Below are 66,195 nucleotides of genomic sequence, written 5' to 3'. Positions count from 1 at the left end.
GCTGTGTGTACCCATTAAAGCTGCTCTGGCGTGAATGCATTTAACTCTGCTTAAAAAGCCTTTCTTTAAAACAAGCAAACAAACAAAACCCTGCTGACATCCAGGCCTGCAAATGCTGCATCTGAGCACGGAGCAATTCAGAGGGAGCATTTCCTAGAAGAGAGCCTTCTGCGTCCCTGCCGGCCTAATAGCATCAGCTAAATCACATCCGGCACAGACTGCTTATAGCTGGGGCAAACGCCCTCCGGCTTCCACTGACCTCTATATCTACATGATGGTTAAAAAAAAAAAAGTAGTATTTTATAGTCATTCCCTATTTGTGTGTGACACTTCACCGAGTGGGCTGGCTTCTCCGGGTGCTGCTTGCTTCACCCGGGTTCCTACATTTGATTTAAGAACAGAGAGGAGTGTCTGCTGGGTTGGGTATAGCTGTAGAGAAGAACTAAAAGTGGGTTTTCAGACTATTTTGTCAGTAGGTGAGCAGCTTGGAACTTCTGCTAGATGTCTGAACTAATTGATATTGAAAGTCAAATGGCCCTTGATGTCTCTGCAAAGACAACTGGGCGGTGGTAACAGAGCTCAGTGTTGGGGCAGCAGGGGGGGACAGCAAGCAACAGTGCCGAAGGCATCTCTGGGACATGCTGCTCATCTTCAGTTTGTTTTGTTCACTTCTTGACCATTAAAAGGGAGCTTGAATAAAAACTATGAACTCAGGGAAAAGATCTAAATGTCCTAATCAGCTATATGTGCGTATGTGTTGTAGGAGTGACTCCGCTGAACTGACTACAAATACATCAGTAAAGCTGAAATCATACTGAAATCAGCGCTGTGTTCATGCACATCTTCAGTATGTCTCTGAAAAGTTACAACTAAGCATTTTTTTTTATCGTCACACCCTGTTTTAGGGTAAGCTTTGCGGTACTGAACATCTGTGACATCAAACATCTGCAAAAGGCATTTTTTGCATCATTTGCAATACAAGAAATGCATTTTCAGCAGTTTTCTGCTGCAAACAAAGTGCTGTTATAATTAAAGCAGTAGAAAAAGCTCGAGACAGAAGTCGTCAGCTCCGAGTTACGTTAACTTGAAAACATCATTCTCTCTAAGTCTTATGAATAGAAAATAATTTTAGAAGGCCATTATGTTTGCTAAGCCAGGGCAGCAGCTGCTCCTGGATACCTCATAAGAATTTTTTTTCCTGCATGTAGAAGACACTTGCATTACCGAGTGCTTAACCTTTATGCTGGTGCATGCTTGAAAATCTGCCTGACTTGCACAGCTGGGCTTGGCAAATACTCATTTCTTGTGTTGTTTTTGTTTTTTTTTTTGTGAAAACATAACAGGATTTGTCACAGTGTGCAGAATAATGATACTGGTGATTCCTTCCAGATATCAGCGATTGGTTGATAGATGCACGTGGGCTTAGACAAAGACAGCCCCAGGGTGGTGATACTTGAAGGCTGGAAGTCAAAAAGCTCCAGGGGATCCCCAGAGCTTTGCCCTGTGCTGCGAAGGGATCCCAGCGTCAAGGGTGCAGAGCCGACAAACCACAGGCATTGAGGTGCCTTGTCTGGGGGCTCTGCAGCTTATGCTTTATGAAAAAATGGGAAGATTGGGGCTCAGACCCTTGCCAAAGTTCAGTAGCGTGAGCAGACTCCTCAGCCAGCTCAGGTTAACCTCTGAAATGCCAGTAAGTGCTGCAGTGGCTGCCATCACTTCCACATGTATCTGGGTGCTGGCCTGAATATGCTGCCTGTAGGTTATCTGGCTCAACGACCACAGCATGCTAAACAATTTAGAGATAGGTATTTTGAAATATTTTTAGCACTCTGACGCTGAACAGGCCGGGTCCAGCAGGGGCCATGTTTCTTGGGCTGCTTAGGGTGCAGTAAAGGGTGTGGAATAAAGGGTATTTATCCCTCCCTTGCAGCATGGGGTCTAGTTATTTTACTGAGACACTTGCTTTTCACCACCTGCAGTGCTGGCTGGAGATGCTGTTCGGTAGCACTTGTGCAATGAAAGCGTTAGGCTGAACTTCTCCTGCATTACTGATGCCAGAGGAGCAAGACGTCAATGCCTGTTACTTGCACAAGTCGTCCTTAAAAGGTAAGCCATCCCCTCAAAACATTCACCTGCAGATGTTTGGGTTTTAACTCTTCCACCTTGAATTTTTGGGTGGCCGGGGGAGAGCGATGCCAGCACTTGCCTCATGGCTGCCCAGGAGGTGATGCTGATGTCTGGGCCATGCTTGCCCCATCTCCACGCAGGATAAAAAAATCTTTCAGCTCATTTTACCTTCTGCATGGACTGGTTACAACACGTGTCTCCAGCCATCTGGCTGCACCAGCCATTCGGGCAGGCTCTTCGCTCGCATGTCATCTGTCAAATCACTGCAAAATCAAGTGGCAGCAGCATACAGGGGGTGCAGAAGGGCTGACAGACTGTCCGTGGGTGCAACACCCCTCACCAGAGGGGTTTGGGACATTTGTGCATGCTGCGAAGGTTAAAAAGGGAAAAGAAATTTGCTGTCAGGAGGTAAACCTGAAGCAGTGAACACTGCAGTTAAAACCCTGAAATGCAGCTATCACGAGCTTTCCAGAAAGAGTGTAATGCTGATACTGAGTAGTTTTCTACTATTTTGGAGGCAGAAGGTATAAATCCCATGTAAGCGAAGCCTTCAGAAGTGCAGTGAAAAGTGATCTCAGCAGATGCAATTCAGCATCATTAAATGGGACCATGAGCTATCAGTGGCCAAGGCGAGAGGTTTGTTCTTGGCTTGTCAAAGCCCTCCCATGACACTCTGCCAACAGCAGTTCTTGCCATACCACTGCAATCATCTTCAGCTTCACTGTTTAATAAACCCCAGCCTTTTCTTTCCCCCTCTTGCCATGGTATGCCAAAAAGGACCGAGTGGGCTTTCCAGCAGTCCAGCACTAGGAAAACATATTCTGAGCAATAAGAAATCAAGAGGAAACAGGTAATGAGGATGAATCTGCCCTAAATTACATTCCAGTTAGATATTTACAACAGGAGCTGTGTCAGGACTGAATTCCCCGAGACGCAATCGCAGCATTTACTGGATTTGCATGTTTCATTAAGAAAAAGTAATGACACAACTTCAAAAGCAGCCTAAGAGAGGAAGTCTTTCCACTAACTATGCTAAACCAGACGCTGTGCCCTCAGAACAAAGGCGCAGCAAAGCTCAAAACCTGGTCTGCTGAATTAGGTTGGTTTTCACCTGAGCTGAGATGCCCCTGGGAAGCTCTGCAGGGCCTCGGGCAGTATGGGCAGCCCACGTGTGGCTTTACCCTCCTGAGATGCATAGGGTGATGCTGCTAAAGGCTTCCAGCGGCAGTCGGGCAAATTTTAGTTCATGTTCACCCTCCTGTTACTGGGAGAAACGTCGTAAGAAAACATTGTGTAAAGCCCTCTCTCCCTCCTGGTGCTGGATTTGCAACCCACTGGTTGTAGGATGTAAAGCCAGCTATAGGAAGCAGGACAGGGAACCCAGGGCCGCGAGCCATCGGGGGTGATGCAGGGGAAGAAACCTCACAGTAGGCAGAAGCGTGGTGCCACCCGTCGAGCCAGGCCTCCGTGGGGCCAGTGCCAGCGCTGGGCTTGTAGCCCTGCCAAGCTCCGGCCAAAAGCACTGCCATGGCGGGGGTGGATGCTGATGCTCAGCGTCCCCGCAGCCATCCCGGGAGGGACCCGCTGGGGCAGCGGTCGCCTCTGCCACCCCGCAGCAACGCCAGACCCAGCAGAGCAGGCGCCAAAGCCTGTCATTAGGAGCCGAGCATCCCCTACCAGCCTCTGTTTATCCCGGCGGTGTGGCTATGAGCCGCTTACTCATTGCTTTAATGAGCAGGGTGCAGGTGTGCATTCCTGTTGTGCCTGTTGCACACGCCTGCCGGCCCTGCGCTGGCGAGCCAGCCGGTCCCCCAGCCCGCTGCGTCGTGCCCGCAGGCTTGCAGCTGCTCGACAAGCTTCAGGGAGATCCAGGCCGAGAGGTTTTCCACGCTTCGGCCTTCCCTGCCTTGCTCCAGCTAGCTAACTAAATGCAAATTCAGTTGCAGGCTGTCTGGGCTGCGACGAAGCGCCGTGCAGCGTCCGCCCGCGCTGCAACGACAACGCCCGACGCCTTTGTGCAGCGGCAGTCTGGGGGAGCTTTTGGCAGGCAGAAAGCAAGTGGCTGAGGCTGCTGTCAGGAGCAAGGGGATGCATCGCTCCTCCTCCCCGGTGGGGATGCTCCGAAGCGCCGTAGGAGGTCGGAGTACTTGCGCTTCCCACCCAGCTGCCATCTCACCAGTCTCACATCACACGGAGCTGTCACGGCACTGAGCCTTGACGCATCGGCACCTCAGCCTCGTGTCTTCATTAAAATGGCAAACAGGGAGAGCAAGCGTGACACGAATGACTTGTTAGAGTGCAGAGACGACATCCGTCTCAAGATTACAATTTGTTCTCTGGGACAACAGCAAAGTGATGCTCAGTGTGTCCTTGCACCGGTAAGGACGTGGCGCTGGAAGGGTGGCACCTGCAAGGACACCGGTACCTGCAGAAGGGACCCTGCTGGGGCACCCACCTTGACAGGGAGGTGTCTCCTCTTCCAGATTAAAGAGGTTTGAAGAGATGATCTCTGCTAGGTCTAACTCAAGGACCGATGGTGTGACTGCCAGTCAGCTCTAGCTGCAGATGATGCTTTCATCTTAGCAATCTGAATTGCAAAACATGTTTTCCTAACGTCTCCCTTCCTTTTGTATCCAGCATGTTTGTCAGTTTTTATGTAACAAACCTATTTTAAAATGCTGGGTTTGAGTATTTTAGCTGAAATCCACTTTCTAGCTAAATGGACTTTTACCCCACTGCAGAAAAATCCCGTTATTTAGCACAGAAGCACTGTGCTCTTCACAATTCTCTGCAAAAAAGAAAGAAATGTGAAAGTTGTGCCTCCTAAAAAACTGTTAACTTATATTGTTGCTTAAATAACTGTATAAGAAATAACATCCTCCAATTATTTTTTTCAAAAAAAGTCACATTTAATGTAAAGATTTTATCCGGTTGCAAATGAAAGTATCTCATTATATTAATACCACTGAACAAGAGCTAACAACAACTACTTCTCTGTGAAATAAAACTGCAGCTGTAAAATAATATTAAAGCAAATTATTTAAATCAATCTGTTCTCTTGGAGCATTTAATTGTTTTGAGTTACTCGTGTTGAAACCCTGTGTCTGTAGGATAGACGATATTAGGGCTTCACTGCACCTAACGTGTGGGTCCATCAGCAAGCAGGGTATGGATTCCATCCATCCATCCATCCATCCATCCATCCATCCATCCATCCATCCATCCATCCATCCACCCGCCAATTCCAAGCACAGAATAGGATTCCTGTATATTTCACGAGTTTACTTAATTTCTTATATGCATTTGTGAAAAAGCTTGTGGATTTTAATTTTTATACGTAGGCACACATATGAAAATGTCCATCATTTATGCAGGGACAGCACCTTAAATTCAAACACTAGATTCCTGGCTGTTGTAGATTTGGTCCTTTGAAGCGTATGGAGCTGCAGTGACCTTCAACAGCTGGAGATCTGGCCCTAAGCAGCCTGCGCATTTCTAATACACTTCTGGTCTCCCACAGCAGAAAAGAAAATGCAATATTTGTTTGTGCCATCATTGTCTACCAGCAACTTCCAGAAGGAACTTTTTAGCGCATACACTTGTTTTCTGCTGGGCTCAGTGCTGACATAACAGAAAAGCTTTTTATCCCCCTGGAAGCATTCCTGGGCATGAGTTATATTATTTAAATGCTCTATTCTTTGCTGCTAATATGAAGAAGCTGTGTGAAATGACAATATTCAAAATGACATGGCAAAGCAGAGATAGGGGACTTGTTGAGTATAAAGCTGAACTGTCCCTGCTGAGAGAAGCGCTGGAAACATCTGGGAGAAAAGTCAGCAGTACAGGCCATGGGGTGAGCAGAAGAACCAAATAATTCGTTAAGATGCTGCTGCAAAGCAACCACTTCCATAATTCAGAGGGGCAGCAAGCAACAAACTCCTGGATAAGGAGCTAGGTGGCCCAAAAGCAATCTGAACAGGGCTATAAGAAACCACGATAATGTATTATTCCGGTTCATTTCAGGTGTTGGTGAGGAATGCGGTGCTAAAGACAGGTCACCCTTGAGTGCTCTGGCACAGCCAGGCAGTCACGTCCTCATGGGTTTCCTGGCTGGTACTCCTTCACAATAACAAATTTATCAATCCTTCTCCAAAAGAATAAATACTGTATTAATGTTCAACTCCCTAATCATAATGAAGGAGTAGAGGGTCTTAATTAAGTCATTAGCGGCTGCTATGAGTCTGTATTTTCTTCTGTAAACCTGAAAGAATAAATAGTATTAATACTATTAAAAACGTATAACTTTTTTTTTCCATATTTCCTGTGTGTTAGAAAGTGCCTTGAGAAATTACATGAAAGATGTTATGCCAAAAAAAAAATATTAGGATGTGGGGCCCATTTGAGCATTTACAGAAAGTGCCGAAGCACCAAACTTGCTGCTCCTCTTCCCGAGGTGCCGGCCTCACCTCGGACCCTGTCACCAGGACCATGTGCCTGGAAATAGCAACCCCGAGCCTTGGGAGCAGAAAGCATGCACCAGCGGCTCGCAGAGAAAACCAAACCTCCTGCGTGGGCTGGGCAAGAGCCGTGCCACTCCACGCACAGCGAGGTTTGACCCCGGTCCATCTGCAGAGCCTCAAATATTTTCCTCTGGCTGCCTCGGGCATCTGATATGGAATTTAACTGTCGGGCAGCAGGATGGCTTTTCACACCCACTGGAGACTTGTGATCCTTCACAAATATCTTATAGCAGTCCCTGGGCAGTCAGGACTCTGCGGTGGAAATGACTGGCCAGCAACTGAAAGGAAACCTTATAAAAAGAGCACAGAAGGAGCAAACTGCCAAAGAATTCAGGTCTGCTACCAACTTTAAGATTTCATTCTGCTCACCATACAGCTCCCTGAAAAAGCCAGACACACAGAGCAGCACCGTGAGTTTATCCTTTCATGTATAAAATCTCTCCATAGCTGCCTACTCAATCACAAGGCCAGAAAACAACAGGTACGTTCAACTTTAATGAAATAATTGTCAGTTATATGTACAGCTATAACAGAGGGAAAAAGCAGCTACAGAAAGGATGCAAACACAACCCTGGACGTGGAGCAACAGTCGCAGGGGCCGGGCTGGACCAAAACATTTCTGCCATTCTCCTCCTCTTTTGAAGATGTGTTTCACCTAAAGGCAAATACTGAAATAGATGAAATCCTCCCAAAACTGCTTAGCAAGCTAACAGAAGATGACAGCCTGGCCCTGCAGGGTCATTCTGTGTTTCTTTACTAGAGCCTGGACATCCTCCTCCACAGCTGACACCAGTGGGGCCCTACAGAGATGCTCCAGCCCTTTGCTTGGCTCCGGCCTGCCACGGTGCCTGGTGTAATCCCATAAGCAACCTCCAGCATCAGCATGGCCCTTCTCAGGGTGCTACAGCAGCTCCAAAGGTACCTATAAAAGTCGTTAAAAAGTCCCTTTCAAAGCTATGGCAAAATACCTGGAAGGACCAGTATGAAGTACAAAGCCATTAAAATTGTACACACTGTATTATCGATATCTGATAACTTATTAAATAAATTCACAGAAAAAGACGACACTTCTTTTTAACATTCTGATTTTTCTTAAGTTTTACTTGCACAGAAATAAGCTGTGACACTCAGTGCTCACAGTCCTCTCGTAACGATGGAGATGCTTTATCAAAGTTTAAAATGTGGTTGCGCACCAGGTACTAGGAGAGTTTACAGCCCTTGTATCTCAACAGGAATCCAAATCCTACACTGGGAAGGGAAATCTCAGTGTACCGCCTATGGTCAGTGAGCAACTGCCAAGCGAGGCTGCTATTTCTGTATCGGCTGAGAAATACGCTGGAGAATTTTCTCAGAAGAACAGGCTGACTTGCCTGCAGCTGTACGTAAATCCCAGCCACGCAGATGCCATCCCAAATTATTAAAAGGCCCCTTTCTCTGGAGGGCTGGCAGTTAGAGGCGATGCTTTACACACACGCCACGCTGGTGCAAACTCCCTCGGAGCAGGGCAGTTCGGGGGTTTTGATGGCGATTGGCCTGTCTGGGCATTTTACAGCCCCATCCCCCGGCCCTCATGTCTAAATTTTTTCCCTGAGGACTTTGGTAAGATTGCTCCAGCATTTCCCTGCATGTTTCTGAGCAAGCTACGTGGCGTGCCGGAGCCAGCCAGAGCCTGGCAGTGAGCGAGCTGGGCGTAATGCACAATCTCCCACGGGATGCCTGGGCTCGCTGAAGCCAGGCAGGCATTGCAGCGAGGGGGGAGCTGAGCGGGACAGGCTGCCGCCAGCGCCCAGGGATGCCAGCAGCTCTCACACCAAATCAAAGCAATTCCAGCGCCCGCAGCACATTGCAGCTACCCAAACTATGGCAACACCGAGGCAATAGTTGACTGCTAACACGCATGCAGCTCACTGCTATTTATATCGCATGCCATATATAAAAAATATGCTGCATCCGAGGACAGCTTCACCACGATATCGTGACTGGGATGGAGGAAGGTGAAAGAAGGAGAAGGGCTGCCTGCAGCAGGCACGTTCCTGCCCAGCCTGTGCCTTGACGCCGCTGGGAATTTTGCCCGTTGGCATTTGCACAGCCCGGGGTCAGCAAGGAGAGCGGCTGATGCTGTGCTTTAACTTGTCTGGAAATGCACAGGCTGCTTGTGACAGCGGGAGAGGCCCAATGGAAAACATCGCTCACTGCAACCATCCGGCTTCCAGTGATGCGACAGCAGGGGTGACCACGGTTTCTGGCATCTGTACGTAGCAAGTACCTGTTTGCAATACTAAACAACGGCCTGAGCCTGTCTGGCATTGATGTCGTCATGTTAACATTGCAGTCACTGCACCCTCCCTCATTTCCACTGAACCCCAGGGCAAACCTCCAGCCGCCTCCGACGTGCCCTGAATCCAGCCCAGCAGCGGGTCGGACGCTCGCCGCCTCTCGGGACCTTTTGCTAAATGCACGATACATACAGATCTACAGCATGAACAGCAGGGAAACCCGGCATGGATGACGGCAGAAACGTGACCTTGACATAAAGAAGCCGATAAATGAAAATACAGTCGCTGCAACACCTTCATTTTTCCGCAGCTGCGGGTGATGTCACTCTCTGAAGCCCCAGCCCCAGGGGACACGTTGTACGTAGCAGGGTCTGCCCCATGTCCCAGGATCCGTTTCACAAAGACACACAACTGAATGGGCATGCAGAATTAACTACACCTCGGCCCCAGGAGCCCTTCGAGCTCTCCACACGCCCCCCAGGCCAAATGGAGCTTTACATCACTCCCTGTACTCTTTGTTTTGGGGGCATCACTGCCATCACAGAAAACTGTTGTGTTTGTTCTGTTCCAGGGCCATTTCGTTGACCAGCTGCTCTATGGACGACTGAATGGCCGCCTTCACGAGGGAAGACGCCGTTTCTATGAGGAGCAATTCGTACTGCTCCCCAGTTCTGTGCCCCTGGTCACCCGGACCTTTCTCCTCCACCTGGGGACCAGCACAAGCCTCAGGGCCCTCTTTTTTACCAAAATCAAAGCTCCCGCTTGATTTTTTATTCCCTTTTTGCTTATTTCGGTGCAAAACTGGGGACGGCTCATAGGCCTGGTCAGAGTCGGTGTTGTCAGAGTCCTCAGCTTCGGTGACGGTGATGACGATGCTGACGCCGGCGCCTGCGTTTGCTTCTAATGTCACCTGATGGTTGGAGCAGCCCTGCACGCTCGCCGCATCCTCTTTAAATGCCGACTGACTGAAATCCATTACAGTCTCTTCAGCTTTGCACTCCTCAGGAAGATTTATGCTCTCTTCTGGTTGATCCCCTTCAGGCAGCTCTTTGCAGATATTGGGGATTTCCTGCAGCTCGGTGGTTTCAGGGGTGCTGTCAGGTTGATCCTTGGAAACGGGCGCTTCAGGAGCAACTTCCCCGCCTTCTGCATGGACTGTGGTTTGGGGTAGGCTCCCCTCCTGCACTTTTTCCTGGGTTGTTTCATGAACTGTCTCTGAATCAGTTATCTCTGACTGAGTGGTGCACTCCGTATGTTCCTCTGCGTCAGGTGTGGGCTCTGCCAAGGGCTCACTCTTCCCAACAGAGTCGGCACTTTCTTTTGCTGTATCCTGGTCCTCCTCTGCGGAAATCGGGCTGAAGGATTCAGACTTGTCTGTTGGGGCCAAATCCTCCAGCTCTTCACTAGCTTTATTTAAAATGCCCATCACTTCGTTTGCTTGAACACTGCCCTCCGACTCCTCCACTGCTTCAGAGGGGCTGGGTTTTTTCTTGCCTCTGGAGAACCGCACACAGGGCATCTTCACCCCAGAGCTTGCCCGTTTCTTCGGGAAGCCTTGAGCACAGCCCTCCTCAGCATCCACCTCCAGCTGCACTTGGGAATCGGAGGGCACCTTCTTCCGTGAGGAAGATTTCTGCCTTCTCCGAGGTCTTGCAAGGTTTTTGATGGCTGCCCAGGCTCCTTTGGAGGATTGTGGCTGATTAGAAACTTTCGTCTCCCCTTGGTCAGCGCTGACGCATTGGCTTTTCTCCTCCGAGGCTCCTTCGCACACATCCTTCACGGTCAGCCCCTTCTTGCAGGGCTTCTTCCGCTTCTTAAAACAGAGCATGGAGGGCTTTTCGGCCTGTTCCTCTGACGGGGAGCATGTTGCCCCTGTGCTGTGAGTCTCTACCTCTTTTGGGTTCTCCATTTGAATTTCCTTAGCTGCCTTCACCACATTCACTCCTCTCCTTTGTTTGTGTTATATTACCAATTTTCTTGATCAGACACAAAAACTGCAGAGATGCTCAAAGCACATTTTTTTCCTCAAATTGTTTTCAAAATAACATTAGTTGCTCTTTAATGAGCAGATGTGGCAGTGAAGAGAAGTTCTGCTGAAGCTATCGCATCTGCTTTATAACTCCCACTTTGTCTGATTACTCACTTTATCACCTCTCCAAGGAATCCCGGGTAGACGTGAAGTTAAACAGGCTTCTCCTTGGCTTTGCTGGCCAGAGTCACTCTCACCTCCGGGACAACCCACTTCAAGTTGCTCTCGGTCTAACAGCACGACTATTTAATTGCCAGTCTGACATTACCTTTTTTTTTTTTCCCCGAAAGGATGACAAATCAAGCCAAGAGTTAATAATTTTTATTCACCCCATGGACCTGGAAAGAACTTGCACTTTCTGAGCTATCTGCAATTCCACATTGCACAGGGAGCTTGATTGAAGCACCAGTAAAACCAGCAGCAGCCAGTGGCTGTTCTCTGCCCCCCAGTGACAAGGTCAGATGCTGCTTTGTCTCAGCTTTGCTTTCTGCTTCAGTTATTCCCCGCAGGTTATGTGAGGTCTGCTGCGAAGCGTGGACGATGCTTCCATCTTTTATCTGTAACACAACAAACAAATGATAAGACCTGTAGAGAAATAGGGGTTTTTTTTTTTAAGTATTAAAAAGTTTTTTTAAAAATATATTTCATTTTGGGAGGCAGACCAGGGCTGGAAAAGCAGTTCTACCTCTGGATGCACCATAGCAGTTTTTTCCACTAATTAGAATCAATATCCAAAAGCAAAATAAGGCCACCAAGATGTCGCTCCAGTGATGTTCTGCCACAGAAAATACTGGTTTTGCTATTTTGTGTATTAAAAGGGGACTTTTTTTTTTAAACTGCCCATATTATGGCACATATATATTACGCATGCACACGCATATATTTTCTTCTCCTACGGTCTTTTCCCCACTGCTCCATATGCACTCATAGTTCCAGCTAGGGAAATTACACCCTGAGACAGCAGATATTTTTATCTTTAATGCACCATATGACAGTATGCAAAAACACAGAATACAAAAAGGAGGCTTGTGGAATACAAAAGCGAAATCACATGGCAAGAAGGGAGCTTATTTATACTACGTGCATGCCTTCCATGGCAACCCCAATTAACATCGCATGTGTTCATCAAATATATGATATTGTAAGATATATGTCACCCTTTGGAAAAAAAAAAAAAAAAAAAAAGCGCTGCCTCAAAACATCATCAGAACAGTTTTGGATATAAAGACGCAAAAACGTGTCACCGCAAACAGCCCAACTTCTCTGGGACTGCCTCAGCGACTCCAGGCAATTCTTTACACAGTATTTTGTACTCTGCTTTTACGTAGTCAGATGGTTAAAACGGGGGCTCTGGCGGGGCGCGCTCCCCCGCGGATCAGATTTGTTGGGGTTTTTTTAATTCTTTTTTTTCATTTTAATTTTTTAAGGGGAAGATGAGCTAAGCTGAGGCGCGTGTGAGAGCGCGGAGCCGGCAGCGGCCGGTGCCCTGAGCGCATCCCGCACCCCGCACCCCGCCGCACAAGTTTCGGGGCGCCCGTGGGTGCCGCCAGCGGGAGCAGGAGCCGCCCGGCACCGCCGCTCCCCCACGAGTCCCGCGTGTGCGTGTGTGTGTGTGTGTGTGTGTCCCTCCCCCGACCCGGTCAGGGGGACCCCCCGCCAGCCGAACCCCTCCGAGGGGATGGAGGGGCTCCTCGGGCAGCGACCGCGGCCGCAGAGGCCGCCCCAGGACCCCCCCGCGTGTCGCCTCCCCCGCGGGCCGCCCCCGCCGCGCTGCCCCGCGCCCTCACCTGCGGCCCGGCCCCTGCTCCTCCGCGCCGCTCCGCGCCGCTCCGCGCGGCTGCGCTGCCACCGCCTCCCGCCGCAGCCGCGCCCCCCCGGGCCGGCGGGGAGGGCGCTGCCGGCAGCCCCCCGCCCCCCGCCGCCACCACCCCCCGGCCCGCCCCCCGGCCCCGGGGCGGCAGCCGGCGGAGGGGGAGGAGGGTCCGGGACCCCGGGCCGGGTGCGCACGGGGGGCAGCATCCCTCCTCCGCCGGGAGAGCATCTCTCCCTGCCTGCGGGCCAGCGCCCCTTTCTTTGGCAAGGTAGCCCCTCCCTCTTATGGGATAGCACCCCCTCTTCTTGCGGGGCAGCACCCCGCTTTGCACGGCGGCATCTCTCCCTGCTGCTGGGCAGCATCCCTCCCCTCCTGCCTCGGAGGTGGGCAGGACCCCTGTCCCTCTTGCAGGGTGAACTTTCTGCCCCTCCCGGGTGGTGCAGGGTGGCAGCAGACGCCCAAACCCCACGGCAAACACTCAAGGCCAAGCTCTTCCTAAGGACCGAGCTGTGGTTTTCAGTTTGGATCGCGAGGGCAGCAAGATGTGCTCTGAGAGAGCGGACACACGCCCCGGAGGAGGGGGCCGCTGGCATTTGCGGACCCGGCCTTTGCCTGGCTGTGGGGGAAGGAAGGGGGTCTCACTCTTCTTTTCGCTCGGCAGCTGTTTTTCTTGTCCCACCTGAAACCTTGGCAGCTTTAAGCACACGCTTTGGGTTGCTGGAGGAGCTACACCTTCAGAAGTGGGGGTAAGGACAGCCAGTTCTTGGGTTTCAACTAATGCGTGCCCAAAATGCCAGAAAGCGCCTCTCTCATAGGAGCCTTTTTTCTCCAAAGCAGCTGAGATCTGACTTAAAAAAAATCAAATCTCCAGCTGTTATGATTGATGGGAGGGCCTCCGGAAAAAGGACTACCAAGTGCAGCTGATGAACTACACGGAACTACAGTTCGAGATGCCTGAATGTCCCCATTCATCTCCACGGGGAGCTGACTGACGCCCACAAACATTTTAAGGACTTTAACTACTTCACAGCACGTGTGCACATAAGAAACCAGGGGAAGCAGCACACTTTGAACCTGCGAGTGGCTTCCAGCTAGGCCAGCCTTAGAAAAATACACATGGCGTCCCCCTCCTTAGCTTCTTCATGGAAAAAAAAGGTACAAAATAGGTTTGTTGGGCTGAAATGTCAGCCAGGGGGGCAGAAACGGAATCAAGCAACAAGGAATTGCCTTTTCAAAAGCTCCCCTGAGATGTGTTTGCTCACATTCACTCAGGGTAACAACCGTTTGGAAACAGCTTCTCTCCCCAGGCTGCGCGGTGGGTTCTAATTACCATCCACTTCTGCACCGGAGCCAAGCAAGGCCCCTCAGCGCCAGGAGATTTTCCCTGGCTGCAGTCGGAGCAGGAGGGAGGGAAGGGGCCAGTGGGAACGGGGATGGCTGATGTGAGGAGGGCGAACGTGCGCGCTGCCTCGGGGGTGGCGTGATGGAGGCAGGTGCTCAGCAATCCCAGCGCATGGAATTCAGTTATTCCCGTGCTCCAGGGGAAGAGGGTCGCACCCAAGGCTGTGGTGCAAGGGAAATAAGTAACGGGGTCTGTGGCAAGCAGAGGATCCGGTCAGGAGATGGATAAGCTTGAAAGAAGATCCCAGCCCAGCTGTAGGCTCTGGTTTTCTTTCTGGGCCCACATGGAAGTGCTGGTGAGGTGCAGCAAGGCAGCTAAGCCCCTCTTTCCCCTTTCTCTTTTGTCCGTAGCACCAGGCAAAGCCCCAATCTGCGTTATTTCGTCCATGACGTGATGCAGGACTCTCACTACAGCACAGCTGGGGGAACAAATGGCCGTAACACCAGCTAAGGGCTCTGGGCCCACCAATAGCCCATGGAGAACAAATTTGTACATAATTAGTTTTTTCTCTAGGCAACAGGAAGAGGAGATAACCTTCCACTATCTAGTTAGAAGAAATTAAGTGTCCTTTGTGTCCTATTTGATAGGGCAAGAACTAGCTGGCGTACGTAGTTGCAAAGGAGAGAGTTGAGAAAAACCAACCTATTTATGTACCAGCCCTGCAAGACTTAGAGCTGGGACACTGGAGAGCTCACAACCCAACAGGTTGAAAGCGCAAGTAGAAAAGCATTCCCCACTACCCTCTAGAGATGCCAGGGGCTAGTTTTTGGCCCTTGTGCTTTGTTGCCAGCAGTCCTGCCATGCGCAGCAAACCCTTAACAGTTGCCTGAGCCGCTGCTTTGCCTCACTGCGGGAGGTGGACTAGCAACCTCTTGAACCGTCTCTCTCAAGCACATGTCTATGATCTCATGCTAAACTAAAAGGAGGCTAATCTTAGCATAAATTTGCACTTATCCCATCTTTCATAAGCAGAAAATGAAGGTGGAACACAGAGCACTCGCAGGAAAGCAGTGTAGCAGGGAAGATTAAATGTAGGAACTGACAGCAGAGTTGGCAGCATCAGCTCTGGCAACCTGCTTCAAGGGAAGGCTTGGCCGAGGTGCTGTGGGTGAAGAGATGCTTCCAGGCAGTCACGGGCTCTGGGGCAGCCACCGGGGAACAGCCCTGCCGAACCCCCCCAAGCGGCCTCCCTGTGCGCCGGCAAACCCAGCTGCCAGGAACTCCTCAGCTGAACACCATCAAAAAGAAAATTTTAGGAGGCTGTGAATGCATCTCAAATGCTCTTATGACAATTTAAGCAGTTCTGTCTGCTTCTGTGACAACCAGGTAATTTTTATATAATTATTCTCCCCTCCTGAATAACTTGAGAGATATAGATCTCTCTCCCCATACATATATATAAACAGTATCTGTGTACTACAGATGCACCCTTACATTGCTGCACACCTACATCCTGATTCTCCCAGTTCTCACCAAAATCGGAATGTTTTTAGATTCAGTACTGATGCAAGCAGATGGGCCTTGCAAGTCTTAATTCAGATCTTTTGCTGTCAACTGCAAGTATCTCAAATTCACAGAATAATTCAGGTAGTTTATTTCCTATCGATGACACACATCATCTAGGAAAGGAAACAAGATTAAACACACACACAGTGGTGCATTGCAGGCAACTTATTACTGCAATAATCACTCCTACTTGTCAATACAAGGATTGCTGTGTACAGTTAATCACAGAAATAAGTTCTACTTCAATAATCTCAGTGCATACATTAAAACCCCAAAAGCACTTGAAGTATCTACCAGTTTATTTGTAGTAGTTAAAAAATCAGCAGCAACAATATTTTTATGTTACAAAATGATTTCTGGCCTGCTGACAGAACCTGCTACAAGTGACCTGATCACTACTCATGTTGTCTCTGTTCACCAAAAAGGTACTTTAGGAAACAAGGCTCGTCAACAGTGTTACTGTACTTATTGTTAAGCATAAAATGGTTCAAAATACATACTCAGTAGAAGCCACAGCTATGGGCCAGAGATCCAGTCCTTACAGATCTGATATCCAGAGGTTTGATTTCCATTAACAGTAGAATACTGCAGTCACAGCTGGCCTTTCTAAAAGGGCAACTTGATGTGGCTCCGGTGCCTGCAGGAATAATTCACAGCAGAAGCCAGGGTAAGCACTTCTGGAGAGAGATGAGAAGCAAAGGGGATTCCTCCTTGCTCCCTCTTTTAAATGACATTGATGCAGCTTCGGAGCACAGCGGTTTCTCTCATAGTGTGAGAAGTGGAATACAGAATTCAGTATGGCAAATAGGAATATGCAGTGTACAAGACTTTTGAAGATAATATATGCTACAAAAACACTATGGTTAAGACAATTAAGTCCCAAGACTGTTTCAAACAGCTCCAGCTTTAGGATTTTTAATTATTAAAATTATGTCACTGAATCAAAAAGAGGTCACTAAACCCAAGCTTCTGTATTCTGCTTCAGCTACAGTCATGAAGCAGGAGGTTTGTAGAGGCAGTATGCTTTATATGCTCAGTGTCAACTAGCTTGGAACACAGCAGTTTAAGAATTATTACAGATTAAGAGTGGCTGATTCTTTAGCACTCCTCCTTCCAGTCACTTCTTGCACTATATTCTCAGTCATATCTTCTTTTGACTTTAAAAAAAAGTCAGGGCATAGTTCCGTTTACATGACTCATCAGGTGTTCTTCTGGGAGCTGAAAAGAAAAATAAATTTAATTACTATTATACAGTACTGCAGGCAACTTTCAGGCTGAATTATAATCAAATGTCATTTGGAAGCATATGGCATAATAGGAGATTGGCTTAACTCCATTATCTCAAGATGATAAATAAAGAGCAAATATTGAAAGCCTTCAAGAAGGCACCTACCTCTAGTTAATAATTCCTTTCAAAAGAGCCCATTTACTTCTCCTGACACTGGGTCCAAGTCTATATCATAGAAACAGGGTCTTGTTGGAAGTCCTGGCATAGTGCTCATCTGGACAACAAAAGATAAAGTGTTAAAATGGGAGCAGCATAGTTCTGTGCAGAGGATATAATACTGTATCACTGCTGAAGACTACGATGGCAACAGCCAATGCAGCTCCTTGCTTACATACTAGTTGGATCATGGTCATGTACCATTTCAAAGCACACTGTGAGAATGAGGAACTCCTGGCTCAATAGATAGATCTGGGGTTTTTGTTTTTTATGATAAGGATTTAGTTTGGCTTCTGACTCTGCCACTGACTGAGCCCAAGATTTGGCAAAGTACTTGGATATCCACTGACCAGTTAACTGTTAGAGGAGCGTTCATGGACTTTGCTGTGGTGAGACAATAAATACTTGTGGCAGTTTCCTGGTTATTAAAATGAGGATACATGCTTTAATACAACTTTGCTGACTGTAAAGTCTCAATTGATTACAATTCTTTAAGAGTCTAGAACTAGAAGTGTTAAATAATTAGGAGTAATTATTGTTGAGAATAGAGTTTAAATACTTTGTTGTTTATGGGGTTTTTTCAGGTTTTTTTGTTTTGGATTTTTTTTTTTTAAAGTGGGATACAGATTAAATAGAGATGGAGAGGTCAGTTCTCCTGACTGGAACGTTTCTGAGGCATTCAAGTAAGAAGGTCTGGGCAGTGGCAGAATTGAAGCCAGCAAAACAGCTGCCAGCACTACACCTGCCTCAGGCCACTCCTCTCCAGTTGTCCCACTGCCGAGTACCCAGTTTCAGAGCTTGGAACAAGGCCAGCAGGGACCACACTTGGCCTGATTCACCAATGCAGGTGACAGGATTTCCCTCTCCCTGACTCAGCATTTAGCCCAGCAGCACATGTAGGCTAAACACGGATGCTCTACAAAGGTGGGCAACTTGTGACCATGCTTGGCAGTTTGTGCCAGTGATCATTAACCCCTTTAATAAAAACTTCAAAGTCTCATTTTCTATCTGCATCATCCGGCCTCAGCTCTCACAATCAGTTTTGTTATGCCTGTTTCCATTAGACTAAAGATGTCTTTGGCAACCTGGTATGTTCTCCCTGAGCAAGTATTTTGCACACTAATCAAATTACCTCCCAGTCTTCCTTTTGATAATAAGCTATGCAGCAAGGAGACAAAGCTCTATTGGTTAGATGCTTTCTGCAGTTCTCAAAACTGTTCAGGGAGCTTTTGGAGTCCCATCCCATTTTCCTAAGCCACTTATAAGCACTAACACCAGTCCTATATGTACCACATCACTGCAGGTCTTGCACAGCTTAGACAGGTAAAAATCACTTCAAGTCTACTCTGTGTAATGAATTCTAGGACTGCATGATCTTTCTGTCAGAGCCTCTGCTTTCTCAGACAGAGAACAGGGGGGCTACAGAGAAGACACCCGTTCCTTGTCTTTGTGTTTAGTTGTATGAATATTTTCCTCTCAAGAGCCAAGGTATTAAGACATTCAAAGTGCCTGGAGAGGTTTTCCTGTTCTCACCATAGTCACTGCCAGTCTCCAGCCATGCAGATCAAGAAACTTCCTATTTATTTACGTATCACTGAAGAACCATAGAGCTTTGAAGATCTCCACCTACAGATTCAGAGTGCCACAGCAGGAGCTGAGACTGTGAAATTCAATAGAGCAGAAGGTGCCATATTGCTGAAGATGGGCCTGACTTTATTATTTCTTGCACTGTCTGTTTTGAAAGGAACGGTCAGTTTTCCTCCTTTGCTATCCATAGAGCAGCCCACAGTGGCTACTCTCCTGTCTGTTACTTAAAGGCAGTCTGCTTAAACCCTGAATTTCTATGCAGTACAGGGTAATTTCCATCCAGGCTACTAATTTTCTGTGCAAGTGTCTACAATGCTTAATGCACTCAGTTATTGTCAGAGCTGAAGCAATGAACCTTTCTTCCATTCTCCTCCTCCCCTTCAATACCACATGTGCTGAAAAAGAACACAGGGCAATTCACACTATTTACTTACATGAAAAATATAGACCACATGGATATCATCAATTCCCTTGTAAGATTTCAGATAAAACCAATACCAACTAAGCATGTATTATTTATTGCACTTGTGGAACTTCCAAAGAAAATGCCATTCAGGAACTAAAAAAAACTGAGCTGAATAAATAATTTGTTTTCAATTCATCAGCAGCACCAGAAAAGAAACCCAACCAATTTGAGTCCAATGGTTTATTTCACTTCCATTATCTTCCATGCTCGAAGTTAAATCTAGATAATATTTGAAATTATATTTCTTTTAAAACCTCAAAGTATTTCATTAAAGTACAACAGCTTCAACTTTGAGCCAGAAAGGGAAAAACCCAAAACTCAGAAGCTGAGAAAAAAGTAAAATGTGACATACCTTTGTGATTAACTTCAGATAACAAGAATACACATGCATCAGTGATTAATTTCACCTCCAATTTCTCATAAAAGTTTCTGCATAGAGCTACATATTTGCTGCATTTTCAGCTTACAGTTCAATGGCTGCTGCCAAAAATTTATTCTGAGGCTAACACACCTCCCGCTGAATGGGTTTAAAAATAGTGATCTGATTCAAAATGGCCTGGATTGCTTCTCAAAAGGACATCCCTTCCCTGGCTTTGTAGACACCAGAGAAGAGTGATCTTCATGTCCCTAACCAGAAGACTTACTGTTAATTCTGGCAGAATTAACACCATGATTTCCTACATGTCCAAGAAAACATTAGGAATCTGAGAAGGGAGCAGAAAGGAAAGAATCCAACTTCGTAGAAACTGAAGACATCAGAAAAAGAGCCAAAATGTTATTTTTAATGTCTGAAAATATCTGTCTCTTGTGTAGCTCATTAATGCTGTGTACCCTTTCCTTCTCCAGCGCTTGTTAAAAAAATAAAAATAAAATATCATTGTTTGGATTAAATCTTGGCTTGAACAAAAATGCCATTAATAACAGGAACAAGCATGTTATCTTTCATTTTATCCCAAAACACACACTACTCTTTAAGAAAACGGATGAGCCAGACTTTAATCAGGATGTGGTTATTTTATTTATGTTGGGTAATCTGGATACCTTTACCTACCTTTTTTTTAAAGAATTAAAAGAAAAAGATACCCAATATTTGGCTCTAGCTAGCATCTGAAGGAAGAAGGGATCCAACTCTTAAATCAGCAAATTTCATCATCTGAGCCACGCATCCCAATGCTTTTGAAAGCTTAAAACAAACATGTTGCCATGAAGACTTCCGAAAAAGGTTCAGGCCCAAAATATAAGAAAAAGACAGAGCTGCTTGCTCCAACTGCTTCATCCCCTAAAATAATCTAACAAGTTACTTAACATTTGCCCAGAAGAGATTCCCCAGATAAGACTTCCAGCAGATCCTTTCATCCTAACATTCTTTCTTTGGATGCAAACTTGAACGTTAGTTCATTTTGCAGGTAGCTCCTCTTTCTGCCAGGCAATTCATATCAAAGCTATTCCAGGATCCTGTTTCCATTGTAGCTACTCTCTCTCCTCTCAGCTGACATTATGTCAAGCACGTCAAAGAACAGAAACTAAAAACTCAAGGGCATAGTAATGAATTGTTGGAACTGATGCAGGCTGAACAGCAAACAGATGGTCAGCAAAACCACAAGAACCAAATGGGAGAGGAGACTGATAAATGATTAATAGTACAGGTCAGCTTCGCTTTGGAGGCGTTTCATCAAAAGTTGTTTGCTTTGTAAGCTCTGGAGGAGTTGTCTCGTTCTACCCTGATCTGCAGGTGTACACAGACCTGCAATACTGCAAAGAGCTTTCATCAGGAATGCAAAGTCACAACGGCAATTAGGTGGGCCAAGGATTTCTCCCATCCCCTCTGCCAGACTGCAGTTCCCAGAATTCATTAGCTAGAGAGCTCACTCCTTCCTCAAAATCCAGGAAAACAGAGATGTGGGAGCTGAGGAGTACACTGGGGGCTTTCTAAGTATTCAAATGGTCAGATGGTCTATTTTTGCTTCCCTCTTCCCCCTGAAAAAAAAAAACCTGTTGAGGGCATCTAATACACTGAACTGTTATAACACCAACTGTAAATGACGAGGACTCTCCTAATTTAAGATACCTTTTGTAACTCTTACTGGAATGCACACAAATTGCTTTTTCCTCGCCCCACAGTTGAGGGTTTCACTCAATCACATACCGTTCCTACTAGTGGATACAGAAATCCAGCACCAACACTGGCCCGAATGTCTCGGATTGGCAGAATAAAACCTGTAGGTGCCCCTTTTTGTTCAGGGTCATGAGACAACGATAAGTGAGTTTTAGCCATGCAGATTGGCAGGTTTCCAAATCCCTGGGAAAGGCAATGAAAGCAGAGAGAGAAAGGGGAGAGAAGTAAGTGAAAAAATAGTAAATTTTCTTGTACATGAATGTAATTGCTCTATTTGCCATTCTCTGCAGACATCAGGCATTTTACAGGACATTTTACTTCTCACCAACTGTTTCATCCACATCCTGTCAGATGTGTTGACCATTCTGCATCCCCATTCCTCCTCTCTCATAATCTCCCTCTGCCCCCTGCTAAGTATTAAAGAACCATGGCCCCCAGCACATCCAACTGAGGAAAAAAATTAATGGTATGGAAGTGTTAGATATAAAACCTTGATAGCTAACTTACTTTCTACTTTCTTCTCAAAACATTAATTTAAACAGGTCAGAACTGAAGTTCTTGTTTGGCTGAGGTCAGTTAATTAGAACTGTTTGATCAATATAATTGCAGGTCACGAGGAAGTGGCAATTACATGCCTACGGTATTTTGATAGACTTGTAAGGGAATATACAAGAAACATGAAAGCAAGAAACTATATGTGCCAGTAGTAAATGAATTGCAAAAGAAAAATTATTCAAGCACAATGTAAAAAGAATGGCTAGTTCTCACATTGCTCTTCTCTTCAAAGCCCTTTACAGACCTTCATTAATGCAGAAGCAGGTAAATTCACAAGAATGTCATGCTAGAGAAGAGTAAAAGCAACACAACAACCAGAAAGCATCTAATTCAACAACCAGATGCCAGGTTCAAAACTTATAAAACAATACTTCTTGTGGAAAGAAGTCTGCTATCACCTGTGGAACTTTTTCCCCAACGTAATTGCAATTGCCAAAAATCCATATGGGTTCAAAAAACTGATTAGACAATGCAGTGGAACAAGATAAAAAGGAAATCATCAGAGACTATTTAGCACCAGTGTGACCACTTGTAGTTTCCCAATTCCCAAATTGCTGAAAGATTTGAGAGTATCACTGAATCCTTCTGCCCTTCTCTCCCCATACACTATCACAGATGTGCTACTGAGCCAGATGAGTTCTGTCCTCTCCACTAGAAGCCAGGGTCAGTTTCTCCCTCCCCATACCACCTCCTCTTCCTCCTCTGCCATAGCAGCATCTAACAAGTCCTAGACAAGGACATGATTTGAGTGATGATTCTCTTCACACACAGTTTGAACATCACTGTTCAATATGAACTTTTTAAATGAAAAGCACTACTGGTATCAGGTGACATGGAAAACTCACTTGCTTAGTGTACAAGGTGACTTTCTCCTGTGCTTCTGGAAGTAGCTCAATGTCACTTGCCCCGTAGATCTGCTGTGCAATAAGCCTGATCTTATCTATAACAGGGAGCTAGAAAAAAACAGACAGACAAGTCAGCGTGGCCAAACTACAAAGACTCGTAACATCACGGCAGCTTCAGAACCCTCCATATGTGCTGTGCAATGCCCTTCTGCTGATACAAGAGCTATTCCCATTCGCTGTAGAACAAAGCTATACAGGAATTTGAGGGTTTTCAAAACACATTTCATTTATCTTGTTGCAGTTGTTTCTCTTGGTAAGAAGGCAAAACAAGTTTACTACAGTCAGAAACAAAAAGATTAGCCAACGGTGTTTCTTATAAGCTGTGCTTACATGTTAATTGCCCCCACTGCAAATGCAGCATCTTTATTCTCTCTCAAGTCTAAGTCAAAGAGCAGACAAAAATAATTTGAGGGAATACAAGTTAATGGTTAAATAAAAGCACAAATAAAACAAGTTAAAGAAGAAAAATTGAAAGCATCTGTTAGGGAGCCAAAATAAGATATAATGACACAGCTCTGTACCTCATTAGGTTCCTGAATAGGTGCTTGCTATTAAAGGAGGATTCAGGCCATATCCTGGGAACTAACAGTGACTTCATTACCTCCAAGTCATCTGTCAAATTTGCTTAATGTACAAAGTCATTAGAAATACACACACACCCCCCAAGTCTCTTCCACCCTGACCTGTAGTGTGACTCCATAAGCCTTACTTGCAGAGAAAAAAAAAAGTTTAAAATGGCCAAACTCTGTTCCATAGCCTGTTATATGGATTCCCATCCTGAGCAACAAGTGCACCCAGAAGCTCTGCAGTAAGGTAACAGGTTTGGTCACGCTTGTTCCAGCTCACGTTCTGACAGGAATGCATGTCTCAAGTTCAAGAACTAAACTTCCCCCTACTCTGGAATGCAGCTGCCACATTTTAGATGTCTATCCAAGTCACAACAGCATCTTGCAGTGTCAAAAGTAACCAATATTTCACTGGGTAGTCAAAACAAGAACTGACTAACTAGGTCTTTGAAACTGGTGGAATAAATGTTATGTTCTAAAACCAAATTTCTTCTTAGCTTTTCAGAGCAGCCTTTCAGACAGCCTTCAGCAACCTAAGCTAGTGAAAGCAACTGAACTCCACCTTATAAACAAAGTACCTCTGTAATACTGCAAGTTCTTACCTCCACATTATAGAGGAACCTGAAGTTGCTTGGTGCCTGCGATGCTCTCTGAACAGCTTGGGCCAGTGCAACTGCTCCTTTACCTCCCTCTGCCCAGTGAGTGCACTCCACAGCATCGAAGGCTCCTGCTTCCTTTGCCAGTTGTACTACAAGGGCCAGTTCAGCCTTTGTATCTGTTCTGTAAGGAGAAGAGTTTGCACGTTTGTACCAGAATGCACACACAGTAAATTAACTATTTCTCCGAACCATCTTCACTCTTGACAAGGTCCAAAAGCTGTCCAAAGAAATCACAGAGTCCAGCCACCAGGAAGCTGATGAGGGACTGTCCACCACAGCCCTCCCCACCTTGGTGAAGGAAGCTACTCCACAGAAAAACAGACAGCAACAGGTAGCTCTAGAACTACATGCAGAAACCCATGACAACTAACAGAGCAGTGTTCCAGACTGTCATATCTGTCCTGTATCAGCAACGCAACTCTTGTTTTCAGAAGCAAACTCAAAAAGTATTAGTATTACTGATTTAGAAGTGCTGTATCGTGTGCACACAACAAGCTAAAATCCATAATTTCTCTAAATCAGCCAATATGCATTTACTTCAGATGAAGAATCCTTAGCTGGTTACTCTGCTTCAAGTGGCATCAGCTTTAACACACCAGTTCAAAGCCCTTCTGCTTGCATAAAGAGACCACATACAGATTCCATTTCCTGTGCAGTACACAACGTGCAGAGCCCAAAATGCTTCTTAGCAGGGCAGAATTATTCCATACAGCAGACCACTGAACACAGCGTGTTTGACAGCACCTCACCATCTATTATGAACTTAGATTCCACATTGTGGACCGCTCAGTGGATAAGGAATTGGCTGGATGGTCGCATCAAAGAGTTGTGGTCAATGGCTTGATGTCCAAGTGGAGAGCAGAGACGTGTGATGTTCCTCAGGGGTCGTGCTGGGACTGGCGCTGTTTAACTTTGTTGGTGACATGGACAGTGGGATCGAGGCACCCTCAGCAAGTTCACTGATGACCCCAAGCTGTGTGGTGCGGTTGACACACTGGAGGGAAGGGATGTGCCATCCAGAGGGACCTGGACAGGCTGGAGAGGTGGGCCCGTGTGAACCTCATGAAGGTCAACAAGGCCAAGTGCAAGGTCCTGCCCATGGGTCGGGGCAATCCCAAGCACAAATACCGGCTGGGTGGTGAGTGGATTGAGAGCAGCCATGAGGAGAAGGACTTGGGGGTGTTGGTTGACAAGAGGCTCAACATGACCCGGCAATGTGCGCTCGCAGCCCCGAAAGCCAGCTGCATCCTCAGCTGCATCAAGAGTGTGGCCAGCAGGTCGAGGGAGGGGATTCTCCCCTCTGTTCCACTCTTGTGAGACCCCACTTGCAGCACTGCATTCAGCTCTGGGGCCACCAACATAAGGAGGACATGGACCTGTTGGAGCAGGTCCAGAGGCAGCCACGAAGATGATCAGGGGCTGGAGCACCTCCCCTGTGAGGACAGGCTGAGAGAGTTGGGGTTGTTCAGCCGGAGAAGAGAAGGCTCTGGGGAGACCTTATAGCGGCCTTCCAGTACTTAAAGAGGGCTACAGGAAAGATGGAGAGGGACTTTTTACAAGGGCCTGTAGTGATAGGATAAGGGGTAATGGCTTTAAACTGACAGAGGGTAGATTTAGATTAGATGTAAGGAAGAAATTCTTTACTGTGAGGGTGGCGAGACACTGGCACAGGTTGCCCAGAGAAGTTGTGGCTGCCCCCTCCCTCGAAGGGTTCAAGGCCAGGTTGGGGCTTTGAGCAACCTGGTCTAGTGGAAGGTGTCCCTGCCCATGGCAGGGGGGTTGGAAGTAGATGATCTTTAAGGTCGCTTCCAATCCAAATCATTCTATGACTGTATGATCATCACAGGCACCTTTTGTCCACAGTAATTTGGCCAGTCAGGGTATAAGTAATCCAGATAGTAGTCACTGATCATAAAATCCTAAGCTAATTTAAACTAAGGAATGCATTTGAAATGATAATCAGAGCTCCCTTGTTTATTTAGCATCTTCCAACAATGCAAAATGCTGCAAAAAAAATATCAACAGTACTGAAAACAAGAGTTTGTGTTAAACATAGCATATAAAGTGCCACAATTTTACTCCCATCCATCACTTTCATGTCCCAGCTCACTTACTTGAAAGCATTGACAGCCACTACTACTGGGACACCAAACATCCGTGCATTTTGGATTTGCTTGTTTAGGTTACTACAGCCTCTTGCCAACAGCTGAAGATTCTGTAAAGAAGACAGCAAGCAGGAAGCATGTTTTATCAGGGGCAGTGAAACTTTTGTTCCAAGTCCACAGCTAATGTTAATGCATTACGTCCGCAGCTAATGATAAAAATGTCAAAATGGGAATGAAACCACAAAGGCAAATCCCCAGTGCTGCTTTCTGAACAGCCCAGACCACTGCATGCTCTTGAGTGGAAGACAAGAAAAGGAATGACCACTTCTAATGATCAATGATCACTGGTTTCAGCTGCCAAGTCAAGGTAAGAGAAATCCCTGTTTATCGTTTTTGTTATTCTTAGTAGTTAATACCCATGCTCATTAACTCCCCACAGTAAAGCCTAATTTTCATCTCTGACACATTCCTCTATGTATTAAATATCATTAGCAGTGAATTTCATGACACTTGTTTGAAGTCTGTGGCAACAGCTTTTGGTTTACACATATTTACATTTTGCAGCATCAGAAACTATTCACGGAAATCCAGACATTTCATCCCTTCCTATGCAAAGAATAATCCATAGAGAAGCTCCACAAGTGAAAAAGCTGCAGCAATGTAAAGACAACCAGACCCATTATCCAAGTGTATGCAACCATTCAGTCACAAGGATAGAAGCTGAGACTTTAGTTCACTTTCCTCTCTGCTTGCAAAGGAGGCAGGGGGGAAATAAAACCAGAAACTGCTGCTGCTAAGAAGAGAGTAATTAGACAGGCACTCTGAATATTTTCAGAGACAATATTTCAGCCAAGCAATTAGTCCATACTGAGAGGGTCAGGGGACACAGAGTAGATATTAGTATGAAAAACTGAGCGCGCAGGTAATTGCATGAGCTCAGGAGAAACGAGATGGCTCTGAATACTGGCTAGGTCAAGTACAATAAATGCTTGAAAGAGCAGAGCCAAAGTAACAACATAAAAAAAAAAACCCAAAACAACCCCACGAATATTACAGCTTGTATGAGGAAGCAGTTCCCTGGCAGCTAAAGAAATGACACACTAGCTATCCAGGCATGCACTGCATGACAATATTGTGTCATGACTGCAGTTAGTTGGTCAACTGTCACAACAGCTAAAGAAGGTTACCTCTTCCATGTACTCCTTTGGTAAAGGTACCCCAGCAGTGACCTGGGGAAAAAAAAAAAAAAAGGAAAAAAAAAGACAAAAGATGGAACCCCATAAAATTTTTATCCATGACAGAAATTTTTGCTTAATTCTTATTAAACAGTATCGAGATACAACATTCTACTGCAAGCTGATCCTTTTTTCTAAGACAAAAAATAAAAGGAAGAATAAAAGTCTGCAAGATGCACTCACAGTACAACAAATGACTGGCTGTGGTAGTATCACAAGTACCCCAGCATACAAGCACTTCATTAGGACAATAAAACAAGCAGGTATGTACCTGTAAACATACTTTGTTGCTTACAAACAACAGGGACATATGGATTCCTTTTACAACTGCAAATCTCAAAATAATTACAAGCAGATCAAACCCTACAGGGCTTTAAGTGACTGGATCAGAACAACAGTAACAGCCCCTCAGGCCTAAAGGAAACCTTGCCCAGTACTTACTGCAGGCCCTCCTCCATGCATTTTCAGAGCTCGGACAGTAGCAACCAACACCACCACATGAGGCCGGAGACCGGAATAACGGCACTTAATATTAAAGAATTTCTCCATGCCTATGTCCGCACCAAATCCTGCTTCTGTAACTAGAGTAGGAATTAAAAGAAAAGAAGCTTGTGAGAGGTTGCTGGGTAGAGAAATCATGCTCTCATTATATAAATCCGAAGCTTCTTCCAAGACAAAAAAACCAAAAGACAGTCACGATTAAAAAAAGGCAGATCCCTCCCTGCAAAACAAACAAACAAACAAACATATCCCACACACTTACCAACAAAACCCTCTTTACCCACAAGCTTCAGTGCTATTTTGTCTGCCAACACTGAAGAATTCCCATGTGCAATATTGGCAAAAGGTCCAGCATGTACAAACACTGGTGTTCCCTAGAAAAAGGGGGGTGTGGGAGGGAGAGAGAAAATCAGAGGGTACAATTTAACAAATCTGCAGCATTTCAAGAGCTAAGTACTATGGTACCTGAAGGTAAAGAAAAACGCTTTTAGAAGACAAATCTTACAGCCTTCTGATCAAACATTTGTTATCAGTAATAAGGACTACAGGGCAAACAGGATTATAATAATCTGCACAAGTGGAGATATTAATCCTCTTAGGAAAAGGATGACTAAATCCCAGAAACTCTTTGCCATTCTCCTGCATCCACACCATTCAGATTCCCAAAACACTTCCTGGCATTAAAGACAATAGAAAAGAGACACAGCAAAGTTTAGTGCATTTCCTTGGGGTCATTCCACACGCCAGTGGCAGACCTGGAAAGAAGCTAGCCTTCTCCCCTAGCCCTGAACCTTGGGTAGGAAACCGCAGTAAACCTCCAACTCTAAGCCGAGTAAGCCCATGCTGATTGTGATGAATGAACTGAAGTGGTTGCTTCTTAGCTCTGAGAATGCACATATAGAAAATCATCTGTGCTCACCTCTAGTGTCTGCATGAGGTTTGGTTTAACAGCATCTCTCATCAAGACAGCCAGAGCACCAGTCACTCCCTAAAAGAAAAAAAGAGCAATCAGTTTCCAGATGTACTGAGACCTTGAGACAGTTCCTATGCAGTGTCAAGGCTCTGCTTTTGTCCTGGTGAGCTTTCAGAAGCAGAACCAGCAGTTGCTCTAGATGTCACAGAATGGTTTGTGTTGGAAGGGAACTCAAAGATCACCTAGTTCCAGCCCCCCTGCCATAGGCAGGGACACCTTCCGCTAGACCAGGTCACTCAAAGCCCCGTCCAACCTGGCCTCGAAACTAACTCTAAAACTAACTCTAGACAGGGCAAGGCAGAATAACGACCTTTACATTCTTATAAGAGGATCTGTGATTTCTCCTGGGGGCAGCCTCTTGGCTGTGACCTTGCTTGGCCATCACTTCATACTGAAGGTGTAAAGAACAATTGCTATTTCAACACCAGAGCAAGGTTAGTAAACAATAGCAGCGAGAGAGTTACCCTTAGCTACATATGGTTTACTGTAGCCCATTCAGTGGCACAAAGCAATGTTCTTGGGTCTTGCAGGTAGATGTCTTGGACTTTCTTCCTTCCTCATTTCAGCAACTAGGCTGTACATACTGGCCTTAAAATGTCATAACAAGCTGCTACATCCTGCCCAAGTCTCTTGTGCTGAAATAACTTTTAAAGTGAATCTCTGTGCTCATGAGAAAGACCAGGCTGACATCATGAAAGGCAAACACTGGAGACCATGTTTCCTCTGAGATATACTGCAATTCTGCTTCCTGTGAAGGGAAAGCTTATGATTTCATCTACATCTGCTCTGGGAAGAGAAAATGAGGGTTTGGTCATCCTTGTGATTGACACAGTCCAGTGGAAACCAAACTGGCTGTTATCCAGCACTTGCAAAAGTAACTAGAATTGCTATCATGGGTACTGAGCCAAATGTTAACAGCAGTTATGAAAACCTTGAACCATTATTTCTTTTTCTTCCCTTTTAATTTCAATTGGATTGCAGCACTTAATTATATGAAAGATTTTTTAAAAGAAGACATTCACTGCTTTGTTTCATTAGTTTTACTCTTGCCACATGAAAGCTTATTTAACATTTAATGGATAAGCTTTAAACTTCAGTCATCTCCAGAATAATGAAAACTACAGAGCAAGATTTCCATGGTGACATTTCAGGCCTGTGTCGCTCAGAGGCACTTCAATACATCCCATCTCCAAAAACCTGTAGTCAGTTTTTGATTCCATATTCCTTCCCAGTTTCTTTGTGCCTCCTGGTACCACACTCATGACACTGGTTATATCAGAGCAGAAGGACCCAGACATCTTACTGTGCTAGTCTGGTCTTTGCAATCACCACGTTTCTGCCTGCATGAGGAGTATGTAACACAGTCCTAACAATGCAAACCAATGGCTGCCATCAGTGCAAACATATAACATGCAAGAGAACCTGTTGGACAGGTCTGATAGCATCCAGCATTCCGCAGTTGCAATGGACAAAAGGAAATAGAATTAGAATTAAAAAAAAAAAGTAAAAAAAATTCTTGATATGAAAGACTTCTATCTCCTGGATTCTACATAAAACTCTAAGCAACTCCCTACCCAAGCACCATCTGTCTCCACTATGGATGGACAGCAGGAGAGACTCCTGTTTTCCAGAACAGGGTTTAACTCAGGTACTTAAGGTTAAACTGGCAGCATGCTAGCAGTAGGAATTAAAATCTCAAAGCTGCCTACAGAGCTTTGGCATATGCCCTCCCTCATTCCCAAGAAATGTCTCACTTAAGGACATTTACAGATACATGGTTCCCAGCCTAGCCCTTTTTCTGCAAGGCCAGAGTCAGGTCACACCGCTAATCTATTGTTTCTTAGGTTTATCCTGGGAGGAAGTAAAACAAAAAAAAAAACCCCAAACACACAAGAAAACAAAAAAACCCACAGTAAGATAGCAAGAGCTGGGTAAGCCTTAGTGCTGTGTCCCACCTTGCTGAAAGGACAGGTCAGGATACTCATCCTGGGGGTATTATTCTATTCCACTGGAAACATTCATTCAGAAAATGCAAGACAAACCTCATTAACACCACATCATGCAAATTTGTAATGCTCTTGTCTTTAGCAAAGCAGGCTGTGAAATATCTACTACACAGGACAGCAGTAAGCACCGATATCATATCTCTACTGACTAGTGCAACAGTCCTGAGCCTGTTCTCTGTCTTGAGGCCAAGTGGCAGGGCACAGTTCACATACAGGGCTCAATTCCCCTTCCCTTCTCCAAACAGGGTTGCCACCTTCAAAACATGTATTGAAAGAAGTGTCTGGGGCACGGGCTGCTCCCCCAAAACCACGCCGAAGCACTGTCTGGGAGAGTGCTAGCTGACACACTCCACAAACATGCCAAGAACTGTACTAATAATTGTGGTATGGACAGCTGCAAGACAGTGCTGCAGCTTGCAACTGCTGCTTAGGACTGCTTTACATACTGGTAACAGACATCACCAGTGCTACTACAGTCAGCATTTCATGCAGTGCAAATAAAGGATTTGTCCCCCTCAAAGGCTGCCTTATGGAGACCTTGCACTTTTTGCAAAGGGTTTGGCTTTTAGAGAATTCACAGCCTCCCAGAATAAGATATTTCATCATGTGTAATCAAATTTGCACAAGGCTTTGTTCCTGCTCCACGTTTTCCTCACTCCAGGGAGCCTGAGAAACAGGATGGCCAGCAGGATGCATTTTGAGTTCTTCCGATTGGTAAATATGCTTTTCATCTAGAAGCCACTGTGTATTTCCCCATTAATTCTTATGCTGCTAGCTTCAACGTGACACACAGCATGTCACACAGCACCCTCTGTCCCTGCCCAGGTCACATGCGCACACATACTCTCTGGGTAAGGTGCTAGTCACACTGAAGTAAAACCTTCATCGACTCCAGGGGCTGAGTTCATCTTTGATCTTCTGTATGCTAAGGTCTTTTCTGTACAGAACTGTCTCTATGCTTTTCAGTCTAAGGACTTTCAGAAGTAATAGGAAAAAGCATTTAAGAACTGAATGACTCTCTTACAAGGTCGTCTGTTGTAACTGGTTCTCCTCTCTTGCTGGAGGCTACTACCATTCTGCCCAGTCGCTTTTTCATATCATCCAACCCATCAGAGAGTGCTAGAACTGCCATGATTTCACTGCTCACCGTGATGTCAAACTGAGCCTGCAAGAGATGAATAAAGAATGTGAACACATCCAGATTCCCTAGCAGCAATCCTTACCTCCGTTAATTTCTTGAAACAAGGCCAATCATCACCATCATAACAAAAAAAATCCAAAACAAAAAACCCCCCAGACATACAAGTATAAAAGAAATGAAACCAAAGCATTACTCTCAGAACATACTTCATTTAATTTGGCCACTTTAAACTGGGGGCTTTTTCTGCAAAATTAAGTAAAAACTACTTATTCCATCGCTATTACATGACTCTCTCCTGGCACATACATTAATGATTCATGTAAGAATGCTTAACACTAACAAATTATATTTTTGAAGACTGAGCTTACTAACTCATCTGACTATCACTAAACAGTACAGTAAATGACAAAAAAAAAAAAATCAGATTCTATAGGAAATGAAGGGTAGAATTCATCTGACATAACACAGACACCTCCATCGAAGCTAAGCGCCCTAGGGACATTTCAAGTCAATAGAAAACAGCTTTTCCAAGCACTATTAATTTGAACTATTAATTTGACAGTTACTTAAGGGATGAGAGGAGTCACAGCCCAGATTGCCTATTTTACTCTATTGATTATATAATGAATCTAGACAACAAGCTGAGATACTGTGTCTAGTTTTGGCCAGATACACCCCACCCAAAGCATCTGCAGTGGTGAAAATGAGCCACTGCCACACATCCTATTTAGAGAGGGCACTTGTGTACCACTGTTATGCCACAGTCATCCCAGTTTGGGAAGCCAACATTCAGGAGAGAACAGGGAAGGAGGGAACAAACAATAAAACTAAACACTGCACTGGTAGCAAATTTAACTGCTTGTTTGAAGGGACTTCCTGCTTTCTCTTTAACAAGGTACTGGTAAAAGATGGAAATATCTGGAATTACAGAAAGTTGCTTTAAGACCATGTTTTTCAAAGTACTTTTTAAAACGTGCAAGAAAAGGGAACAATTACCGTTCGTGAGAAGCCTTTTTCTGTTGGAGACTGTCCAATAGTGATTTTCCTAAGGAACCTGTCATTTGTATCCAGTACTGAGAGGAATGCAGAGAGAAAGATGAGAAGTCATGTTGCAAGTTGTAAGTCACATCTATGCCCTATTACAAACACTCAGCTACATCACCTATGAAGAGAGGATGGCAGTTTGACACACCATCCTCTCCTAAAGAATAGCAAGTGCTACTCAACGTGATTCTTCCCCAAAACTGAACTACCACAAAGTTAAGATACCCACAGCCTCATGCAGACCCTGCACTGCATCCAGAGGGAGTCTACCTCCCTTTGCATGCATTAACCACAAGTCCAAAGCCTCTCTGAAAAGCAGAGCTGCTAGTATTATTCCAATTTCATTTTCACCATCACTAGTCAATGTGAGATCAGGAAATTATTATAGGCAAAAAGAAATTAAATTATCATTTTATAAGTTAAGTGATAAAATGGTCAGATTCTACCATTTAGTGAGAATAGTTTCATGCAGCTCCATTAACTCAAATTACCTTGGAAACACAAACTATCAAATACTGGCTTAAATTTGCTGTTTCTTACTATCTGCTTGGAAAATTCAAAGTATTTCATAAAATATTTCCCATGAGGCAGACTACTTTAGCCTCATTACAGGTTATGAAGCAAATTTTGGAGAATATATTTGATGTACTTTAATAAGGAGAAGAAAAAGCAATACTCTTGGGGCCTAAATCAGAAAAAAATGTCCACATTTGAAATTTCTTTTGCTAGTGAAATATTAAATCTGCCAGACCAGAGATTGATCTTACCTCCAGGTGTCTTTAAAGACCTTTAAAAAATCTGGCCTTCATTTGCTGTCAGTTCCCAACAGAGCAAGTGGGCAGATTAAAAAACTGAGTTTAATCCCAGAGCAGAACCCTCTCCTTGCTCACAGAGCTTTCTCAGACAGGTAAAAAGGCTTGTTGGCTACAGTTGCTAAACTCAATTCTCTCAGCGACTGACAAACCCAGAAACACAAACCTGCACCAATTAGTGAAGTCCTAATCTTTGTGAATTCAGAGCAGATTCAAGCTCCTATGTCAGACCCTTTAGAAATGGGATCCCAGGTGCAGGCATCTACCCCACCAAACACTCATAAGGACAGGGCAGCCCTGCCCTCTTTCCCATTTTCTCAGAAAACAGTTCCTGCTGCACTTGCAAATCTCTCTTTTTACACATGTTTTTTCTTAATAATTCTTTCATTTAATGGCTCTTGTACCTCTTTGCCATGTTATGGTGCCTGGGTCAATGTCCAATCTCACAAATAAGTTAACTTCTTCCTTTGTCAAAGCCGTAGGATCAGTTTTGTTAATGCCCAATTTCTATGGGAAGAAAGGACAAGAGAAAAAAAAGAAAAGGTGTAATGAAAAGATTCACAGAAATGAACCTTTCACTAGAGCAATGACCTTTCCGCAGCAGCAGCAGCGTAGTCAGAAATAAGGAGGGGCTGCCTTTTTGGTGCCCCTTCTCCTAGTCCCCACACCAATGTAAGATGATCCGTATCAGTGTGTATTTGGAAGCAGAGCTGCTGCTGGCCAGCTAGTAAAGGGCACAGCAGACAACAGCTCATTAGGGCAGGTGGTCACCGAGCTTTGTGCAAGGCATCTACAGAAAGAGTAAGAGAGCTCTGCAGCTCCTTGCACGCCTTATTCTAATCATTAGTCTCACATGCTTACATCCATTTCTCATTAGTTTGCCTAGGGTCACTGCACACAGCCATACGTATTTAAGACGCTGCTTTCAGCGTGCTGGTTAAGCAGCACAAAGGAGGAATTAAACAATTCAGTCACAAGGCTGTCAGCATCCCAGAAAGCTGATCTTGAACATACTGAGAGGATGGGCAGTTTGCCAAGTTGCTTAATTGAGAGAAGAATTATCTCAAGAAGGCTGATACAAGTGCAAGCCTAGGAATGAGGAAAACGATTGAGTTGATTTATGAACGAGCAAGCTTTTTTTAATTAACTACACAGCTAAGTCATATTTTTCTCCTGAAGAACAGCAGGGAAGAAGAAAGCCTGTTCTCTTCCTCTTCAAGCACATCATTTAGAAAAAGAAATAAACAACAACAAAAAAGATACCATCTTTCTGAAGTATTAGCATGCTGTTCACATCTCGACATTTAATAACCAGAAGAGTGGTTAGGGTAGATTTTCCTCAGCAGTCTGCCAGGAACACCAAGCAACATGACATAGTTTCTTTGCTCAGCACTGGAAGCAAACCACACATTCTCTAATGGTTGAGACATTATAGCCAATTAATAAATCAGAGTTCAGAATTTTAGCTTCCTAAGTAGTCTGACTATTGCTCCTGACTTCCAAATGGGCAACTGATCCAGACTGAATACTGTACAAACAGGTTTGTACTTTGAATGAGCTTAGCAGGCCCCAGGCTGTCCTCCTAGCCAGAAGGTCCAAGCCCCGTGTAAAACTATTCCTGTTAACCCTCATTTTTGCAGAATTCAGAGACACATACTAGTTCACATTAATTTCTGAGGATCAGGGGAGCTGTGGTCTGACTGTCACTCAATGACAGGACTACTCATTTAACTGGGAAGTTTTTTGGGGGGAGAGGAGGAGTGGGCAGTGTAGGGGAAAGGTTTTTCTTCCATTTTTCCCTGTTTTCTCAATCTGGATAAGACAAAAAATTCTCTATGTTTTCTTTTTGTCAAATTTTACAAATTGCCCTTATTTGTGCTGGATTATCTATATAGCTGTCATGTAAGAACTATTCATCTTTAGCTGTAACTGGGTGTAAGGTACAGAAAATGATTCTGGTACTTTCTTATACTGCATTAGGTATACCGAATTGACACTATTAATAAAGGGCACTAATTCCTTTGCCTCTTCCCAGTGTGTTACTCATACAGCATGTGATAAAGTGAGTTACATCAATGATTCTTCCCCTTTGGGCTGCATCTCACTGTTTTCTGTGCTGTAAGAAGGGCTACCACACTTTCTGCACACCTTACATAAAAAATAAATGACAAAAGAATGACCTAGAGGACAACACGAGGGTTTCTGTAACCAAGCTCTGCCTATGTAAAGGATGAGTAAATGGAACAGAATCAGAAACCAATGCAAAACCAGTGAACTTACCTGTAGTCTTCGGATCTGAATGTCTGAGAACTTCCTAACACCACTGACAGAAGGCACCAAACGGTTGTAGAGAGCCTTGCAGAACGAAAGAGGTAGTTAATTAGCACTGCTGGCACACCCAAAACATCTTGGCCAAAGTGGGCTGTGCTCAAATACATCACAAGAAAGGATCGTACCTGGTCAGTCTGAGTTAGCTCATGGAATATACGTGCGTCGACAGCAGCAGCGACCAGGTTGTTGGCTGCAGTGATAGCATGGATGTCACCAGTAAGGTGAAGGTTAAACTAGAGGAGATAAAACATATCAGTTACCTCATCCTGCTGCAATTTTCATTTATTTCAATTCATCGTAGACAGATGGAAAGAGAAGTATTAATAGCAATGTTAAAGTGGGTGAGGGTGGAGGGGGAGAGATTGCTCAGTGCAGTATGTGGAAGAGAGGAAAGAATTTCTCTAAAACAGAAAAATGCCTCCCCCACATTTATGTCATTTTACAAACTTCCAGAACGAAGCTTCCAAATGAAAAGGTTTTTTTTCCCATGAGAACAGTTCTCACAGGCTCACCTGAGAAGACCATGGTATGGCACATCTGCATTGCTCCTCCTTCACCTTCCTTCTGACCCACTCTCATTATTTGCACAACAGGTTTCACACATACATTAGCTGAAGCTGCTGAAGCTCCCACAAAGGTATCTGAGCTAAATTGAAACTAACAACCTTGTGCAGTGCTAGCAGTAGAGCTGTGGTTGCACAGAGCTCTGCATAAGCTAACCACTCAAACACACAGTATCGTAGGCAGAACTTGTAGACCACGTACTACACAGTGACACTGCTAGTAGTTTTCTTGGTTCTATCTCATTAAAAGATAGTTTGAGTGGGTTTGTCTACATGAGTTATCTGGCTGCATGTAGCTATACTGACAAATGGCTTAGAATATACAGCTTACGTGACAAACTGGCATTAGGGCAGGGGAGCAAAAGGTGTGGATAAAACAATCCTTATCCTCTGTAGCAGAGCAGCAAAGGAGGAAGATGAAAAGGGGACGTTAGAAAAGGTGATATGACAGAAGACCTTACAATACCATTTTGTTGAAGTCTTGCTACTATGATCTTGAAAACCAGATAGCTAAAAGCAGAATGCAGCTAGTCACACACTGATTATAAATCCTAAATAGTAAATGCTAATTGTTGTCTCATTCTACATACATGCAACAAGAAGCAATTATTGCTACCTTGTTTCTGCAGTATGAGTTAAAATTTTTTCACATGCTCATCTTTTCCTAGGATGAAAGCTGCATGCAGAAATATCATTTGATGTATCAAGGTCATTACTGTAACTAGTGACTCCAGATACTTCAATTTTACGAGTCATGCATTGATTAAAACACCCCCACAAAACTATGTGTATTTATATTACGTGGGTCATACTTAAAGAAAGTCCTTTCAGCCAGTTTGGTTCCAAGAGTGGGGCTGTTTCCCACTGCTGCTCAGTGAAGTATTTTGGCTTGCCTTATTAACACTCTCAAAGAGGAGGAGATTATTTTTCCTGTCACATCTATCATTCACACGTGTTCTTGGCACCTGACTAAATCAGTATTCTGCTTCCTTAACATTTTTATCTTTTATGGACTTGCTGTATCAATTGGAACAAACAGCCCTTTTGATCATTTCTGCTTTTCTTCCTAAAATTGCCCTGTGTCAATCTATAGTGCACGAGACAAAGGTAGAATTCTACAGGCAATTACTTTGAGAGTTGACAGAAGCATGAGAGCACGTGCTACACGTGCCTTTCAATTCCCTGCCCCCAGACACGGGATTTTACTTGTTGCCAAGTCACGTCAGAAATATGCTGCAGTGCCAGTGCCCCACAAGCTGAGGTCTCTGTATTACTGACTCCCAACTTCCCTTTTCCCATTTCAAGTTAGTAATCTAAAACACAAGTACACCAAAATAGCTCACAGAGAGCCGGTGACCACGGCTGCTGACAGAACTACTTAATATGCTTCCAAAACGTATTAAGTCATTATCATCTTCATTTCAGTGCTGGGAAAAAAAGAGGCACGGGATGTACTTTGCTCAAGGGCATACAGCAATTCAAGGCAGAGAAGGGATGGGAACAGAGGAACTGGGAATTCCCAGTTCCATGAAGTTCCCTGACCATACAGGCACCCTTCTGAAACAGCCAAAGACTTTTTTTTTTTTCTTCTCCTTTTTTTTAAGAAAAAAAGCTTTTCTGAAATCAAGCATCCAGTTCTCAGGAGTGCTACAGTGAGCCATAAACAAAAAAGATTTTGTAAGTTATCTGACTGCACTATCTATTCAAGGTCTGAGAGCTATATATGCAATGAGGCTTTGTATAAAGAATTACCTCTTCCATGGGGGTAATTTGACAATAGCCACCACCTGCAGCTCCACCTACAGAGAGACAATAGTCAAATCATGCAAATAAAGGTGTCCCTAGACCAGAGTGGTATTACATGTGTTTGCTTAATGGTTTTAGGAAGGCAGCTACTGTTGAGCAGCTTAGTTAAATCCTAGCACAACGCCTGAAGACAACACTGAAGAATTTACCCAAGGTTTTTCTTTCTTAAAAAAGAAATGCAATTGTAACTGGGAATTATGTAAAACTACAATGCAGCAGAATAAAATCTCTGAATGCCATTTTTCACCATTTAGTCCAACTGCAAGCAACTGAACAGCTCATACCTTTTATACCAAAGGTTGGTCCCTGAGAAGGCTGCCGAACACAGGCAAAGACATTCTGGTGAAGGTGTGCTCCTAAGGCTTGAACAAGACCCACAGTGGTGGTGCTTTTCCCCTCTCCCAGGGGAGTAGGAGTTATCCTACAGTGAAAAAGCAGAACAGACACTATTAAACCCTTGTAGTGGATGAGACCCAAAACACTTACAGGGATAAAACAGTCACCCAGTGATTGCAGTTAATGCCAATTCAAATTCTGGATTGGCTCAGAATTCAGCTAATCTTCATCAGTTCAAAACCGGAATGAGATTGGCAAATTACCACATAACTGCCAAAGACTTTCCTCTGAAACAACCTGCCAGTTCCTGTTGAAGGCAGGCTGCTAGACTAGGAGAACTTTGACTCCAATCCACTCTGCCCTTCATAACCCTAACCTTGCAGACCAAAACAATTAATCTCCAGAAGAGAAACGTTAAACTACATTTTTGCCACAAGAGATAAATTTATTTCCCAAACCACTAGATTTTCACAGTCGGATTTACTAAAACCCAGAGCACTCCACAGAGTCACCTTACCAAAAGACAATACAATGACAAACCATGCTAATAAAATTTATTTTCACCTTGACGCTATGTAAGTGATGCCTCAGTTAAGGAAGTACCTACCCAGTAACAACAATGTATTTGCCATCTGGTTGGTTCTTCAGCCGTTTCAGAGCTGACAGATGAACCTTGGCTTTAGTTTGGCCGTAGAGCTCCACCTCATCAGGGAGCAGGCCAACTTCTCTTGCAACTTGATCAATGGGCTTGGGTATGCAAGACTGCGATATTTCGATATCACTTAAAGAAAGAGAGCAAAGTCAATTTGTAAGTCAAAGACTTCTCACAAATACCCTGCTTCTGCATGGCATAAAGTACAAACACCTAATCTATATTTTCAAATGGAAGCTTTAACTCCTTCTAGTTAAATGAATCAATCCCACTGACACTGGCTACATTAGAATAGACACATTCTCAGAGTTGCCTTTCTTCTTTAAAAAAAACCCACGAACCAAACAACAAAAAACCCATCACCGACCCGACCCTCACTCCTCCCACCCCAAGAATGTCTTTTTGTAGGCAATGTGTTATGCTCCCTTATGGTATTTTGTACAGTTTCAACTGCTCCCTGGGGACTTGACACGAACAACTCCTACTCCAAGATGCTAGGTTTTTGCCATTTCAGTCAGACTGAAAATTTTCCAAAACACAAGTGTCTTGCTATTTGCTGAATCAACAACTACCAAGCTGGCCTAAAGAGTGTGGAAATCCATGTTTATGCCTTAATATTATCAGGATTACCCAAGCCTACACATCAACATGTGTCACAGCACCACTGCAGGTTAGCTCTGCTCCCTTAGGACGGCCTCACAGCACTTTCTTCCTACTTCCCTCCAAGCTTCAACACCAGCTACAGTCTACATACATGTATGACCCATATTACACAAAGTTTGGCAACAGAAGTTCTACAAACTACTACACTGCATGAATACTGCCAGTGGCTTTATTTGAAAGCATTACCTTGGAACAGGCATCTTTAGGGTAAGCTGGTTATATTGGATATTCCATTTTCCAGGCTGGAACTTCTCCAGAAAACGCTGTGCACTCTCCACTGTGCTCTAAAATGAGCATGAGAATGCATTACAGCAACCACCACTGTATGAACCATGCTGGTTAACAAAGAGACTCAGAAAGGTTTTCCCCTCCCATCTGTCTCAGTTTGGGATTAACACAAAGAGCTTTGATTAAAGCATTTGCTAACAATTCAAAATGAGATTCTGCTCGTAGTTTTCTTAAAAAGAAAAAAAAAACCCACCATATCTATCATCCATTTACCTATCTGTTTTCCAGTTTGCTGGATTTTTTGGGGTGTTCTGTGCCAGCAGGGTTTCTTAAGCAAAGCAGGAAACAGAGGGAGCTGGCTTATACTGTTACTCTCCTCCTTTTTATCCAATTACCCTATGGATAGTTTTAGAATTGCAGCCCATTGTAAGACAAGCCCATTTCTCACTGTTTTGAGAGACCACACTCAAAAAACCCAACCAACCAACCCACTTAAAAAAAACCAAACCAAAACCCTCTGTCCTAACATTCCTTAAGGTTCATCTTCTTTCTCAGTTAACTGAATACAAAGTGTTTGGACTAGAAGTTGGAAATGCTAACTACAGCTCTGTAAGACCAAGAGGAAAGCATCAGTTGCTTTGGTAGTGTGCTGATGGTCAGCAGCAACATACCCCAAAGGCAAACATAAAGATGACCAGCAGTCTCACAGTCTGCCCACATACCTGCATTAACATGGCCACAGTCATAGGCCCAACGCCACCAGGAACTGGGGTAATGTAGGAAGCTTTTTCCTTTGCTGTACTGTATGCCACATCTCCTACAACTCTTTTTCCACTGGCCTTTGTGCTGTCTGGGGATTTAAGGAAAAAGTAAGTTACACATCACATTTTACCAAAACAACAGAGGAAGCAGCACTGACTGAAGGAGAAGTCTTTTCCTCTGTTGGAGTAAACAAACCAGAAGCTGAGTACCCAGGAAGCTGCAAAGAAAGAAAAAGTTAAAACAGTATCACAAGATGAGGCTGTTACCATCATACTTCACTCAGAGAGTGTCAATGGCTTGTGCAACACATCTTCCCATTAAGCATCATTTGTCCTCAGCCAGCCAGATCTCCCTGTCCTTGAGAATGCTGGTATTTTCTCAGTGACACATGACCCACAGGGCAGTCTGAAAATGACTCCCAAACAAATGCAGGGGGACCAAAGCACAGACCAAGTCTTAGATCTGTGAAATAATAAAACACAAATGGGACATACAATAGAGATGTCACCTGAACCATCCTCTCGCAGCTCCTGCTGTATTGTTCTGAAGGATTAGTAAAGCTTCCAATTTGAAGGATATATAAACCAATGGTCTAGAAGAAGTGAGAGAAGAAACGTGGCTGACTTGTTCCAAAATCCCAGGTTTACATTTGCTCTGTTCCATTTTGGAGGACATCTAGGCCTTAGTATCGAATGTAATCACCCGCCTTTACCGAAACTGAAGACAGAAAATACTGAGCTTACTCATTGCCATTCTAATGATGGACCGGTAAATGCTGCAGTTCAGAGATCAGTCTTGTCAAAACAAACCTCATGGGTGGTTTAAGAGAGCTCCAGTAGAATAATCTCCTTTCTCTCTGCCAAAAAAAATTGCTGTATCCTGCTGCACTACAAGACCTGACAATTCAGAAGCAGATATAGCACTTTTTTCCAGTGGTGACCTTTAATCTCACCCATACAGAGAGAAAAAGACAAAATGCATTAGTAAACTAGCACAGTCATCTAAGGAACTCACTGATTATAGACAGAGCATATCAAAAAAACAAACTTTAAGTTTCTCTTGGAGTGGCAGATCTTCATTTCAGATATGAGGAGTCTAGGGAACTTTTAAGCAGTGTGAAAAACCTGAAGATAGATTTTAATGTTGTTACATTGAAATATTATATTGCATACAGTAATTGTATGTTTGAACAGAACACAATCAGTAACTTTAACATATATTTGGTGAGGGGGAGGAGCGGAAGAGAAATCAAGCTCCTAAACAGCTGATTATGTTAAAACCAAAGAGGGAACAAAAGCAGCGCCTGCCAACACTAATTTTTAGCTGCATTGTTACGGACAATTAGCAGCTTGGATGTTTTGCTGTGTTTGTGTTTTAAGCAACACTTCTCCTCCCTAAAGTTCAAAGCTTGAACAACATCACAGCTGTTAAACAGTGTTGCTACAGCCACTGTCAGCTTTGCTGCCTGAACTGCAGACCAATCTGGCCTTCCAGTCTACTGACCAGTTTAATTAAGGCTGCAAAAGGCAAATAACAATCATATTTTCTTCCAAGGATGTCAAGCACGCTTACCAGCCACCCTGGCCAGGAAGACTCCAGGCCCAAGAATGAAGAAAATAAGCGATGAATTAGGCACTCCAAACCCAAACAGCCTAATCTGTTACATAGACACAGTGATGAGCAGAAATCAAACAAACCCCTAGTCCCTGCCTCTGCATCTGCACCTCATGCCAAGCACTGCTGAGCACAGCTTAGGAGCTATTCAATTACCTTTAAAATACTCTTTTGAAGGAAAGCTCACATACAACGCTTTCCGTCTCTCCCCATAATTTCACCTTCACAATATTCATCATCCCACTCTTAAAAAACCCTGAACTAGTTACAGAGAGTATCAGTGACACTATAACCATTCCCAGTGCCTGTGTCTTCTTTGGTCCAGTAGGTTCTCTAGCCAGCTGGAACACATGACAGAGAGCATCCAAGGACTCTGAGATCAAAGAAGTGAAGGACATGCCTAGATGTATGGAATGAACAGGTATGATGATCTCCATCTATCTCCAGAGACAGCCGCATGAGAGACAGCTTGAGTGCACCTTCTGGACTGGAGCTCATTCACAGGCCTACTTTCTCCAGACAAGGGCTGGGAATATTCACGAATTCCAAGCAAACTTGTGCCAATGTATATGCAACTGTAACAAGTTTCTGGTGGATATATGACTGCAAACACACAAGGCCATACATAGCCCTCATCTATAAAACATGAGACCACCTGCTTGCAGTCTGCTTCTTTTTCTGGACACCACTGGGAAAGGTGTTTCATGAGGGATCCAGTACAATCTGATTTTATAGGCCTGTGATGCCAGCTTGATTCCCAGTACATGCAGATACAGAGCATCAAGTCAAGGCTTTCTGTATCTTTCTGGTGTTTGAAGAGCACAGCACCAAGATCCACAGACACTAATCCTCCTTTGCTGCTCTCTTACCCCACTTCAAGACTCCCTGTTGGCTAGGCCTGCAAAATCCCATAGCAGAGGAGGACTTTGAACGGGGTTGCTTCCTCCATCAGGACTCAGGGAGGGACACTCCAGAGACTATGTCATCTCTGAGAATATCCTCTGGCTACATTGCTCTCCCTTCCTGCAGCAGAGCAATTTCTACAAGCATGGAATAAGGCATTCAGAATATTTGCTGGACTACCCTTTCAACTGCAACAGTGGGGAGAGAAAGATAATAACAATCCAGTTTGGAAAGGGAATAAGACACACTTTTCTGCCCTAATAGAGGTTTCAGAAGATCCTCTATCTCTATCTGGAGACCCAGAAGAAATTCTGTTCAGCTGGAACACACATGAACACAAAGCCAGATGTGCCTGAACTGCCTATTCTAGCCTCCAAACTGAGAGCCTCGGGAGTATACAGGCCACCCTCCATTCCAAAGCACAACAGCTGCATTTGCATGGTGCTACATGGCTGTAACTCTTTGAACTCCAACTTGGCAAGCCCACATGAAGTTAATGTCCTGTTATGTCAAATTATATTGGGATTTGCCTGTACAGGCCACCAAAACTTGCAAAGTTTAGGCATATCCAGAGATTGCCATGTCCTCCAGCTGCAACTCACCTCTAGGAAGCACCTAGCTGGGTGCACTTACAGCTATGCTAAGATGTGTGGTAACTGTGATGTTTCTCCCCCCACCACATTCAAAGCACCATCACAGCTAGCAGCAATATTCTATCTGTGCAGTGATGTAGCTGCAGAAGCTGGCAAACTAGCTGCCATTCTTTCTGTAGCATCACAATTCCTACAATTCTGGCACTGATTTCCCAAAAGATTCATCTGAAAACTTTTTCGCAACCTATCAGAAGGGAGGAGGAGGCAGGAAAACTCATCAACTTCAGAAAACCACAGGAAAAATAAGCCTGTGGCATCCATCATTTTGAAATCTGACAATTTCCATGATACTCTATCAAGCCCTGATTACCGAGTCTTGCAACACCATTAAGCATATTGCCACGCAACACTGACTAGGCTGCCTGTACCAGAAGCTCAGATCTCAGTGCGCTGCCCAAGGCAGACTAATTGTAAAAGAAACAGGGAAAAGGTCATGCCATCGTATGTCAGAAACACAACGGTAGTTTTATTTGCAACATGTTAGCAAAGCAGCAGTGACCCTGTGGGTTCTGGCAATTTGCCTAAGTTTGGGTAGCTTGGCACATATACATCGAGCAACAAACAGCAACAGCAGATGACTTTTTAATTTTAATTAGACAGAGGACTAATGTTTTTAAATGCAACTCAATGTCATCTTTGAGGAACAAGACTGCTGAACAGAAGTTTCTTTACATTCCATTAAATAATGGCAACAAAATGACTGATTAATTATGAAAACTACCTTTTAAAAGCCTTGTGGGCGTAGCAGAGATAGTTGGATGGTGACTAATTTTCCATATCATTCAATATCTGTAATTTGGATTTAAAATGAGATGAAAACAGAAATTGCCAGACTGTCTGTTCCTCCTTTATAAGCAAGGAGTAGCTAAGTGAAATCCTACCCTAAAATCCATTATGTTAAAGCACTTTGTTCTATGCCAGAGCCACTGTCACCAATACTCTTGCAGAAGCTGCTTTGTTTCAAGACAACAGCCATTCAAGCCTAAGAAGTTAATGTTGAATTCAGCAAATCCACAGCTACTTTAAGATTTGCCATTTAATGCATTTCAAACAGAACAGCTTAATCAGATCTAACTGCAAAGTAATGACAGCAAAGCTGCACGCTCACAAGTGACAACAGCAGCAAGACTTCACTGTGTAGTTGGGGCAAATTACATGGATATTCTGTTGTAATATTTCCTAGGCCTTCTCTTTCCTCTACTAATCGTCAGCCTCATTGAAGGCAGAAACAAAACGGCCACTGATCTGCTTTAGGATAGTACTTCAGATGAACTTTTTTTATTTTGGCATCTTCAGAGGTTGGCACCATTACCTAAGACAGACTTAAAAGAGAAAGAAGTCCGCATTGACTAGAAACACCAAGGAAACAGTATCCATGTACTTACTTAGCAACTGTATTTATATACAAATAAACACATCCCCACTCTTTATACATTACCCACGCACCTGGCACATGGTTAATTCCACAGTCTATTACGATTGCACCAGGTTTGATCCATTCACCTTTTACCATTTCAGCTTTACCAGCTGCAACCACCAGGATATCAGCTTTACCAACCTATGAAAAAAAGCCAAACAAACAACTCTGTATCACACTGGCAGTGGAAAAACACAGAGGTGCTTCAACAACAACTTAGATCAGCTTGAAATGCAGAGAAACTGTGTGCTCACCCACTGCCATCAGAGGGACGGAAGGGCATCGTCAGCAGTTAAAGGTCACTAGCAGTTCCTTGGCACAGACAAATTCCTGCAGCCGGAAATTATGGCCTATTTTCACTCTCCTACCCTAAACTATTGCTAGTCGACACTTCACAACCTCCTTTGAACTCCTCCATGATTCCCAAGTGGATCATACTGACTACTTTTAGATAAAAATAAAGCCTTCTGCATATTCTTATCTTCCTCCCTTCAAATATCCCTGCATATTCAGCTGCTCTTTTCAATGCTAGAAATATACCCAGCACTCATCAGACACCAGCCAAGAACAACCCCTGCACAGAACTCTAAGCGGCACTTCGCTTGTGGCAGCACTGTCTCGTGGTTTTTATGTCCAGGACTGTGTAACATGCAACTCCAGGGAAAGCTGACTGTAATTCAGCACTGATATTCTTTCAGACAGTACTCGGTGAATTTGACAGGTCTGGTCACAAAGCTGGTGCTAGAGACTCTGACTAAAGCTTGTCATCAGCTCTTGCACTGCTTCATTCAGGTTTGCTTAGGAAGCTGCTATCCCTTGGAATTTTTTCTTCTAATCTTCAAGGGAGATGAACTTAATTTTTAAGTTTTCATTAAGAATTAGCACTTCAATTGTTAATTAACCTAATGACAGTCTTATAGAACAGCAACTTAATGGCATGAAGCATTGCAGCGTTTCTGATCTTCTTTGCCAGTTATATTCAAATACACCTACCCCCTTTTCAGCTTTAATGCTTGCCTACAGAGCCTGGAAGTGTTGATTGCTCAACGAAATCCTAGTAGGTGGCAGCACAGAAACACACTATTTCTGTCACTCTCCCGGCCTAAGAGGAAAATGGTACCAACTCCCAGTCATAGAAAATAGACTGGGAAAAAAAAAACAACCCTAGAGAAACCACTTGGTCTAGCATTTCCCAGCCATTAAAGCAAAAGACCACCTGGCCTTTTTGGAAAAAAATTAAAACATATGCTGTCTTGCAGGTCACTACATGGAGATTAGGAAGGGATGATTAAATTCTCAGCACTTGCCCAAAGAAAATAAGAATAATAATTTTATTGTTATAATTACAACCCTCTAATTAAGGCCAAACATAATCAGCATCCTATTCTAGTGGAAGTATTTACACAACCATGCAACGAACAGGACTGGGAAAATGTTTCAGATGAAAGACAACCCAGACCCAATGACAGAGTAGCAATACACCGAGTAGCAATGTGCAGCAGACAGCACTGGCTTGCAGCAGGTAACTACAGCCTCATGCATCTACTCTGTCCTTACCTCCTCAGCCAGCGTTGAGGTCTTTGAATGACAAGTGGTTACCGTTGCATGATTCCAGAGCAGCAGGTCGTGCATGGGAGCACCAACGATCTTACTGCGACCAACCACTACAGCTCTCTTCCCTGCAACCTGGATGCCTGCACCACAGAAAGTCAGAAGAAAGTAAAAATAGGTCATTGCGCATTCTAGTACGAATTAACTCAAACGGCTCTGGAGTCTTTTGGTCAGTTTAAGTCTGGCACTGGTACTTCAGGATACTGTTCTTCTTTCTGGGTTGTGTGTGATAGGGAATTGGAGTTGAGAGGGAGGAAGGAAGGACCACTTTAAAACTAGTTATTTTCCTCTCTGGAAAGGCAGAGATGAAGTGTGGCACCTCAGCAAAAGTTTCAATGCAAAGCATAGCCTTGCAAGGTGTGTAATTTCTCCTCTTATTGAAGACTATTGCACTCATGAAAAATGGATGAAAACCTCCTTACCTGTCTGCCTGATAAGTTCCATGCATCCTTTTGGTGTACAGGGAATAAAGCAGTCTCCAAGGTCCCCTCTAGAGAGTTTCCCAGCGTTGATGCTACTTAAGCTGCATTTTGAAAGAACAAAGGCCAAGTAAGACTCCCAGCCTCATGGTCACCATTCAAAAGAAAAAAAAAAAAAAGTTTCTTTCTGGAGTAGCTGTCATGCTCTCCAGGGGTGAAGTAAGTTTACCCATCTACATCCTTCTCAGGTGCAACAGCATTGGTTATTTTTTCTGTATTGATGGGTTTATCAGTGTCAAGTGGCAGCTGCACTATAAAGCCATGAACAGCAGGGTCTCCATTCAAAGAGGCAATGCACTTGAGGACCTACAAGTAAAGACCAAAAACCTAATGGCCGATAAACTGAAATATGACTGATGCAAAGGAAAAAGTACAGTCCTATCTGGAGTAACAGACACACACAGTACGTTTAGTTTTTCCACCCAAGAATATAAATGACTCACATTTTTTATTTTTAGAAAAATACCTGTCAAAGTCTCTAAATTTTACATTGCAATGTTTTAGTTTTCTTTTGAAAATAAAAAAATCTCAGCAGGTTCCATGTCTTTTATCATCAGTTAATATCTATGGGCAAGCAGTCTTTTTTTATAAAATGAGAGGAAAACATAAGCTTATCTCGAGCTCAAAACCAAAATTATGTATTTTTCATTATTGGCTGTGTTACTTACTTCAGCTTCTGTTGCTGTGTTTGGCAGTTTTATGTGATTGGCACTGATCCCAATCTGCAAATGAGAATACCAACAAATTATCTGATTTCTGAACAGACATCAGAGATTGATCTGGCTATTCTCTCAGACCAGCCCAGCCACAGCTGCATTCTGTCACATTTCCCAGGTCTATCTACTGCTCCTGTGGCTACAGTCCTATTATCTGGAAATACCATCAATGAAAGAGAAGATTAGTGCTTTGCCTACTTAGATTGGTCCGTATTTCAACTGTCCTATTCACCTTTTGACGTGAACATCATCATCTGGGCTTGACAGCATGCTGCCTTGAAATGCTAGCAGAAAAGATGCCAGGTACCACCCAGGGAAACAGGGACCCATCTAGGTTCCCAGCTCTGCTGTAGCATGTCATGTACCACTTGGTGACAGATGCAAGGCAACTGCAGGTACAAGACATTCAGGGAGGGTAAGTGCATGGCCACAGTTCAGGAAAGACAGAGCATCAGCACTTCAGACAGCGTAATCTAGGAGATGATCACACAAAAAGTGGCACCAACCCACACTGTTGTTACCAGAGTACCCCACTTGGCTAAGTGTCAGGTTAATACTTCCTGATAACAAGGAATTCAGACCAACATCGGTTTCTCCAATACAAGCAAAGCTTAGACAAAACTTGCACCTGTTTTTTCATATTCAGATTTGACCTAATGTAGGAAGATAAAAAGAAATACTAAGAGTTTGGGCATTACCTCAGCAGCAGCCTTCAGCTTCATATTAATGTAGAGGTTCGAGTCATCCCGATTTCCAACCTAAGGTTGAAAAAACAGTTGAGTCACACTGCAGAGTAGAGACCCAGTCAGAGGCTGAGATGGGCTTAACCCTTAGCTTTCTTGGCTTCCTTTGAGCTACACCAAGGAGACAGAGGTACTCTTGAATAACTGTTAAACACACTGATAGAGGCTATAAGTAGCTGGAGCTAAAGGCAAGTTGCCTGATCTCCTGCATAAACACTATTTACACCTGTTGAAAAACCTTAGAAACGCAGTGCTCTCCAAAGCAGAAGATACTGCCTGCCATCTGATCTGAGAAAGTTAAATCTCTAGCTAATTAACATGATCAGCAGGTGCTGATAACATCCAATTATCTGATTAAGGCTTTCGGGAAAGTTGGGCCTCTTTGATACCCAGGATTCTTAATTTTATGCACATACATGCATCTTGATGGAGAGATTTCTTCCACTGCTGTTTCATACCTTGAGAATTTTCCTGCCAAAGAAAAACCAACAAAACAAGAACAAAGGGATGCACAAAGAGAAAGCAGCAAGTGGAACAAATGCCTGTAGTTTCTGGCAGTATTAGGTGATCACAGTACAACTGCATTTCAGAAGATTGCTTGCAACATCCAGTATGTTTTGGTAAAGGTAATACTCCTTGTAACCATAGGAAAATAAGGGACAAATAATGAAAAGCTGACAAGCAAACTCTTGAAACCCTGTTCCTAGGGAGCTATCCCTGGTTCTCACACAGATTACAAACTGCAGGGGTGAGTGCATTACCTGGTCAACCAGCATATATTAGTTCTTCTTCTCTAGGGTTAGACAAAGGGGCTGCGTCCCCTTTAAAGTCTGCTAGGTTTAAGAAAAGGTATGCCTCATACACAGCAGAAAAGAAGAAAGAGAGCAGGCATCAGATATCAGCAGACAGACCACATATATTGTGCAAAAGAGGACGTTCCTGACTACAGGACAAAAAATAAAGATTAACTTATTCTTTGAGCTCAGAGGACATCAGATACCTCCCAAGAAAAAAGCACATATTGTGTGGAGTTATTGTAGCTAATTGTCCTGATTTAACTGAAAAACAGACAGCTGAGAATATCAGTACTAAGAGATGAACTCTAAGCCCAGACTGTTTGCTGCCTTACAAAAGTGTCAGAGCACCAAAGAGCAAACAGCTTGTAAAGGACTCAGACAACCAAGGATTGAAGAGAACACAGGCCAGCGAAGAAAAAACTCCACTAACACTACAAGACAGCAGTTTTTGAAGACTGTTTACAAGGTCAACAGTTCTGCAACTTCCATCAAAGCATCCCTTACAAAATTTTAAATAAAAGACCTTCCTCCTTCCTTCTAAACACCTGAAGACAAGTCTTCTGTAAAGATGATCTTTTTAAACCTAATGGAAAAGAAAACCAGAAAAAAAAAAAAAAAAAGAACCCACAAACAAATTTACTCCTAGCATTGAAGAGGAGCGTGGTCTTTGCATACTATAGTGGTCTTAGCACTGGAATCAAGAGACAGGCACCAAGAGCTCTTCAGGAGCCCAAAACACAGAATAAGAACAGAAGCCACTTCTCTAAGCAGCCATGTTCTGTCCATTGATCCCTTGTGGCCACCCAGTTCCTTCCTGTCATGACACGCTACTGTTAGTCACCTTCTGACCTAAGCACAAAGTTTCCATTTTTTTATAGCTACAAGGAAAAAAAAAAAAAAAAAAAAAAAAATCACCTGAATTCTGCCAAACACATGCCAAACCCCTATGCTTATGAGTGTTTTTTTCCTTCGCAAAAGTTTCTGTGTAGACTGTAGCACTTACACTTCTGACAGACATCAAATTCAGTAATGGGATTTTGTTCCATCCCCTGCACTCAAAGTCGTCTTGGCCAAAGGTGGTTTTGGTTGTTTTTCCCCTGCCCCTTGTCTCTCCATGTTCTGACATGACAGCAGACTAAATCCCTTAATAAACACCCATTTCAAAGATTTCTGGTACAAGCACACCTCTAAAAGTTGCCAGTCTTTGGGGCTCACACAAATACAAAGACTTGGAGTAGAGTCTACAAGCACTGCTTCCTCGTAATAGGCAAGAACCCTATTTTCACCATTTCACAAACATAAGGCTCAAACGGAGAACTGCAAGGGTCTGATGAAAGAAAAAAACCCCAACCCCAAAACCCCAAAACATTTCTGGGCCCCAGTACTTGGGGAAAAGACATCACAGAATTGTTACCATCTCACAGGGAACTGTGCTCTTTCTGTTTCTTACAAAATGTTACCATTTGCAAGTCAGCTTTGAAGCTCATCAGCTGTGCACTTACCATTGCAAAGCAACACAGATTTTCTGTAGTTGTCATTAAAGAAAACAATACCTGCAAAATTGCGAGTCCTGGTCTGAAGCCTGGAAATTTCTCTTTCATCTCAACAACTTGCTTCTTTAGTCTCTCTCTCACTTGTCTGAAGAGGAAAAAAAAAAACAACCAAGGTAGAAGTTAACCAAGGGGCTGAATTCTCATAAAGTGCTAAGTCAGGAGTTGAAAAGATGACAGATGGGCAGACTGGCAAACACGTACTTATACCATGAGTACACAGGTCGCAGCAATCTCCAAAGAAGATTAATGTCCATAAATCACTAAGTCATTTTGGAAGTTTCATTCAAACTCTTTTTTTTTTTTTTTTTTAAAAAGTCCACATTATGCTTCTTCACCTTCCTCCTCATGGTCTCATAGGATACAAAGGTTAAAAAGGCACAAAATTTGGCATGGAAATTTCTGGGATTTCAAACTCCCTACTCAAAAGCAAATCCTCTTTCCACATATGCTGTGCCAAAACTACCTGCTTTCACAGGCACCAGTCAACACTGTCACACATGTTGTCCTGGTAAAGGATGACGAATCTACAATGGCAAAATTCTGGAAAATAGGTAAACAAACAGGAGGTACCCAAAGATACACCTCTTCTACAGCCGGTCAATACTGAGCTTTTCTATTTTCTGTCTGCTTGGCCTAACCCATGGCTGGGGAGGCTGCAGTCCTACACTCACCTTCCTGCCTCCAGTCTGCTTTCTGTGCTTGCCAACACGCATGCAAGAAAATGCCCCCTGTGTGAGAGCTTCCAAACAAGGCAAAGACTTTTCCATGGGAGCAGGAAGGAGAATGGGAGGTGGACAGACGTGAAGCAGTGAGGAAAATTAGCCTGGTACACAGCTCAGGTCAACTCTTCAGTGAAGACAAGTTTAAGGATACAATTGCTAAAACAAAACTTTGAAATGGAAACACGAGAGGATTCACTGATTAGTTAATCTAGCTCAGATGTCAACTCACACCAAATTTACTATGCAGTGTTTTAGAGATAACAAGTACCCATCACTGATAAATTAGCCGCAGACAGCTCAAAAGCCACTGTCACCACTCTCCCCAGCCTTGTAGTTTTCTAATTTCTCAACTGCTGCCCGGCCCCATGTGCATGATCCTTCATCAGGGAAGGTGGTGGTGAAGAGGTCCTGGTGCCAGGCTCAGCCTGCTCTTTCTAATTTGAAATTCTGCCAAAAGCCTGGGTGCAGCCCCAGCACCACTGCTCTGTCTCCTCACCAAAGGTAGCCAGGATTCAGAGAGAACTGACCAGCTGTGCCCATCTGATGGTCTCACAGTGCTGGAAGGAGGCTGTGGCGCTTCACTGCAAATGCAGGAGATACTCAGAGGCAAAGGCCAGGTAAGCAAACCTCACAGGACACCAGAGGCTTCACAGGTCTGTTGTCCTCCACGTGATCTCCAGCCCGTGTCCCACCCACTGTTCTCAAAGAGATGAGAAGATGCTACCATCACGCTTTAGCAAGTCTGCCCTGCTCCAAACACCCTACCATTTCAAACACAGATGGTCTCCTTGTGCTCATCTACCCTCAAATCAGTATCACAAGGTCTGCTACTTCCGAAGCAGAACCAGACTTCCCAGACTGGAGAAGGTGCTGTTGGTGCCAGTTCATTAAAAATGCGAACAGCAAGGGTATGGGGACAGAGTAAGTAGGTGATGCCAGCTGGGAGGCTGCAATTTCTGCCATATAGGGAAATTCCAGGATGACAGATAGTCAGCGAAGCCAACTCTACCCTGCAACGATGAGCTCCAAATCAGAAATGTCAGCGGCAAGGAGAAAGGGAAATGGGAGCAGCACAGGACTCTGCTGCAACACAGCAGCACTGATCCCAGAGGACGGTTGCAGTTGGCCCAGCCAGAAGCAGCCCTCAGGCTGTTCCAAGTCTCATCCTGAGGGAATCACACAGCCTCCTGCTCTGCCCCAAATCATGCATCTCTCCTGCTCCATCCCAAATCACATGGTCAGAGATCCACTGCACCTGAGGAGTGGGTTCAGAGTATTTATAGGTGTTTGCATCTGGCTAAGCTGTTCAAAGTCTCTTAACAATCTTCAGTAAAAGAGGTTGGTTTCAATTTTAGTTGAGAAATAGTTCCTAGGCTTCCATTAGCTATCACCTCTGCAAAAGACTTGACACAAAGACTTGTTTGCTATGACACTGTTTTCTGAACTCATCAGCCTTGTCCTAGCAATTCTTCATGCTGAAGTAACAGAAGTTCATCTGCTGGGTGGCAAAATCACCAACTGCCTCTCCTTACGCTCCAGCTGTAAGCCCCAGAGAAGGCACCAAATCTACAGCTGCAGACACAACAGGGCCTGAGCTCACAAGCCAACTGTAACAATGACACAACGATCTCAAGAAGCATCAGAAAGCCACTGTGTGTGGCATCTGAGAAGGTGCTGCAGGCCAGCTCTTTGAGGGAGCTGTTTCTAAGAACAGCCTCCATTGGTCCAGTAAGGAAAGCACTGCACTGGTTAGTAGCGTGCAAGCAAAAAGAAATGCAAACAAACATATCATAACTTATGATGCAGTAAAGCCCTCATAAGGGACAGTCAACTGGGAAGGATCTCAGGTCTGGGTTTTACTTTTAATCCAGTCTTCTCAGTGGAGAAGAAACAAACCCATCCAAGGGTCTAGTTTTTCTCTGTCCTCTGTGAGGCAGGTCTGTGATGTGCTTTCACCTCCAGCAGCCATGTCTGTTCACATATTATATTGCCGTCATTTTCTGTAATTAGGCACTAGCTCACTTCCCCTTCAGCTACAGAAGGTGACACGCACAAACCCACGAAGTGGTGCTGCCAGCGCTAATTTGCTTTAGAAGCCTTGAATCAAGAAATGATTGTTAGACAGCCACCTAGTGTTAAGTACCACCGCTTCCTACTTACCACAAAGGTCACAGGTCCAAAGGTTTGTGAGAAAATTAAGGAAAAAAAATCCTTGTTTTAACTCTGCAGACATACAGATACAAAATAAACTTTGAAGCTAGTAGCTATTTAGTGATACAGTTTACAAAATTCTATTAGGGACCTCAGGTCTTCACAAAGATAAAAGTTCATATTGATAAATTAACAATATTTTTATTAGCTGTATGAAAACACTTTTAAGTCTTCAAACATAAATTTTCAATTGTACATGGCTGTTCCTCCAAAAACCTTCCCTCTGACGCTGAGACCCCTCCTGTGCCTACACACTCGTCCACAAACAAACTCCCACTGCAAACAAGGGTCCAGGGTCCACACAGGTTAAGGACAGCACACAGCTCTAAGCACACAGTGCAAAAGCCAGCTCTAAAGATTAAAAAAACTTGTTAGCCTTTCTTTCTCTAGACTGCAACAGTGAGCAGAATTTAAATTTATTAACTGAATTTCCCAGAACAGTAAAGGACAAAATCACACTCCTCCAGCTCTGCTGTAAATGGAGAGAGATGCACAGCTAGTGCCTCCTCAGGCAGACCCCACCATAATCCCACCCACAGGATTACGTACATGCAATGGCTCAGGTGGCTGTGGTGCGAGCATACACATCACCACACTGGAGATGACCCCAGGCTGTGTTTCTGTCTCTTCTCTGGGTAATAGGGCCCTGGGTCTACATGAATACTGCCAAACATATCACCTGGCAAATACCTCCTTTAGAGACAATGATGCTCAAGAAGAGGCCTGCCCCCGAAGAGGAAGGTTTGGCCTCACTGCCTGGATCACAGACTTTCCAAAAGTTTCAGAAACATGCATCAGAAGTGCTCTTGCTGCAGCCCTCCAGAAACAGCTGTATAAGGCTCATGGTCCTCCCCAGGTCCTGCACTGTCTTGGTCAGGGCTGTTGTCCCTCTAGCCATTCCCCCATGGAACCTGCAGCACTGCCACTGCTCACTTTCTGTTGCTTCCACAAGAAGAAAAGAAACAAAACTGGACACTGCAAACCTCCATGGCACCACATCCTAGTTAGCAGGACAACAGCTTTATCTTCAAATACTGTGAAGAGGCTGCAAGCAAGCACTCCACAGAACACCCTACCGGCACCCCAAAGAGGAGACAGAAAGGAATCTCTCCTGGAGGGAAGTCACAGGTTGGCTGTCCCAGTGGAGTGGCACTGGAATGGGAACTGCCTTAGGAAAGTCTATCTGAACACTGCTGGTAATTCAACTGATGGCTCCTGTTGAGGGAAGATGCTGTTTTAGAGAACAGAGCTGGAATCTGTTCACAAGTCTCCTGTCGTACCACTGCATGATCCTGGCACACTGTCATTATCTCACAGGGGAACTACCTGCTTCTTTCTACCACTTCACACTCCTACAGTTTTTAACCACTCTTTTGGTTGTGTCAGATCAAGTACTTGTCCGAGCACTCTTCAGGCCAGATAAATACATGAAGATGTTTTTGGATTTTTACAAGCTTTTTCATTATGTCCAATGAGGGCCAGAAAACAGCTGAGCTGAAGAAGCAATCATCCATAGGGGATGGGATAGGCAGCATTTGAGGAACTCCTCAAATGTGGCTGGCTGCAACAGAGCAATATAGTTTGTTTCACATAAAGCTGAATCTTTAAAACTTAGAAGAGTCTGCCCCAAACGTGAGTCACAACCATGAACCAGCTTCCCATGCTGCAATGTCAATCACAGCAATCAGGTGTGCATCCCAAACCGGCTACCACATACAACACCCAAACATCAGGTGATTTAATCACAGGACAACATAATAGAAATACATAAAGATTCAAATCACGTTTGTGGGGCTGCAAGCACTTCAGACAATAGTCTAGGCCATATCTACAATCTACACTCTTCACAAAGAGGGATACCAAGATTTCCTTCGTTCCATGAAGGGGACATGGCAGTCCCCTACACGTTCTTTCCCTTAGCACTCCCCCTTTCCATGTCACCTGGTAGTGATGTGCACAGATGACAGCACTGTGGCCCTGCTGTCCATCGGACAATGTTTTCTCCTAGCTTGTAATCTCTTTGGAGCAGGGTCCCATTTTTTTAATTCTGTGTCTGTAGAGCACCTAACACAAGGGGTTCTTGTTCGTATTTAGGGCTGCTCAGTGGCACTGAGTCGTACTGGACCACAGGGTTCACTTACTAGGTGTGAATTAGCTTTATCTTCTCATGAGACAAGGAAGCTCTCTCTCAAAGTATTTATTCTCTTTGCATCTTTCACAAAAATAAGAATGCCATGATCTACCTGATTTTTGTTTAAATAACTGACATGACAGAATCAAGTATTTTTTTCACCTCCCTTTGGGGAAGGGGTGCTTAGTGGCAGGAGAAGAAAGTTTACAACACTTACAAGTTTTGATTTAAAACACACAAAACCTCAAGATTATGTAGCTGTAACACTACTTGATTGATTCACCTCATCTGTTAATATTTGACTGACTTCCAAACAAACACTTTTCTTGGTTAAAGGATAAAGTGACAAAAAACACCCCCTAAAAGACAGTAACTGAAAAGACTCTGCAGTTGAGTCAAGTCAGAAACACTCCTTTTCTACAACAGGCAATTCAGTTGAAAATTCCTAGAAAAGCCACAATGCCTATCACTGCTTCTGCTGCGAGACTCTTGGCCTGGGGGTGGACTTGGGACAAGGAGAATCCTCTGGACCAGCACTTCTCTAGAGGATCTGGAAGAAAGGGACAGGTATCTGCAGGGCGGATAGTCCATTTCTTCATGCCTCCTTCAAGTACTCCACTAGGAAAAAGCAGAACTACACAAGGCCCACTCCTGTAGAGCACATGCTGGTTTTGCTATACTGGACGTAAACACAGCAGAAATAAACGAACTGAAGTAGGACAGCTATACAGCTGCAATTATTTTTCCATTTTGTGTTGTCTTTATGTCAAGATTTGATGCCTTTGGAAGATAGGCTTCAGCCAAACACCTTAGAGATGTGGTGGATGCTAAGCAATCTTTTCTCCCGTATGTGTCTATTAAAAGCTTATGCCTCTTCGCAGGTATTTGCACAACATCACAGAGTTCCTCATCTCTGAAAACAGCTGCTGATGTAATACAGAAAACAAACAGAAATAAAAAAGTGCCACCACCTTATCTATAAATTAAAAGAAAGTAACAGAATATGCACTGCAAAGGAAGCTAGAAGTTTTAAGCTGAATGCTCAGAATTCCTCCAAAGCATATCCAACACATTCAAGCTAGTCTCTTTCCAGATTTCTAGTCACTCTAAAATTGCAATAAACGTATAGTTTGAAAGGATGTACTACACCTTAGGCGCACTTTTCATGCCAGAAAAAGGAAAGCTGCGGTAGGCAGATGACTAAGTACCACCAGCACCACACACAGAGCACGCAGAGTCGCTGGCTTCGAGACTGCCAAAAGCATAAGGTCTAAGGAAGCCCACAGGACTGAGAGGCTGCAATACCCAAGTGGTACTGGCCCAAAAATTACATACTAAAAAATATGCAAGCAGCCTTCTATTGAGATTCAAGACACATTAGGCCTACTTTTCAGAAATGCTCCACTGTCAGTTGGATGTAGATGTGTTGTATGCAGTAATACCTAACATTGGGTCTAACAACTTTTCAGAGATGACTTTAGACCATTTCAAACTTACACTTTCTGTCCAAATTCTCTGGACAGCCAGAGAAGAGGTACTGAACTAACCTACCTAACCAAACCCCATTTGCACAGAGTATCACAACACAGTGTTACTCTTTGCTAACCACTGCATTTTCCTAGGGTTAGTGAAATTTATTCAGCTTTCATATGGGATGTGTATGTACAGTAGCAGTAGGAAAAAATAGGTAAACTAAAAGACACTACGCAGGGTCACCTATAGTCAGGGCTTGGCAGCTGAGTAAAAGCTGAAAAGCAGAAGGAAGACTTTTCCTTTCAGGTCAGACAATCTTTCAAATAGCTGGACACCTGTGAACATTCATCTTGACATTATCCAATACATGGATTAATTGATATTTCTATAGAAAGCAGTGACCAGTGCCTGTACTGTATGAACACCAAGACCATATCTAAAGCACAGGTTCCCAACTCCTGCTCATAAAGCATCCCAAAAGCACTGCACAAATACACAAAACCTCGTGCCATTTCACAGCCGCCTGGGCACTGATCTCAGCGCAAAGATGCTGAGTGATCCCAAGCCACTCCGCAGGGCTGATGCTGGTCGCGGACACCGAGAACCAGACAGACTGGGGGCAATGCAGCTGTGACAGCACTTTAGGCTCTTCTGAAGGTCTTTAATACGGTTTTCATTTAATAACTCCCACCGTTTCCAGCCAGGAAGAAGCGAGCTAGTGAAAAAGCTTTAGGGTGCCTTCAAACCTGCTTCGCCCCGGCAGAGTCAAAGCAAAGAGCACCCCAGCCCCACTCCCCTGGCCAGCAAGGCTGGGTCCCCCGAGGCACCCCCCAGCCCGCCACCCGACCGCGGTCACCCCGAAGGGGCGCAGATCCCCGCGGCGCCCCACAGCCTGTCCCCGCCCGAGGGAACCGCGGCGCTGCGCAGCGCCGGGCGCATGGCGGGAAGGGCGGGCGGCGCGGGGGTACGTACGCGGAGACTATCTTGCCGCTGAGGACCTCGGCGGGGGCCATGGTGAGGGCGGGAAGGCAGCAGCCGAGCTCCACGGGGCTCCCGGAGCGTCTGCGGGATGGGCTGCCCCCGCCGCTGCCCTACTCCGTCACCCACGTGTCCCCAAACTTTCGGCGGCCGCCGGCCCCACCGCGCAAGCGCTGCCCCCGCCCCGGAGGAGGGAGGAGAGGGACAGCGAGGGGCAACCATGGGCTCCCCCCACGGTGGCGGCGGGGCCGTGTCTCCTCCCCCGCCCCTCCCGCCTCCCTGAGGTGCCCGGAGCCCGCCCGGCGCTGAGGGGAGCGGGACTAAGCGGCGCGGCGAAATGGCCGCCGAAACGCCTCTGAGGCGGCGCTGCCGGGCACGGCCTTCCCTGCCGCCCTGCTCTGCCGTATCTTTAAGAAAATCACAAACCGGTATGAGAATAATCCCTGTGTTTCATGTCCTGGGGTAGTACTGTGGTATTCCTCAGAGGTTACACTAGGAGTTATTCTTACTCTTCAGGATTTGTCCAACATAACGTCATCAAACCACTGGCTAGCCAGTATAGTAGAGGGCAATGAAGAAAAGGGCGGGATTGTGGCCTGAAGTTCATAGGAGTTGCCAAGAGTGAGAAACAGGTTCCTAACGGTCGCCTACAAGGGATGTACGTGAAGTAGGTAATGCAGTTAGGACTGCTGAAGGTGCAGCGTACTGTCAGGCAGCTGCTCAGATCCGTGCAGTCCTCCATGTGTACTGTTCTTTACATAACCAAGGCTTTGCCTTACTCAGCAGGCCAACGCAGACATTTTAGGACCTTGCAGAGAGAGCCAGCTTTCAGCAGTTTTCTCACACATATGGCAAATAAGTGATTAGGGTCCAGCCAGTGTTGGAGATGGAAAAAGCAGTTAAATGTCACTGAGGCAGACTTGCTCAGGCAAGATAATGCCGTGACCCAGAGAAGTTAAGGGACTCGTCAGTTTTTCCTGCTAATATCTAGCACGTGGTTAGAGAGCAGGCCCACAATTCAATAAACCCATGATGAAAAGGTCAGGGACAGGGAATTGGCAAATTGGAATTGATGATGGGGTGAACCCACAGCGTTAGGTTGCTGTTGGGGAGTAGTAGAACGTTCCTGTGCCTGCGGTAAAGCAGTATTCTTACTGTTTTGGGACCTAGCCGTATCTGCCACGTGTGGTGGCAGTACATCAAAGAAATGGGGTAACACCACTGCACATTATCCAGCTGTGGAGAATAGGGGCTGGATGCTACAACAGCAGTGTTCCTGCTGAGAATTTGAGACTTAAAAGGCCTGTGTGAAGTGCTTTCACATAGATTTTTGCTTTACATAGAATGCAGAGGTTTGGAAAAAAAAAGTGCCTGTTCCAAAGAGTTTGCTAAGAAAGCATTCAATCCTGCTACTCCATAATGTACTACATAATGTAATCACTTCATAAAGGGATTTTGGGAACTGTCAGATTTTGAGAAGGGAGACATATAGGCCTCACAGCTTCTGCCTAGGACGCAAAACTGTGAGGACAGAAATATATGGGCCCTTTTGTTTCAGAAGCTCAGAAGCCTTAGGGTTGATTTGAAATTCTCCGGTGCTCTAGGAGGGCAGTCTAAATGATACATAGTTCAGAAGTTCTCTGAGAATAACGCTTTTCTTTGCATTTCCTTTCATAGCCTAACAAGTGATGTCTTTTCTGCTTCCTTTTTTATTCAGAGGAGAACTTCTTACCTTGAGTGGTAAACCACTTTAAGTTAACAACATGTTGTAATTGTAGGATTAAAGGTCCAAAATTTCTCTTTGAAAGTGACTTGGAAAAGAGGGAAAAATTTGCATTTTGGGGCTTTTATATGCTAAATTAAAAAAAGGTAGAAAGAACTGATTTTCTTCTTCTTTCATTATGTATTCCTTGTATTTCCTAGAATGTTCCAACAGGCTGTTGCAGTATTATACAATCAAAACTGAGATTATTCAATTAACGGAGAGAAGGGATTTTTCTAGCTGCTTAAAATTCTGTGCCTTGTTTGTTTCTTCTGTTGCCTTTATCTGAGGCCTGAATGAACTATTGGGGAAAAAAACCAAACTGTGTTTAAAAAAAAATATGCAAAAGACAGACTCCTTCAGTTAAGGACAGGATAAACTCTCAGAAACAGCTTTTACCAAAAAAGATTTGACACTTGGGATGATAGTGTAAATAGGCAGGAAAAGAAAAAGAAGAAAGCCACCTACTTTAAAAATATTCCAATGACCTTATTTGCCGAGTGAGCAGAAGAAGCTAGTGCCATCAGGAGCTGTGGTTTCCTACCCAGAGTTGCTAACTTGCATGATTTGCATGTGTGAGCATTAACGTCACTTGCTGCTTTTCATAATGCCCCAGCTCCTGAAAAAAAAAAGTCTCATCATGACAGATAAAACTTTGAAAATGATCTGAATTTATTGTAGAGTCTAAAAAATACGAAAGGAAATAAAAATAATTCCAAACAACTTCTATTACTTTCATTATTTTTGAGCCAGATTCTTCCCATTTTTGGGAAGGGAGAGACTCATGAATTTTAAATACTTATGCCAGACAATCAGACTAGCTAACCTTTTACCGTAGCAGGAAGTTTTTTTGTATTTCTAACTTGCCTCATGTGGCGGTCAGGTACTAAACCTGAGATTGTTACCTAGAAGTTGTGTGTGTCGTGCCTTTATGTGAGAACATGTTCTTTAACATTTATTTTTAATTGTCATCCTGAGGTCAAAATAGTGGAAATGGGGTGGGAAAGGAACAGAAAAGGGATTATGTGATGAGAAATGGCTGAACAGACCCTTCTGCTGAGTTCATATCAGAGTCAAATCCAGCCCCAAAATGCAGTAAAAAAGTTAAAGCTTCTATTCACGTATAGGAAATCTCAGAGAAACACAGTGGCAAAGGAGACAAACATTGTGAAAATGTTTACAAAGTTGACAGCAATAATCAATGTTTTACATTTTCAGTACAATTCTTTTGACTATATTAATGAAAAAGAATGAGAGAAAAACTAATGCCATGATAATGGACAGCTCTGAGCATAGCCTATTGTGTACCAAAGCAGACTTTTTTCCTAATGGCTCTTAGGATGAAGGATAAAGACAGTTACTTCAGGATAGGCTGAAGCCTCAGAGTAAGAGACCTCTCTGCTCTGAGTGTTGCCCCAGAACAGTTGTTCTGCCTCACTCACCTCCCTGCCCAGCATCCCTGGGTTTGATTTGGCAAGGCCCACAGTTTGATTGTTTGCCTTTGCATCCACCCCCTCTTACCCAACATGTCAAAAGTCATGGAGGTTGCTCTTTAAAAAAACCCATGAAGGCTGCAAAATGCATGCCAGAAAGACTTGCAGTGTTACTAATGAGCTGACAGCTGTGCCTCTGATGGCACAGAGCCCCAGAAGCTGCGATTTCTTATGAGAAACTGACCCCGAATCATCAAATGAAGGAAGAACGTTAGGTCTTGCCTCACCTATTAAGTGGGACAGTTAGGATAGGACATTGTCTTCAGTAAAGGAGAAGGAATGGAAAAGTTAGGTTAGCTTCATAAACCTCAGTCAGAAAAGAGATTTTGAGAAAGCCTGTTTGCAGAAGCACACCAGAAAAACAGTATTAGACTTTGGTTCTTCAAACACTTACAGGGAACCTTTCCTGCTTAGAGATGGCCCACTGAACAAAGCAGGATTGGTTAAATGGATGACGTTACTCTAGAATGTACCTTAACTGCCATGATGGAGATATGGAGAATTTGGATAACAGCGACACATTTAAATACATGCTATTGGCCAACTCTCCCTTTGATCAGAAGATGACTGAACTTTGACGTAAGGCTTGAGATTGACTTCAGCGTACAATGCTTTGAAATAGCCCTTATAGCTAAGCTGTGTTGATGTAACAGTAGATAACATGAGCTAACATTTGTTCCATCATAAAGTGTTTCCTGAGTGTAGTTACCCCCTAATCTGTTCAGCTGTCTCATGTGCCCCATCCATTTTAGACATGTCACAGAAATAACAAGTTGGTGATGCAGCCAGCTGTTGGACAGTCACGGCAAAAGTAGCTCTCCTGGGTTATTTGCTCTCTGGCCTTGTCCTCAGGGTTCCTGGTCTGATGCCTGAACTAGCAGAACAGGGACCTGGAGTGCTCATCCACTTCAGTGCAAAGGCAGACAGATTAATCAAATCACTTCCAAGAGCAGTTTTAACTACAATTAACTGATTTTCTATAAAGCAAGTGAAGGGTACTTTCATTGTAGGTTTTTCTGGCGGGGAGGTAAAGTTGTGTGTGTCCAAGAGAGTGCCAGTAACAAACAGGCCTCTGAAGTGCTTTTCTGACCCCTGTCTCAAGCTTGCCATTCACTTCTACCATGCAGGGGTTTTGTATCGACTGTAGTTTATCTGTCACTCTAAAGACAGCAACTACCAGCTCAGACTATCTCTGAACTTCCACTTGTGTTACTATGCCAGTGACACAAATTTGTACATACTTGAGTACATTTTCCATTGGCTGCTTTTCTCGTTGCTCTTTTAGCTAACTTCCTTTAGATACGCCACCGTACCTTCACACAGAAATCTTCCAACACTTCTCATTGACCTCTTAGGCATCCTGCGGAAGAAACATGTCTTGTTAACAGCTTGAAGATTTTTGTGTCACACTTGATTCCAGTGAGAACAGTGCCAGAGTGCTTGATAAATGTCATAGAATCACAGAATGATTTGGGTTGGAAAGGACCTTAAAGATCATCTAGTCCCAACCACCTTCCTCTAGACCAGGTTGCTCAAAGCCCCGTCCAACCTGGCCTTGAACCCTTCCAGGGAGGGGGCAGCCACAACTTCTCTGGGCAACCTGTTCCAGTTCCACCACCCTCACAGGAAAGAATTTCTTCCTTACATCTAATCTAAATCTACTCTCAGTTTAAAGTCACTGTCCCTTGTCCTATCACTACATGCCCTTGTAAAAAGTCCCTCCCCATCTTTCCTGTAGCCCCCTTTAAGTACTGGAAGGCCCCTATAAGGTCTCTCCTGAGCCTTCTCTTCTCCAGGCTGAACAACCCCAACTCTCTCAGCCTGTCCTCACAGGGGAGGTGCTCCAACCCTCTGATCATCCTCATGGCTTCCTCTGGACCTGCTTGGGTCCATGCCCTTATGTTGGTGTCCCCAGAGGTGAACACAGGACTCCAGGTGGGGTCTCACAAGAGTAGGGTGGAGGGGGAGAATCACCTCTCTTGACCTTCTGGCCACATTTCTCTTGATGCAGCCCAGGATACAGCTGGCTTTCTGGGCTGCAAGCGCACATTGCTGACTCATAGTCAGTTTTTCATCCACTAATACCTCCACCTCTCCAGCCTGCCCAGGTCCCTCTGGATGGCACATCCCTTTCCTCCAGTGTGTCGACCACACTACACAGCTTGGTGTTGTCAGCAAACTTGCTGAGGGTGCCTCAATCCCACTGTCCATGTTGCCAACAAAGGTGTTAAACAGCACCAGTCCCAGCACTGACCCCTGAGGAACGTCACTCGTCTCTGCTCTCCACTTGGACATCGAGCCATTGACCACAACTCTTTGAGTGTGACCATCCAGCCACCTTATCCACTGAGTGGTCCATCTGTCAAATCCATGTCTCTCCAATTTAGAGACAACGATGTCATGTGGACAGTATCAGATGCTTTGTACAAGTCCAGGTAGATGATGTCAGTTGGTCTTCCCTTATCCAGCAACACTGTAACCCTGTTGTAGAAGGCCACCAAATTTGTCAGGCACAATTTACCCTTGTTGGCTGTCACCAATCACCTCCCTCAGTGAAGCTACGTTGGCTGCCACCAGTGACCTCCTTATTGTCCATGTACCATAGCATAGTTTCCAGGAGTATCCGCTCCATGATCTTGCCAGGCACAGAGAGCAACTGGCCTGTAGTTCAGTCAGTCTGAACTAAATATGGGCCCTAGGCTGTCCTGACTCTTTGATGTCAAGAGATAATTCAGAGCAAAGAAACCATTTTCTAAGTAGTCCTCTCTGTCACATAATAACCATTTCTAATACTTCTATAGGATGTTGTGGGACTCCCTTCAATCAACAACAGCCTAATTCACTATCTCAGCCTGCTTGTGAGTAGTGTATTACCACATTGTCCAGATAAGGTAACTGACAAAGAGGATTAATTGATTGCCTAAAGCAAAATACAAACATAAGCAATGGAGCTGTGATTAACTACCTTGTCATTTCCACCTCCTCCTAATTTTCTCTGGCTAATAATTTTTAGTTAATGGTTTGTGGCTAAATATGACTTTCCCCCTTTTATTCCAACTGCTAAATTTCACTAGAAGACTATGGAAAATACATTTCCAATATTTTCTGTAGAAATACTCCTTGTACCAGTTCCACCTTTCTAACTGCATAGGGAGTTTCACACACTGACACAGGCAGAGGTAGGCAGGGAGAAAGGTGAGTTTTCAGGACTGCAGGTAGGAGGATGTCCAGAAGACAATCTTTCCATTGCAGTTCAATCTACACAGCCTCTTAGATAATTCTCCCAGCCCAAGCAAGGACATCCCTGGCAGAGCAGGATTGCATGGCTGGTTCAATGTCATCTCTGCAAGAACCTTCACAGAGTTCTCTCTCAACGAAGCAAATCCTGCTCTTGCAGTGTCCTGCAGAGACAGGGGGAAGGTGAAGTCTGTGATAGGGAAGTCCAAGGCTGACACGAAACCAGCTTTTCCACAGACCATAATTCCAGCAAGTGGGGTATTTGGAGAGAAAAACAAGCAAATGGAGTTTTGCACTTCAGACTTGGGTGATACAATCTTTATCGATGTCTTAATATCCAGTTTGAAGCACTGAGCAGCATTTGATAATGTATGCACACAGTTCGTAATATGAAGCAGGCTTAAGAAGTTGTACCTTCAATGATTCCTGATCCCACTATGTGTCCTTTTTTCTATGTAATTGCCTTTAGATTGTAGACTGTCTGTACCAGATCAGACAAAAGGTTGTCCCAGCTCAGGGTGGCCAGCTGCAGATGTGTAAGGAACAAGGCAAACAGATGATATTCCTGGTCTC

General features: G+C 44.4%; 2 protein-coding genes and 1 long non-coding RNA gene across 3 annotated transcripts; all 3 read right to left on the bottom strand.

Moving 5' to 3' along the window:
* Positions 1 to 9,019: 9,019 nt before the first annotated feature.
* AKAP5 (A-kinase anchoring protein 5) lies at positions 9,020 to 11,217 on the bottom strand. Its single transcript, XM_074821311.1, has 2 exons — positions 11,207 to 11,217; positions 9,020 to 10,872 (listed from the first exon to the last, which is right to left on the bottom strand). Exons 1-2 carry the CDS (start codon positions 11,215 to 11,217, stop codon positions 9,462 to 9,464), a joined length of 1,422 nt encoding a protein of 473 aa, XP_074677412.1. The 3' UTR covers positions 9,020 to 9,461.
* Positions 11,218 to 11,257: 40 nt separating this feature from the next.
* LOC141922017 (uncharacterized) lies at positions 11,258 to 12,790 on the bottom strand. The gene is made up of 2 exons (XR_012622863.1): positions 12,740 to 12,790; positions 11,258 to 11,509 (listed from the first exon to the last, which is right to left on the bottom strand). It is a non-coding gene; the product is annotated as an uncharacterized LOC141922017 (long non-coding RNA).
* A 3,164-nt stretch (positions 12,791 to 15,954) lies between these two features.
* Positions 15,955 to 59,265, bottom strand: MTHFD1 (methylenetetrahydrofolate dehydrogenase, cyclohydrolase and formyltetrahydrofolate synthetase 1). Its single transcript, XM_074820964.1, has 28 exons — positions 59,125 to 59,265; positions 51,616 to 51,700; positions 49,221 to 49,280; positions 48,475 to 48,528; positions 47,976 to 48,112; positions 47,750 to 47,850; positions 47,274 to 47,410; positions 45,746 to 45,857; positions 41,090 to 41,217; positions 40,326 to 40,423; positions 39,432 to 39,605; positions 38,773 to 38,909; positions 38,435 to 38,481; positions 36,245 to 36,352; positions 36,069 to 36,143; positions 34,193 to 34,295; positions 32,929 to 33,005; positions 31,816 to 31,956; positions 28,732 to 28,800; positions 28,075 to 28,186; positions 27,753 to 27,892; positions 27,264 to 27,305; positions 26,086 to 26,186; positions 23,915 to 24,092; positions 22,687 to 22,794; positions 21,317 to 21,469; positions 17,067 to 17,175; positions 15,955 to 16,891 (listed from the first exon to the last, which is right to left on the bottom strand). Exons 1-27 carry the CDS (start codon positions 59,163 to 59,165, stop codon positions 17,086 to 17,088), a joined length of 2,808 nt encoding a protein of 935 aa, XP_074677065.1. The 5' UTR covers positions 59,166 to 59,265; the 3' UTR covers positions 15,955 to 16,891; positions 17,067 to 17,085.
* Positions 59,266 to 66,195: the final 6,930 nt, after the last annotated feature.

The sequence above is a fragment of the Strix aluco genome, chromosome 4, assembly GCF_031877795.1.
Source record: "Strix aluco isolate bStrAlu1 chromosome 4, bStrAlu1.hap1, whole genome shotgun sequence".
NCBI lineage: Eukaryota > Metazoa > Chordata > Aves > Strigiformes > Strigidae > Strix > Strix aluco.
This window is presented reverse-complemented; position numbering and strand designations above follow the sequence as displayed.

Coding starts and splice junctions, on each gene's coding strand:
- MTHFD1 (XM_074820964.1), bottom strand. CDS start 59,165: ATGGCCCCCGCCGAGGTCCTCAGCGGCAAGATAGTCTCCGC. Junction 45,858..47,273: donor CCTCAACGCTGGCTGAGGAG/GTAAGGACAGAG, acceptor TTTTTTTCATAG/GTTGGTAAAGCTGATATCCT. Junction 39,606..40,325: donor CTAAAGATGCCTGTTCCAAG/GTAATGCTTTCA, acceptor TCTTTCTTTAAG/TGATATCGAAATATCGCAGT.